The sequence below is a fragment of the Vicia villosa genome, linkage group LG6, assembly GCF_029867415.1.
Source record: "Vicia villosa cultivar HV-30 ecotype Madison, WI linkage group LG6, Vvil1.0, whole genome shotgun sequence".
Lineage (NCBI taxonomy): Eukaryota > Viridiplantae > Streptophyta > Magnoliopsida > Fabales > Fabaceae > Vicia > Vicia villosa.
This window is the reverse complement of record NC_081185.1, coordinates 135,477,107-135,549,195: the sequence shown is the minus strand read 5'-3', so window position 1 is coordinate 135,549,195 and position 72,089 is coordinate 135,477,107. Positions and strand designations below refer to the sequence as shown.

The window sequence follows — 72,089 nt, the reverse complement described above, 5'->3', positions numbered from 1 at the left end:
AGTTTTGCTTAAAAATTAGTTAAACAATATTTTCATTTTTTTTGTACTGAGTTAAAGACCTTTGTGTGAGTTAGAAAAATTGAATGAAGAGATTTGTGAATGGGTGATTTGTGATTTTATTTTGTCCTTATTACATTACTTGAGTTAAAGTCTGTCTTTTTCCAATTTTCATGACTAAGATGCTTAAGAAAAAGTTTCTTCATGTCTCTACATTTAAGAGAAATTCTGGTTTCTAGCTGCATTTAAATGCTTTTATATTTGTGTTATTTGCATTACATTTTCAAATGCTTTTGAATTGAATGGAATAAATTTTTTTAGCCCCTCAAAGTTGATTTTACATTGGTGCTTCTACACCAAAAATATTTAGCAGAAAAAAATACTATTTGCTCATCCAATTAATTCTACAATAAACAAGATTTGAATTTTAATTTATGTTAGGTTGCTCAATCAATAAGCCATGTCATTTGGTTATATAGTATTCCAACCAATTATTTCTAATCAAATATTGATGTCATGTACTATACAGATTGCTTAAAAAATGACTTTCATGAAGTTAAAATTTGTTTCCTTAATATTTTGCATTTTTCTTTCAAATGTCAACATCACTTGCAGGTTTTGAAGTAGTCCAAACAAGATCAAAACACCATTGTTTCAACTATCCTTTTAGTTACATGCATCAAAGGATGAGAATTGACTTTAATATGTACGTGGTGGATTTCATGAGGGGTTTAGGAGAGATTGGGGAAGGAAAACATTGGAACTCATTAAGGGCTTACAACTATCCATAACCCTAAAAATTTACAGAATCATTTCTATTTTTATTATTTGGTTGAGGTTAAATATTGTGTTGATATAAAACTGAAACAAATACTCCATCCGTTCCTTTTTAAGTGTCATTCTAGCAGAAAGCTCTTCAACCAAGATAGTGAATTATTAGAGTTATTTTTCCTATCATACCCTTATTTATTTTTCTCTTTCCAAATAAATTGATTCATAAACTCTCTTTTTCCAATAACTAATTGAAAAATATGAAGAAGATTTATTGAGAAAATAAGGGTATAATTGACAAATTATAACATTTAATTATAAAACGACACTTAAATAGAAACAAAAAAATTCTTTTAAAACGACACTTAAAAAGGAACGGAGGGAGTACATTTGTTAGTTGGTATTCCTTTAAGCTTTAAGTCTATGTAACTATCAATATTTACACATCTTTCACTAACTTGAGATTGACTACTATCCGCCAGAGTTTTTTTAACAAGTATGTTGCATATATAATTTCTTTTATAAATAGCTAAATTATTACATTTAAAGTAACTTTTGTCCATATATAGTGTCCAATTTAAATGTTAAATATTTTGGTTGGGCTAACTAAATTCAAAACTTATATGACTTATAAGCAAACATATAAGACAGTTCAAAATAGTTTACTGAAATAACTTATTTCTATAAACTGTTTTCACTTGATTTCTATAAGTTTTTTAAATGGTGATTACCACACTTATATATTTAATTTAATATAAGACTCTGAATACACTTTAAAATGTCTAGGATTTTTTGACCCAAATAATTTAATAGTGATAGAATGATACCAAATGAATCTTATATAAGTTTTAATACAATTTTTATGTGTACTACTATTAGCAAAGACAATTTTTAATGTTACCATAGTTTATTTATAGATTATAAGAAGTTATAAAATATTTTTTAGCATAAGATTTTTAAGATTTTTATCCCGTGCCTCGCACGGGTATATTCACTAATATATATATATATATATATATATATATATATATATATATATATATATATATATATATATATATATATATATATATATATATATATATATATATATATATATATATATATATATATATATTTGAGTTTTAAGATTTACATACTATTTTAGTTGTATTCAAGTTGTAATTAATAGTCGATTCTTCATTTATAAAAATTAATTTTAAATAATTAATTCAATAAAATTAATTTTATTTAAAAGAATTAAATATAAATAAATTCATTTTTATATATAAATTCCATAAAAATGAATTGAATCATAAATTTATATGCAAAAATTCTTAGAATCAATTTACAAATTAATCATAGGCATGGTGAAATAAATATTAGAATTTTTAATCATATATTAGGGTGAAAGTCAAATAAAAGTATGAGCATGTGTATCAATAAATTTAAGATTTATGACATTTGAGATATCAAAGATAATATAAATAGAAATATATCAAATGTATTGATGATAGACTCTCTCGATCAATTTTAAAATTTATACTTCATTCGTCTCATAATAAGTGTCTTATTTGAGTTCTGTACAGTTTTTAAGAAAATAATTAGATACGTTGGTTTTAATGATAAAGTTAGTGTCAATTTATTAAAATGACCTTATTTATTATAAGTAGTGAAGTAGTTGAAGAGCGTGAAAATTAATAAATAGGGGTATAATAGTGGAAAAATAAATAAATGTTGCATTGCTATTCTAAAGAGACTTTTATTTTGAGACATAGAAAATGTGCAAATGAGACACTTATTATGAGACGGATGAAATAGAAAGGAGAGATAGATAATGAGTATTCACTTGGTCATTGTTTTTACCTAGATTATTTAGGACAAAATCTCAATCCACTCCTTGATACTCGTAGGCACCTGGAAAAATCTAAATTATGCCCTCTGATTTCGGAGATGCACATCAGGAAGCACATTTTTTTTTGTCAAAAATTATTTTTTTCTGGAGCCTTATCTACGGAAGCGTTAAAAACATAGTGACCGTTCGGAAAATTCAAATTAATTCAGTTCAAGAAATCTTCGGTAGATATATCTACGGAAGATCTTTAAAACAGAGTTTTCCGTAGATGTACCTACGGAATATTCTACTATATTTTAAATTAACTATATTTCACTAAAAACTCTAATTTTTTTGTGCAACAACAAAATAATACATCAAAGTAGTGTAATTTAAAGGCAATAAAATATAGTACACCAAAAGAATACATCGTATAAATCATCCAAATAATGTCATATACATAATCAAAATAAAGTACATCAATGTAAAACAAATGCAGTTATGAAAATAATCAGCATGATCACTACTGTGTGTGCCGGACAATATCCTCCTCCTCTCCTCTGCTTCTGGCCCCGCCTTTGCGTCCACCAGCTCGTCTGCCGGATAATCTTCCTTCACCGTCAAGTGTCCCACCTATCTTGGCACCCCATCTGCACCCTGATGATATCATTCAGTATACACATGAGATAAGACACCTCAAGGAAGAAACCACCGTCAATGTCTGCCTGCGCCATCTCAAGTATCTCACGACAGCAAGGAAGAACATCGTGTGTGTGGTCCAATTGTGACTGATGAGTCTGCAATATCTCCTGATGAGCTGATATGGGCGGTGATCCCTCTGCAGTGGGATCATGTAACGGTGTGGCACTATGAAGTACCAAGTGATGTACTCGTCAACGCAACTCCAATCTACCTCTGCTCTAGTCGCCCGAGCCTCAAAGTCTGCAAAGGACTCATCTATTTGCCGACGGGTAATCAAGATAGGAGCGGAGACAGAAGGGTGGCGATGTATCGTCTGATAGTAGCCGAACTACCGCATGACGCACTCCATAAGATAGAGAACAATGATGGTCGAACTGCATGGCAACTATACAGAATATAGTGCAACGTCATCCCACGGAGCTATCTCACGGTGAGCAGCGTAGTTGTCATATCGGGTGTCCTCGACAGCCATGCAGTCCAGATGGTATATGTACGAAGAATATTGCAACGTCATGCCACAGAACCGTCTTATAGTGAGCAGCGTAGCCGTCGTATCGAGTGTCCTCGGTAGCCATGCAGTCCAAATAATATTTGTACAGATCTGGCACCTGATTCTCTTCGAGGGGGACGAAGGCACTAGCACTTGGCATGACCTTAGTGTAGCCATGCACCTCTCCCCAGCCAATGATCATAGGAAAGTGATGTAATATTCAACCCTGAAATGAAAATAAAAAACACGGAGATCAAACATTATCACGAATATAGAATGAACAACTTTGAGAAAAAGTAGAAGAATCTAAGATTGTTACCGCTAAAAGTGAACAGCTGCCTACCACAATCCTTGCCTTCCACATGCATCCCTCTTAGAGTCTATAGTAGTTGTGCGTTATTGTTACCGCTCCCCAGTTGTACTAATGGATCTGTGTGGTTTCAAAAAAGTACCCCAGGTAAGCGACATTTGTATACGAGGAACTCGTGTCCACAAACAGCTGAGTACTTATCAAAAATAGAAAGTAACACCTCAACACACGTTGTCTGTGTATCTCCATCTCTACTGGGTCACTAACAGCTTGATGTGCCGAAAGGAGCTCAACATCATATCTCCACGTCAAGAAGTGAAACCTCACGTGTGCGCCATGGGTCCTCTCCACCTCCTCAAGCACATCCTTTGGATCAGCCCCGAGCTCCTCAATCAGAGCCTCACTTGCTTCCTCCTTCGTCATCCTACCGTGACAAAGGAAGGTACCCCATATAGGTATATGTAGGAGGCATACGATGTCGTTCAAAGTGATGGTAACCTCACCATGTGGCAGATGGAATGATGATGTCTCTGGGTTCCACCTCTCTACAAATGCCATCACCATCCCGATTTGTATAGTGGAGTACCCGATTTGACAGAGGTCCTTCAGCCCAAAAATTGTAAGGACATCCTGGAACCACGACTCTGTAGGCTGCTGCTGCAGAGATAAAATCTTCCGCCCGTGGTTGTAGAACTTCTAGGAAGTCCTTTCCAAAAAAATTCCAAAGAAAACACTGTTAATAACAAGCAAAGTTATAGATAATAAATTTTCACTAAGGACAAAAAAGTAATAAGTCTAAGAAATTTTACCTCTCTCTATTCTAGACATGTATGGCTGTATGATTTGCATACCATGTCAACATGGATAAATCTAAAGGACTCCCTGGGTAACCCACAAGCGCCTCAGGTGCATCAGCCTCCTCATAGAACGGGTCAACACCATCAGGAGATGGCACGGGAGATATAGCATCGGCCGAAGGTGGCACATGAGTAGCAGAAGTATCCCGACGACGTCTTTGGGTGAAAGGCGTTTGTGAGAAACTTTCACCATCATCCCAACGCCTCAGGGATGAAGAAGTAGATGTCGAAGGCCCATGTCCACTATGCTCCAAGTTAGTCAGCATCGTGGCCCTAATCGTCACAAGAGATAATCGTCTTATCACAAATCATGTTTATTCATAAATATTATAATTATGTTATGAATTATATATTTAATTTCATAACATAAAAATTAAATATTTATATGTCATTTTTTTATTGTTAACTCGATTCATTAATAGAAAGGCAAACAATTTTAGAATTAATGTTATCCAAAATAAAGAGAAGAAAACACTATTTACATTCAAATAAAAAATAATTATATAATATTAAAGAATCAATTTTTATTTTTATGTACACCGTTTGTTGAATAAATTTTAAGACACAATATTAAAAAATAATAATTAAAAGATTAAAGAACATAATATATATATATATATATATATATATATATATATATATATATATATATATATATATATATATATATATATATATATATATATATATATATATATATATATATATATATATATATATATATATATAAATTTAATTGGAATACACTGACGGTGTAAAGAAGTTTTACACCATCAGTAAATCACAACCGTTAATCTATTGGAAGTGTTTGACTTTTATTTTAATTTTTAAAAAATAATATAATTGAGTGGTTGTGATGCATTGATAGTGTAAAAAGTTTTACACTGATAGTGCATGGCAATTAAAAACAATATATATACATATACATATATATATATATATATATATATATATATATATATATATATATATATATATATATATATATATATATATATATAGATATATATATATATATATATATATATATATATATATATATATATATATTAACTCTTTATTTGCCGTATCTCTCAAAATAAAATTTTATATACGAAATTTATGTGAATATTTAAAAAATATAATAAAATGTATAAATAATATATAAAATTAAAAAATTATTTTCAGAACGAAACAAATCAATGTTTACCTTAATCATATATAAATATAGATAAAATAATATGATATATTTTTAAAAGAAAAGTCAATCTAAAAGATTTAATATAAAAATTCTAAAACGCGAAAAATAAAATTAGTTAATTTTTTTTCTATATTAAACCAAATATAATTTTCTTTAATTTAAAATGAATCATCCAAAATTCATTCAAATTGAAATCATGTTAATTAATTAAATATATTATTTATGTTTAATTAAATTATAATTAACTTTATTATTTTATTTAGTTACTAATAAATAAGTTTTTCTTACTTAGTAGATAATTAATATAATTAAATAAAATATATATTGACATAATAATCTTTTGTGATGTTAATATTTATTTTTATTTATGTATTAATAAATAAGTTGTTGATATTTATAAATGAATAATTTTAAAAAACAATAGAATAATATTTTAAATATAAATATTAAATCAAATATTTTAATAAAATAAATTTTAAAATTAAAAACTATAACTTTGATTAGAATCAATTCTAAATAAAAGATCAATTAAACTCAAAAATATCAAAACATATTAAAATCAATTATATATAGTTAAAATCAAGAGAAAAAGGTTCATACACTGACAGTGTAAAATTATTTTACACTGTCAACCAATCACAACCTTATATCAGAATAAATCACACTTTAAATTAAAAATTCTTTTAATGACAAGGCAATTTGTTAGTTTTCTATTGGATGACAGTGTAAAATAATTTTACACTGTCAGTGTATATAAATTAAACTCTAAAATCAATATTTACAATTGCAAAAATAGAACCAACTATACTAACAAAAGTCATTTGAAGCTATCCAAAAATCCTCCCACTAGACAATTTTTTATACTAAAAAAATTCCAACTACACATAAGAAATCAAACAAAATAAATAATAAATATTTGTAACAAACACATCAATATCAATAATAATAAAAATTAAATGAAATAGACAAGTAGTAAAAAAAAAAGACAATAACGTGAACAAATGAATTACCGTGGTGTTTTTCTAACATTAGCCAGACAAGGTTACCCAGGCGCTCGGACAAGGATCGAAATCAAAGACTTGTCGTTTCAGATCCAACCCGATTTCATCTTCCTTTCTTTCAACTTCCATCTTTTCACTAAATTCAATTCAATTCAACCTTCACATGATTGATTCTCCATTGACATTGCTTCATCATCAACAATAGCAATAACCCCCGTTTCCTTCGATTCTCAATTCAACGGCATTGACTCTTCTCATGGACGATAACAATAACACTGTTTTCTCCTTTCTGTTTCTTCTTCTCTTTATCTTTTCAACTGCTTCTTCATCAACTATTGTCAATTTTCATCAACCGTGAGTGTTTTCTTTTACCTTGTGTTTCTGTTTGTAATGTTTTTTTATGAGATCTGGTTACTGTTCACTTTTATTTGATTGTTGAAACTTTTTGACGTTATTGGGGTGACGTGAGATTCACTTTCCCGTTTTGTCTCACTTGAGATAGTTTGAACAGAAAATTCAGTTTTTTTAGATGTGGAGACATGGATTTGCATGTTGACTAAGACTTTCAAACCAAAATATGAGCTAGTTTTGCATTTAGAACAATGGTGCTTATGGGTTGTTTGAGCTAGTTTTCCCTTTTCTTTTTATGTTATTATTACATGTATGATAGCTACTGTTTGAGCTTAGTGGATTGTTTGCTAACGTATGGATGGTAAGAAATGGATGTGGTTTGTAGAATTGAGGATGAATGTAGCTTCTTTGTATTGTTATCGATTCGATGTTCCAATTTGTGAAGAAGATTACTTTATCTGTTTGTACAAACTTTTTTAGTTGCCATTCTTGTTAAGAGTTTTTTTTTTTTTTGGATATTTGCCAAGATATTGACTTTTCTTCTATCAATTAGGATGTCAATTAGGAAAGAGGAAGATTATATAAAAAAGAATTAGGAAATAGGAATTGCCATTTCAGTAGTAAGAATGAAGATGGTATGTTGGGATTTTCATGTACTCGAATAGTTTTGCAGGTGTGCACAATAATTTACATATGCTTAATCTAAGCATATGTAAACTAATCATGTTAGTTGTGAGCTAATCATGTTAGACCCAAGAGTACTTGAATGAGATGGTTAGAGTCTCTTCCAGCTTAACTAGAGGTTCTGGGTTCAAATTCAGTTTTGGGCACGCGTCAGTGTTAAATCTCTTGATTGAGAGTTTTGCCGCCTCGCCGCCTATTGTGGTACTCTCTGGCTCGAGAACATGAGCTGAATAATTCACCCTCCACAATATAAACAAAATGGGAAACACACTGCAATAACAGAACATTCAAGTGATAGTTTTTCTCAGGTTGTATGTAGATGTCGTGTGAAATTGTTGTTAAGTTTGGTGATACTGAAAAGAACATATAACATGTATTTCGTTTCTGTATTATGTTGCCAATTCATTATTTTGGGACTGCAAATCTTTCTTTGTCATCATTATTACTGTTTTGTGATAATAATTAACAATTTTTCTTATGTTGCTTCTGTTACACTCCTTGTTCTTGTTTTGTCACCTTTGGATATTGTATGATCGAGTTTCTTTTGTTGGTGATGTACATCTTGTCTCAATATATTATACCTTAATCCTTGTCCAATTTTTTTCGCATACAGTTTTCCCATTATTGAACCCGATCCTGGTCATACAAAACTCCGTCTTTCACCAGAAGGCTTGGAGGCTATTGAGAAAATAACAAACCCCATTGCATCCGTGGCTGTAAGTTTGGCTGCAGCTATAAGCATCCTTTGGTTTCCTGAATTTAACCTTTTATTTGATGGGAATTTTCTTGAAACTTAATTGCGTGATTTCTTACTGTTATTTTTATCAGGTAATTGGACCTTACCGCTCCGGAAAGTCTTTTTTGCTTAATCAACTTCTCTCTCTTTCTTGTTATGAAGGTGCATTTTTTATAGCTACTAGAATTCACTCTTATCACATACAATTTTTAGGAAAAACTTGCAGTTGTAATTTGACATCTTTTAAATATTTAATGTAAATTAATATATTTTCTTTGTTAGGGTTTGGTGTGGGGCACATGCGTGACACGAAAACAAAAGGTGGGTGGAGTTTGTCATTTTCTCATTGTTATACTTAGTTGGAATTAGACGTGATCTTTTTCAATCCGTCTTTAATCTCATTTGGTCATATCATACAGGAATATGGATTTGGGGAACCCCTATAGACTTGGAAATTGATGGAGTAAAAACTTCTGTCTTTTACATAGATACGGAAGGTTTCGAAAGCATCGGGAAGTCGAATGTATATGATGATCGGTAATTGTTTATTGAACTTGTATACTGTATTTTATGTTTATGTCACATGCTATTCATCAATTAGCCGCTTCTTGTGTTTTTCTTTTGCAGGATATTTGCTCTAGCAACTGTAATAAGTTCTGTGCTTATCTATAATCTGCCCGAGACGGTTAGTCATCATAACCTCAGAAATTCATGCTCTTTATGTTGATGTAAAGTTAGATAGAAATGTAAAAAAAAAAAAAAGTCCTTTTTGCGCATTAAAATTTGAAAGAACATAACTGACAACTCCAAGTTTCAGTGATGAGCTGGTTTTAAATTTTTTAGGCCATGCTAAAATGTTTTCTTCTTTGTGTACTAAGATACGCGAAGCTGACATCTCTAGACTCTCTTTTGCGGTCGAGCTTGCTGAAGAATTTTACGGAAGGTTTGCATCTTGATGAACTTTTAGTTTGTTGTTTTCATTCAGACTATTAACTTATTTCTCATCATTTTTAATTCTGCTCTATAATCATTTTTTGAGCAAATTGTGGTTACTAACTTGTTTGTTTAATTTTGCAACTCCAATATTTATAATTTGCAACCTCTGCGTATTGGAATAGAGTGAAGGTAGTCCACATGCTTTAGTACTGTCCTCATTCCTCTAATCAATTTATTTCACGAACTTTTTTCGTTGTTAATTTGATTCATTTTTCTATTGCTGGCTTTTATAGGGTCAGGATGTTGCATTCGAACCTGCTAAGCTCTTGTGGCTTATCCAACGCGATTTTCTGCGTAAGTTAGATAATTCATGAATAATTGGCAATGTATCTCTCCTAATACATACCCTTGTTCATCACGTGCACTCTATTGGATGCTAACATTTCCTTAATTTCCTGCAGAAGGGAAATCAGTACAACAAATGGTGGACGAAGCTCTTCGACAAGTCCCCAATATTGATAGTGAGTATCATTGATTTTAACTATCACTAAAACTAATTTTATCAGCAGTATATTTTTCATGTTTTCTGAAGCGTTATTAATGGTATGCTTTGTTTATTTTTAACTTGCAGGAGACAGAAATATTGATATGGTATTTTCTCTTCTGGAATTCAATTTCCAATTATCAATAAAATATTACTAGTTTGTAATTAAATGTTTATACTGAAAGTTTACATTATCAGATCAATCAAATTCGGGATTCATTGGCTATAATGGGTGACAACAGTACAGCCTTTAGCTTACCACAAGTATGTATCGTGTCTTCCTCACGTCTTCTAAAAATCTGTCATTCATTTCCATTACCAAAACTGGTTGAACTTAGAAGTCATGGTCCTATTTGTACCTGCACTTGGCTTGTATTAAACATGATAACTAATCCATCTCCAACGAGAAAGATCTTTGAATTTTTTGATTGTGAAGAAAGTTAACCAATTGTTAAAATTTTGGGTTTTGAACAGCCGCATCTCCAGCGGACAAAGCTCTGTGACTTGAAGGACGAAGACCTTGATCCATCGTATGTGAAGAAAAGAGATAAACTAAAAGAGCTTGTTTCTAGCATAATCCGTCCAAAGATTGTACAGGGAAAATCTCTAAATGGGAAAGAGTTTGTTTCCTTCCTGAAGCAGGTACTTGGTTTTTATGTTCTCTTGAATGGAGATGATAAAAGTCACTATAGTTAAATATAAAATAAAGCTTTTAGAATTGTGTGAATTCATCTTGTATTCCATAAAAAAGCTCTATTTTTTATATTTAGATACTTGAAGCCTTGAACAAGGGAGAGATTCCATCAACAGGTTCCCTTGTGGAGATTTTCAACAAGGATATTCTTGAAAGATGTCTTAAGTTATATAGTGGAAAGATAGCAACATTGGCTCTACCTCTTTCAGAAGAATCTCTACGATCGTCCCATGATATAGTTAGAGGTGAAGCTATGCAAGCATTCGATCAACAACATTTTGGCCGTCACCATGCTAAGAAATCAGTCACGCAACTAGATGAAGAAATAGACAAGGTCTTGCTTTAATATTCATTATAGTGTAATAGAAGTTTGCAAAATGATATTGGCTTATTGGCTTATTCGAATCACAAAGCTTTACCTATGAAGGATTCATGAATCACAAAGCTTCAAAACATCTATGTCTAAATAACTAGCTTTTGGTCTTGGAATTTGAATCTGATGATTTCAAGCTTATATTTAACATGGAAAAAGTTGTATTTACCTAAGGATAATTATGCAGGTATATAAGAATGTCATTTTACAAAATGAGTATAAATCTTCAAAGCTTTGTGAGGCACTGTACACCAAATGTGAGGACATAATGGATCAGCTTCAAGTTCTCAAGCTTCCTTCAATGGCAAAATTTAATGCAGGTCTAGAGAAATGCAATCATACTTTTGAGCTTGAATGTGTTGGACCTTCAAAAGCCAACTACGATGGACGCATGGCAAAGGTCAGGCATAGTATTTTCTTTACTCTATCTAGTACATGCGACTGAATTATTCTAGTTAATAGTTTTGCTTGATTTGCCACATACCTTAATGTAACGAACGGATATGCAGATGTTGGGAAAGTCTAAGTCTCTATTTATTAAGGAGTACAACCACAGGCTTTTCAATTGGTTGGTGGCTTTCTCCTTGGTAACGGTTGTGCTTGGCCGGTTTATTATAAAGTTCATTTTGGTTGAAATCGGAGGATGGTTACTTTTTATATTTCTGGAAACCTACACAAGGTTGTTTTGGTCAGCAGAGTCACTTTACTACAACCCTGTTTGGCATTTTATAGTTGCATCATGGGAAACTCTTGTTTACAGCCCTGTCCTCGATCTTGACAGGTGATTCATCATCTCTTTTTTCGTACTACCTATCAAATAACAAGATTTCATGGAATTTTGATGTTGGAATTTTCTTCTGATTGTTGAACCTGCAGATGGGCTATTCCACTTTGTGCAATACTATCTATTTTCATTCTATATTGGCGGTGTTGTGCGAAAAGGAAACATGGATCGCGATGGCTATTACCATTATACGGCAGCAATAAAAACGGTGCAAATAGACCAAGATCAGACTAAAATTTATGATGAACTCAGTTGGAGCCATTGCCATGATTCCAATGTTCCTTCGGGCGAGCTTTTTCTTTTTTGTACACGGAGCACGCCTGCATGCACCTAGTTTTGTTGCAAGCAAAGAAAGTGTAAAAAGATGATCAGAGGGTGAATGATTCTCCCATAGCTTATGTAACTTGTTCTTTGCAGCCACAACATCATGTTGATTATGCCAATGAATTGTTACTTGGCATGTTATATTTATGTGACATTTTAGAGTAAATTGAAATTTAGATACATGTATGTGTTGTACCACTATCGTGTATTAACATTTAGACAGGTAAATATATATAACATGAAAAGAAATATGTTTATTCTTTTGTTATCAGTGGCGTTCCTTTCATATGAATCATCATGATGGCAGAGTTGACCAAGTACTTCTTGATCTCTTTGAATGCCCTTTGTTGCTCTGGTCCAATTGAAAATCGTCTTCATTTTTTTTAATTTTAGCAAAGGATTAAGGCAATTTGCAATCTAAATTACACCTCAAAAAATTCAAACATGCCCTCATAAATTTTTGGAGATGTCTCTTCGAATGCACAATGAATTATGTTTGTTAAAATTTAGTTTGGAGATGCATATGCGAATATTTTTGGAGTGTATTCGGAGATACATTTCGAAAACTCTTATTTCGAATATGCATATCCGAAAGCTTCATTGCATGTATTGTGGGCAGAAACATTGACCAAGTTTATACTTTTTTTATTCCGAAGTCATTAACATCTCAAAATAATTTGATTCAACCATTAACATCTCAGAATAGGACAATGCATTAATAATTAAAAAAACATTTCAAAATATTACAAACATAGTTTTGGGAGTATGGAAAATACTGGTAAAACATCGAAGAATATAAAAAAAAAAGCATAATCTATTGTGTATGCCTAATCCTAACCCCGCGACTCCTCCTCTGCCGCCAGTAACCGAAGGCATTTTGTGCCTTAGTGAGAATGGAACGTGTTATGGCAACAACATTGTCGCCACCTCTCTCAATGAGTCCAAACTCTACACCCTCATAATCCGCATAATATTTTGACAGATAGACAAAACATCAACATGGTAATCACTAGCATGCTCATTTTCCAGGATCTCCTCATGAGCAGACCTAGGTGGACACGTTCAGGAGCGTCTGGTGTCATGACATGATGTGACACAGAATAAAATCAAGTCATGTAACCCTCAACATAATGCCACTGAGTACCAGATGACTCACAGAATTCGCCAGTATGTCATTAAGATCTCTGCGGACAATGTTGATAGGAGCAGAGGGGGATCTTGTAATGATTTGCATAAATCCAAAATGACGCATGCATCGCTCCGGCAGATACATGTACATCAAATTACTCCCACATGCCATCCATCTAGAGTAATATGAAATGGGGTCGAAGGGAATAGTGTCCTGGTGAGTGGTGAATGATGTTCAATAAATGTCATCATGTTGAGTTTTATCAATATACACACAAAATGACCGCACAACGTCATTTCCTCTATGCGGAAAACACAAGCAAACACGTGGACAATCCTCAGTATACCATATCACATGATCAAACCTGTGACCCGAGAAAGTTTTACCGAATTCCACGGTGGACGCCAAGTGTTCTTGCAAAAAAAATAATCTGGTTAATCCCTCTGAACCTGGTCAAGAGGGATCACAAAAGTGTAAGGAATTTTATATCTGATGTATTTTTTAGGAGGATGAATGACCACCACCAATGTTGGTGATTCAAGATTTACACATATCTCATCTTTTTATGTTATTCATAGGTTGTCCCTTTCATGCAACTTCAGCCACCCCTTTTAAACGGCTTCATAACGTCAATCTCTTTAGAAACGTTAACATAACGTTTCGCTTATTTATGGAAGATATTATAGCAAATAGAGTGATCTTTTGGCTTATGTAACAACCAGAGTCAAAAATGGAAAACTCATCCCGATTATTCGACCCATCCCGGTCTAAGAACAAAATCTGGGATATACAAGGGGAATCACACTTCTATAGAAGAATCAATACCAAGCAAAATATTAGGATATAATAATAGTTTAACATAAAATTACAATTTTACCAAAAGAATATTCAACACCTCAATCAACCTGAAGATATTCATATCACCCTATATTGTACATAAAATTCCTTCTAATGGAAAACCATAATTATAATGCATATCCACTTTATACTTGTAGGCTCAAGGTCCCATTAAAGCTAACTTCAAAACAACGAAATCAGGACTCAAGTATTCCTAAATACAAACCTACAAAAAATACTAGTTTACAACCAATGAATGCAAAACAACGAAATAAGGAATGAGATTTACAACAAATGAAAAAAAAACAAAACAGCATAAATAAGAACGCATACCACCTTCATTTGTTTTGTTCCTTTAACTTTGCACATCATCTCATAAAGTTCACTCATGGTAGCCTAAAATACAATACAGAATTAGAAGAAAAAAATTTGTAGAATGATTTAATTCACATTTGATGTGCTCAAAAGCCTTGGCAACTCAATAAAAATCCTAGAATCCTACAAACAGTTGTTTCCTATAACAGGCGATTTGGGAATCACAAAGAGGTGCATTGATTAAGTTATCTCTAGATATTCATCGACAAATGTTGTGTTGTTTGACTGAACCCACCACCTGTAACACCCCATTTCTACCCGGCAAATATATAATTCAGAGTTTTAAAAATTTCTCAATAAACAAATGAGGCGTCACATAATCAAAACAAAACAAATCAACTCGTCGCATAAAGCGGATACATAGCACCTTTGAAACAGAATAACTTATTTTATTAAAACACAGCGGAATCACTTAAACAAGTATTCAATAAAATATCTTCAGTTAACTTATCATTTTATTCAACCAAGATAACACAATTAAACAAAACATCATGAATGACATAAATCGTTGCCCCCAGAGTGCTACGTATCAGAGCGACAACCGACTCGAGTAACAACAACTAAATCTTCATACTTGAATACCTGCACGTTGTCAATATAAAGGCAACGGCGAAACAAGAGAAAAGGGTGAGATATCAAATCATATAAGTGGGCGTACGATAAATTGCATGTTAGGATTCAGACATATAAAATCATCACATCGCAAGTATCAATAGCTACTATACACATCATACTTCTACAATTCATTAGTCTCACATACTTTTCGTCACACAAGTCATAATCATGTAAATAGTATCATCCAATAAATTTCACATATTCACACATTTAACCAATTATGTATCAAAACATCGCCAATTTCAATTATCGCATCTCATGTACACATAACAATCACATAAATGCATATATTCAAACATCACATAACCTCAATGTGACTCAATGCATGACATATGACTCTATGCATGTGGTACCCAATGTGGACCCAATGTTCCACCGCTTCAGATTCATATAGAATCTAGCCACGCTTCAGATCCGGACAAGATCGAAGCCACCAAATGTAAACATATAGTTTACCGCTTTCCGAATTCACTCTAGAATTCAAGCCCGCTTGTGTTTCAAAGCAAATCCACCTGTGTTTCAAGGCACACTATGACATGAATGTATGTACAATATCACAAATATATGCAATTAAGATCATCTCTACCATCTTAACTTTCCGCATATCACAATAATTCAACTCTATGAATTATCCACCAATCGTACACAACATTCGCAACACACACACACATCATTAACATATAAGAGGCCAATTAATCAATTACGATTCACAAAATCCAATTAACACTAGTATCCATACTATCTCATGTTAATTCTCATTTTGCCAATTATATATGAACATACACTTTTAAAATCAAGCAATTAATCATTAAAATTAATGCTATCCAACTATCCACGGAGAATCAATATCAAAACAACATCATTGACATAGCAATATATATTTCTCAACATACATATTCAAGCCAAAACACAATTACGGATAAATTCTCAAAATATCGTAATTTACCGACAAACCGAATAGTTGATCTAATTCCAGATTATATTCCAATCAATTAAACACATTGAAATTAATTCAACTATTAATTTAATCAACCAATTAATAATCACAGTACATTAATTTAATTCACTTCTATTTCTACTCCATTTCCAATCTCTAGCATTCTATTGCTCAAGACCATTTTTATTGAAAAGAATATCGCGCTAGTTTTCTAACGCCTCGAACGGAAACTCAAACGGAGTTACGGTTCAAAAGATATGAATTGTTAAAGTTTCAACGAAAAAGCAAACACCGACATCATACACTAACAACTCTAAACATGTCAAAATTACGCAAAATAAATAAAAGTATGACTCTTAATAATCCAAAACAACTCTAACAACTTATTATCAACTCTAACAACTTTATTGACAACTCTATTGACAACTCTAACAACTCTATTGACAATTCTATTAAATTATTAGAATTTATTTATAAATAATATTTAAATCAAATACAATTTCGGTCGATTCGTAAAATATCACAATTTCAACAAAGTAACACCACCACGTTAATCTACTAATTAAACTTAGCTACCACGTAAATTTTCATCAAATTCCGGATAACTAATTATACCATTTAATTCAGCTATTTCGGTCAAACAAGATTGTTTGGTTTATTAATGACAATGTTGTTTCCTGTAACACCCAGCTCTTATTGGTGGATTGACACAAGACAGAACAACCACGACTAAACCAACTTTTTTTTTTTCATTTTGTTTATATTTAACTTTTGACAAAGATAGCTTTATATAGAACAATTGGTCAATTTCATATCTAAATTATCAATATTTCATCTATTTAGTTTTTAAAATAATAAGATTCATAAAAGTATTTAAACTATTATCTCATTGAATAATTTAGTCCATCCCTTAGCACTCATGTTAAATTAATAGTTAGAAGATGCTAAACTATCAGATATATAAATATAAATATATATTAATTTAAGGGGCATATAACTTGTTCATGACTTCATGGTTTATTTAGATACTACTGAGCTTAGACTACTCTGTATTTGCACATGCGCACCGGCAGTCATTCTACAAATGTAGTGAACATAATATTTAGACTCTAGAGCTATTAAATCATAACTAAATGTTTTGATTACAATTTCGTCTGCGAGCCATTATATATGATAAACAGTTCCTTAGATAAACAACCCAGACAGATACTTTCTAAAAAAAAATGGGACTATGCTTAGTGCTGGGATACTGAGCTCTTGCAGCATGTAATCATTTGTTAAGAAAGTTCAACTTATAATCTCTAATTCATTGGGTATACAGCATTCCAACCAGCTTTTCATGATAATGATCATTCCAGCCATGTTTTGAGGAGCCTATATTATATATTTCTTCTAGAAAGATTCATTGTAACAGTAAATGATAATTTAAGTTCAATTCCTCAGGTAACTTAACCTTCTTCGGGCATTAAAAATAGCCAAAAATCCTTTGTTAACCCATTAAAATAATAGCAAACAGAAATGCTATACCCAAATACTAAGAATGAGACATCTATGAGTTTATCTCATCAAGTATAAGTCCTCAAATGCTATTATAAAATGCAAGGACGAAAAAACACCCACAGGGGCGGCCAGCTCAGGTGGATAGGGAACTAGTTTTGTAAATATCAATTGCTATATAAGATTGAAATGAAACAAGGTATATATATTCAATTACCAACAACAATTTTAGGAACACAACCACATAGATTCAAACAATCTCATACCAAAATTACTTCAAGAAATCAATTAACACAAGCAATAGCAATATCCTAAATCTCTAAATCTCCAACATACAAAGTTTCATAAGCCCCATTATAGGAATAGAACCCCACCCTTACCTTATAAAGAGAAGCAATTCAATGAGTCTCTAATTGCATCTTTACTTGACACCATGGATGAAAAATCTTCAAGCTTCTTCTTCTTCTCCATAGGCTTGCCTCTTTCCCCTCCATTCTTATTTCTTCATTATGACAACTCCCTCTTTTCAAAATCTCTAAAACCCTAATATAAAACCAATTGGGCTTAGTGTTTAAATCCTCTTTATTTAATATCCTCCAAAATCAATTTAGGCCCAATATGAGATATAACTCAAATAATCAATTATATCACTTATAATAATAATTCCTTCAATATAATAATTCCGACTTATAAATAATATTATTCTTAATATTATTTTCCGACTATCCGACTTCAATTTATATAATTCCAAATACGCCCTTAAATAACACCGACAATCCAAATTCGACTAAATCAAATATTTAAATCCTTCAATAATTTAATTAACCAATTTAATTAAATTCGGGGTGTTACACCACCCATGCATCTAAACAGGTAAAAAAGGAATGGAATCAATGCTACCTGAAGAAGAAATGATGTACTCTTGGTTTGAAGTTTGGCGCTTATGTGTTTGCCTATGTTTAAGTAAATGAAATGAAATTAGGGTTAACAGTGTCAAAGAGAAGTTTGATTACAAATAATAATAAATTCAAAATAAATAAAAAAGTCATGTCAAATAACATAATACCAGTTAGAGTGCTACATATGTGCAACTTAACCGTTTTTCACAAAATATAATAGAAAGAACCAATGTGACTAACATAACGAGCTTCAAGAGGTTAAAAATGAACATCTATTATCTATTTATTAAAATGAAAGTACCTGGAAATTCCATATTCAATCCTTTGATTTTACGTTTTAACTTTTCTGATTCTAGTCTATTATCTATTTATTAAAATGAAAGTACCTGAAAATTCCATATTCAATCCTTTGATTTTACGTTTTAACTTTTCTGATTCTAGGGATATAAATGACTATTTGAAGTCTTGATGCAACTACATTCATTTGGCATTTAATATCGCTTATATGTCATTCTAATAGATTTTTAAAATAATTTTGAACTAATTTATACTGAAAGTTCTTTTTAATGTTGCTTATCCAACTATTAACTAATTTACCATTATTCATTATGGATTCATGTTACCTATGCATTATTTAAAAGTGGATTCCCAATTTTTAAATGAAAATTAAATTTCACATTGCTCAATGCATGAAAGGAAAACTCAGTAGTCAGTCAAAATTGGAAAACACTATAATTTAAAGATTATCTCTTTAAATCAAATGGTATTTGCTTCACCATTCAAACCCTATTGTCAATCTTCCATCTTCTTCAATCTGCCATTTATGATTTTGATTTCCTAGAGGCAGACGAAGACAGAATAAGCTGTTGTACCACTCTAATTCAACATCTTCTTCTGTTTATTTATTCATCAATCTTCCTCTTTCTTTACCTTATATATTTCTCACATTCGGATTATTCATTGCACCTTCCATGGCTTCAATTGCAACTCCCACACCAGGTATCTTCTTTTTCTCCTTAAAATTCGGTTTGCTTTTGTAATTCCACTTTCTGATATATCAATCACTCTTTGTTAGAACAAGATTTGTTCTTATCAATTATCTTAGTTTTGATGATAACAATAATATGAATTTTGCTTAAGATAATATGGTACTCTAATCCAATGCAATTTCCCTTTCAGGAAATATATAAAGAGTACACATAATTCAGCGCTCAGAAGATGTGTCTTAAATGGTTCAGCATGCAACATCAGAACATGGTCTGGCAAGACATCAGAAGATGGTCGAAGCAGAATCAGAACATGGGTCTATGAAGCATCAGAAGAACATGAGATCAGAAGCACTGAAGATCAGAAGATGGTATCACGCAACAGAAGCACTTCAAGATCAGAAGATCAGAAGATGCTATGCACCAAGCTGTTTGACTCTGATGATATTCAAACGTCGTATTCACAAACATCAGATCAGAAGGAAGTACACGTGGCAGACTACGCTGACTGACAAAAGGAACGTTAAAGCTACTAAAGGCAACGTCAGTAGACACAGCGTGAACAAGGCTCGAGGTAGTTGACAAAAGCGTATAACATTAAATGCAATGCTGTACGGAACACGCAAAGCATTAAATGCACTCAACGGTCATCTTCTCAACGCCTATAAATATGAAGTTCTGATGAGAAGCAAGGTTACCAATTTCTACATCTATTCTGTGAATATCAAACTTGCTGAAACGCTGTTCAATCAAAGCTCAGAATCTTCATCAACTCACTACATTGCTGTTGTAATATCTTAGTGAGATTAAGCTTAAACTGTAAGAGAAATATCACAGTTGTGATTATCGCTTTTAAGAAGCATTTGTAAACTCTTGAATAGATTACATTAAGTTGTAAGGAACTAGAGTGATCGTGTTGATCAGTATACTCTAGGAAGTCTTGGCAGTTGGCTGAGCAGTTTGTAACTAGAGTGATCAGGTTGATCAGAATACTCTAGAGGAAGTCTTAGGAGTGAACTAAGCCTAGAGTGATCGTGTTGATCAGTAGACTCTAGAAAAGTCTTAGGAGTGAACTAAGCAGTTGTTCCTGGAGTGATCAAGTTGTGATCAGAAGACTCTGGAAGACTTAGTTGCGGACTAAGTGGAAAACCATTGTAATCCGTGCGATTAGTGGATTAAATCCTCAGTTGAGGTAAATCATCTCTGCGGGGGTGGACTGGAGTAGCTTCGTTAACAGCGAACCAGGATAAAAATAATTGTGCAATTTATTTTTATCGTCCAAGATTTAAAGTCACACTTATTCAATCCCCCCCTTTCTAAGTGTTTTTCTATCCTTCAATTGGCATCAGAGCGCCGGTTCTAAGGTGCAAGCACTTAACCGTGTTTAGAAAAGATTCAGGAAGAGAAAAACGCTTCACTTAAAAGATGGTTGATGAAAGTGAAAAGACTACATCTACATCTGGCTCTGCTGAGCAATACAACGGTAACAATGGTTATACTAGACCGCCGGTATTTGATGGTGAAAACTTTGAATACTGGAAAGATAAACTGGAAAGTTACTTTCTGGGTCTAGATGGTGATCTATGGGATCTTCTGATGGATGGTTACAAACATCCTGTAAATGCCAGTGGCGCAAAGCTGTCAAGGCAAGAAATGAATGATGATCAAAAGAAGCTTTTCAGGAATCATCATAAATGCAGAACTGTTTTGCTGAATGCTATCTCTCATGCTGAGTATGAGAAGATATCTAACAGGGAAACGGCCTATGATATATATGAGTCCTTGAAAATGACTCATGAAGGAAATGCTCAAGTCAAGGAGACAAAAGCTCTAGCCTTAATCCAGAAGTATGAAGCCTTCAAGATGGAGGATGATGAAGACATTGAAAAGATGTTTTCGAGATTTCAAACTCTGACTGCTGGATTGAGAGTTCTTGACAAAGGATACACCAAGGCTGATCACGTAAAGAAGATCATCAGAAGCTTACCCAGAAGATGGGGTCCTATGGTGACTGCATTCAAGATTGCAAAGAATCTAAATGAAGTTTCTCTGGAAGAGCTTATCAGTGCCTTGAGAAGCCATGAGATTGAGCTGGATGCAAATGAGCCTCAAAAGAAAGGTAAGTCTATTGCATTAAAATCTAATATCAAGAAATGCACTAACGCTTTTCAGGCTAGAGAAGAAGATCCTGAAGAATCAGAATCTGAAGAAGAAGATGAACTGTCCATGATTTCCAGAAGGCTAAATCAACTCTGGAAGACCAAGCAAAGGAAGTTCAAAGGCTTCAGAAGTTCAAAGAGATTTGAACATGGAGAATCTTCTGATGAAAGAAGATCTGACAAGAAGAAGGTCATGTGCTATGAATGCAATGAACCAGGACACTTCAGGAATGAATGTCCAAATCTTCAGAAGGAAAGTCCCAAGAAAAAGCTTCATAAGAAGAAAGGTCTTATGGCAACCTGGGATGAGTCAGAAGATGATTCAGAAGATGAGCAGGCCAACTGTGCGCTGATGGCGACAGAAGATGACGGATCAGAATCTACATCAGAATCAGATTCTGAAGAGGTATTTTCTGAACTTACTAGAGATGAGTTAGTTTCCGGTCTAACTGAACTTCTGGAACTCAAGTATCAGATTAGTCTCAAATACAAAAAGCTGAAAAAGCAATTTGAATTTGAAACAAAGAAGCTTGAGTTGGAAAATTCTGAATTAAAAGAAAAACTTTTAAAATTATCCAATAATGTTGGATCTCCTTCTGATTCAGAAAAATCCACTCCCAGTCTAAACCATATTCTGAAAGAATATGATTTAAGTTTCAGGAAGTTCTTATCTAGAAGTATTGGCAGAAGTCAGCTAGCTTCTATGATATATGCTGTGTCTGGAAACAAAAGAGTTGGCATTGGTTATGAGGGTGAAACCCCATACAAACTTGAACCTGTTGATGAAATGAAACTCACATACAAGCCATTGTATGATCAGTTCAAGTATGGCCACTCTCATGATATTAGGCACACTTCACATGCACAAAGTTTTCACATTACACACACTAAGAAGCATGTGACACAACCTAGGAAATATCATGAAACTCACATTAAGAATTATCATGCTGTTCCTCCTATTGCTTACAATGTTAAATCCAAGTTCAAACAGAACTTGAGAAAATCTAACAAGAAAGGACCCAAGAAAATGTGGGTACCTAAGGATAAGATTATTCCTATTGCAGATATCCTTGGCTGCAAGAAGGACAAAGCACAACATGTCATGGTACCTGGATTCTGGATGCTCGCGACACATGACAGGAAGAAGGTCTATGTTCCAAGACCTGGTACTTAAGTCTGGAGGAGAAGTCAAGTTCGGAGGAGATCAGAAGGGCAAGATAATTGGCTCTGGAACTATAAAGTCTGGTAACTCTCCTTCCATCTCTAATGTACTTCTTGTAGAAGGATTAACACATAACCTTTTATCTATCAGTCAATTAAGTGACAATGGTTATGATATAATCTTTAATCAAGAGTCTTGCAAGGCTGTAAATCAGAAGGATGGCTCAATCCTATTTACAGGCAAGAGGAAGAACAACATTTATAAGACAGATCTGCAAGATCTTATGAGTCAGAAGGTGACTTGTCTTATGTCTGTTTCTGAAGAGCAGTGGGTCTGGCACAGGAGATTAGGTCATGCTAGTTTGAGAAAGATCTCTCAAATTAACAAACTGAATCTTGTCAGAGGACTCCCTAATCTGAAATTCCAATCAGATGCTCTTTGTGAAGCATGTCAGAAGGGCAAGTTCTCCAAACCTGCATTCAAGTCTAAGAATGTTGTCTCTACCTCAAGGCCATTAGAACTCTTGCACATTGATCTGTTTGGACCAGTCAAAACAGCATCTGTCAGAGGAAAGAAATATGGATTAGTCATCGTAGATGATTATAGCCGCTGGACATGGGTAAAATTCTTGAAACACAAGGATGAGACTCATTCAGTGTTCTTTGATTTCTGCATTCAGATTCAATCTGAAAAAGAGTGTAAAATCATAAAGGTCAGAAGTGATCATGGTGGTGAATTTGAGAACAAATCCTTTGAAGAATTCTTCAAAGAAAATGGTATTGCCCATGATTTCTCTTGTCCTAGAACTCCACAGCAAAATGGGGTTGTAGAACGAAAGAATAGGACTCTTCAAGAAATGGCCAGAACCATGATCAATGAAACCAATATGGCTAAGCATTTCTGGGCAGAAGCAATAAACACTACATGCTATATTCAGAATAGAATCTCTATCAGACCTATTCTAAATAAGACTCCCTATGAATTGTGGAAGAATAGAAAGCCCAACATTTCATATTTCCATCCTTTTGGATGTGTATGCTTTATTCTGAACACTAAAGATCATCTTGGTAAGTTTGATTCCAAAGCACAAAAATGTTTTCTTCTTGGTTATTCTGAACGCTCAAAAGGCTACAGAGTATACAATACTGAAACATTGGTTGTAGAAGAATCAATCAATATCAGGTTTGATGATAAGCTTGGTTATGAAAAACCAAAGCAGTTTGATAATTTTGCAGATTGTGATATTGACATATCAGAAGTTGTTGAGCCAAGAAGCAACGCATCAGAAGCAGAACCTCTCAGAAGCAAAGAATCGGAAGATCAAGTATCAGCTTCTCTGGAGGATCTAAACATTTCTGAAGAACCATTTGTCAGAAGATCATCCAGACTCATCTCTGGTCATTCAGAAGATGTCATTCTTGGAAAGAAGGATGATCCAATCAGAACAAGAGCATTCCTTAAGAACAATGCAGACTGTCAATTAGGTCTTGTATCTTTGATCGAGCCAACTTCTGTTGATCATGCTCTAGAAGATCCAGACTGGATAATTGCTATGCAAGAAGAACTGAATCAGTTTACAAGGAATGATGTTTGGGATCTTGTTCCTAGACCAGATGGATTCAATATAATTGGTACAAAATGGGTCTTCAGAAACAAGCTCAGTGAGAAAGGTGAAGTGGTAAGGAACAAAGCCAGATTGGTGGCTCAGGGTTATAGTCAGCAAGAAGGGATTGACTATACAGAAACCTTTGCACCAGTGGCCAGGTTAGAGTCTATTCGTCTATTAATTTCTTTTGCCACTCAACATAACATCACTCTCTATCAGATGGATGTTAAGAGTGCCTTCTTAAATGGTTATATAGATGAAGAAGTTTATGTCCATCAACCTCCTGGTTTTGAAGACTCTATGTCTCCTAATCATGTTTTTAAACTTAAGAAATCATTGTATGGATTGAAACAGGCTCCCAGAGCTTGGTATGAACGCTTAAGTTCTTTCCTTCTGGATAATGGTTTCACTAGAGGAAAAGTGGACACTACTCTCTTCTGTAAAACCTTTGAAAAGGATATTTTAATTTGTCAAATATATGTGGATGATATTATTTTTGGAACATCTAATGCTACACTTGGAAAGGAGTTTGCTAAGTCTATGCAGGCTGAGTTTGAAATGAGCATGATGGGAGAACTCAAGTACTTCCTTGGAATACAAATAAATCAAACATCAGAAGGAACGTATGTTCACCAAACCAAGTATGTGAAGGAACTTCTGAAGAAGTTTAATCTTCTGGACTGCAAAGAAGCCAAAACTCCTATGCATCCAACATGCATCCTAGGTAAGGATGAGGTAAGTAAGAAGGTAGATCAGAAGTTATACAGAGGTATGATTGGATCTCTTCTATATCTGACTGCTTCTAGACCTGACATTCTGTTCAGTGTTTGTTTGTGTGCTAGATTCCAATCAGATCCTAGAGAATCTCATTTAACTGCTGTTAAGAGAATTCTAAGGTATCTGAAAGGTACTACTAATGTTGGTTTAGTTTACAGAAAATCTAAAGAATACAACTTAGTAGGATTCTGCGATGCTGATTATGCTGGAGACAGAATTGAAAGAAAAAGTACTTCAGGAAGTTGCCAATTTCTTGGAAGTCACTTAATCTCCTGGTACAGCAAGAAACAAGCAACCATTGCTCTATCAACCACAGAAGCAGAATATGTCGCAGCTGCTGGTTGTAGTACACAGATGCTCTGGATGAAGAGTCAGTTAGAAGATTATCAGATATTTGAGAGTAACATTCCTATTTTCTGTGATAATACTTCTGCTATATGTTTATCTAAGAATCCTATTCTTCATTCAAAAGCTAAACATATTGAGATAAAACATCATTTCATAAGGGACTATGTTCAGAAGGGTGTTATATCTTTAAACTTTGTTGATACAGATCATCAATGGGCTGATATCTTTACAAAACCCCTAGCTGAAGATAGGTTTAAGTTCATTCTGAAGAACATCAGTATGGATTTATGCCCAGAATGAGAAGATGAGAAGTTCTCATGTATGAGTATCTTTTGAAATGAATGTGGAACATTTTTTTTAATCAGAAGTTCTGATTGAATTCTTTTAGAAATTATGATTCGGTTATTACTAACGTTTCATTGTCTAAGTTGATTCAGAACCTCTTTTAAAGCAAAACAGCTGTTATGTTTTATCTTGGGATGGTAAACCTGTGGTTACTATTCATGGATAAGCACGCGTGCAGTTGAAGGGACGCCGACCATAGGTAACTGTGCTAGTCACCTCATTCGTCTTTATTATCTCTCCTCACGTCACGTAACATTAAATGCTAGTCATCATTCGTTTCATTTTATTTCCTTTAAATACTCTTCAATATAGTTTTCGGTTTCCTATCTCTTTGTTTTCCTCTTAAAGTTTGTCTCTCCCTCTCTTCCATATCTAACCCTACCTGTTCATTTTTTCTTGCAAACCCATCATGAACTCTTCACCAAGCCCAGGAAATAATGAAAGTGATAAAAACAATAAACGAAAAGCTGTTGAAACATCACCTTCCAAACCCAAAAAGATCAAAATCACCTATGATCCTCTCAAGGTGAATCCTTTCGAAGCAATGTTGTCTGGAAACTATTCTAGACGTGTGTTTCATCCTCCTGGTGAAAGCCCTCCATCATCTCTATCTTCTTCCTCATCTTTCGATCTTCAAGACTCTGCTTCCTCTAATCTTTCCTCTCCCTTAATCTCTTCTGACGACATCTCTTCATCTTCACCCGCTGAGGATGTTGTCTCTGGTAAAGGTGGTGGAAGATCTGCTTCAGGACCAAGTCTCCCTGATCCCTCGCCTGAAAGCCCAAGAAGCAGTCAATGAGGCGTTTTACTCCTTCATGGCATGCTGGCACAGACGTTGTCTTAGCTAGGGTCCTAGGATTTGCTCTTAGTAGCTTTATTGTTTCTTTGTTGCATATCTTCTTGTAATCCTCTTTTAATTATTCAATGAAAAAGTTTCTTTGCTTTTACATTCAAGTGTTTTCTTTTGTTGTTTTATACATCTGAATCTTTTTAAATATTCTTTTTGATGTTATGACAAAAAGGGGGAGAAAGATAAATGATAAATGATTTGATTAAATCTATCAGTTGCTGGGTAAAGGCTTCCACACATTCACTAACAAGAACTGCAAGTTCTATATGGTTTAAGTGTTTTGCAGGTACAAAGAAGTGAAGTGAATCTTCAGAAGCAAACACTAGAAGCAAAACCATAAGCAGCGTTATTCTGTAAAAGGAATAAGCTTTTGGAAACTGAAGCAAGCTGAGTGCTGTCAAGCTTCATAGATCAGAAGCACTGATAATAGAATTTGAATATCTTTGTCTATCCTGTTCTGACAAAATTCTATTTGCTCTGATACATATAATGTTATGGCTCTGATACATTATTTGCTCTGATACATTATTTCAGCCTATATGGCTCTGATACATATAATGTGATCAAACATACATTTTATGTTCTAACTCGTTCATGCTGACTTTTGTCGTTTAGTTTTTGTTCTGTAACATTTCAGGATGTAGAGATGCTCTGATGATGCTCTGGTACATTCAACAATGTTCTGATACAAATCTAGCATGAAGTGATGTTGGTAGACATTCAAAGTTCTGAAGCTATCCGAGGGAAGCAGAAATCAGAAGATGTGAATGTTCTAGAAGATCCAGAAAACTCAAGTTCTGAAGCTGTCCTGAATGGAAGCAGAAGTCAGAAGCTGTGAATGTTCTGAAGATCAAAGAAATTCAAGTTCTGAAGCTGTCCACGATGGAAGCAGGAATCAGAAGCTGTGAGTGTTCTAAGGATCTAAAGAAATTCAAGTTCTGAAGCTGTCCAATGGAAGCAGAAGTCAGAAGCTATGAATTCTCTGAAGGCAGAAGCTTATATGATCGTCTCTACCGAAATAATCAGGGAAGTCTTTTATTAAAGTTCTTCGAGTATTTATTTCAGGGGGAGATTATTTATCTCAGGGGGAGATTGTTAATCTCAGGGGGAGACATATTCATATGCTTATGCTATAGCTGTGTAATTTGTCTTTTGCCGTCTACTCTTTCTGATCGCAAATTCATATCATTTATATATGTTTTTGTCATCATCAAAAAGGGGGAGATTGTTAGAACAAGATTTGTTCTTATCAATTATCTTAGTTTTGATGATAACAATAATATGAATTTTGCTTAAGATAATATGGTACTCTAATCCAATGCAATTTCCCTTTCAGGAAATATATAAAGAGTACACATAATTCAGCGCTCAGAAGATGTGTCTTAAATGGTTCAGCATGCAACATCAGAACATGGTCTGGCAAGACATCAGAAGATGGTCGAAGCAGAATCAGAACATGGGTCTATGAAGCATCAGAAGAACATGAGATCAGAAGCACTGAAGATCAGAAGATGGTATCACGCAACAGAAGCACTTCAAGATCAGAAGATCAGAAGATGCTATGCACCAAGCTGTTTGACTCTGATGATATTCAAACGTCGTATTCACAAACATCAGATCAGAAGGAAGTACACGTGGCAGACTACGCTGACTGACAAAAGGAACGTTAAAGCTACTAAAGGCAACGTCAGTAGACACAGCGTGAACAAGGCTCGAGGTAGTTGACAAAAGCGTATAACATTAAATGCAATGCTGTACGGAACACGCAAAGCATTAAATGCACTCAACGGTCATCTTCTCAACGCCTATAAATATGAAGTTCTGATGAGAAGCAAGGTTACCAATTTCTACATCTATTCTGTGAATATCAAACTTGCTGAAACGCTGTTCAATCAAAGCTCAGAATCTTCATCAACTCACTACATTGCTGTTGTAATATCTTAGTGAGATTAAGCTTAAACTGTAAGAGAAATATCACAGTTGTGATTATCGCTTTTAAGAAGCATTTGTAAACTCTTGAATAGATTACATTAAGTTGTAAGGAACTAGAGTGATCGTGTTGATCAGTATACTCTAGGAAGTCTTGGCAGTTGGCTGAGCAGTTTGTAACTAGAGTGATCAGGTTGATCAGAATACTCTAGAGGAAGTCTTAGGAGTGAACTAAGCCTAGAGTGATCGTGTTGATCAGTAGACTCTAGAAAAGTCTTAGGAGTGAACTAAGCAGTTGTTCCTGGAGTGATCAAGTTGTGATCAGAAGACTCTGGAAGACTTAGTTGCGGACTAAGTGGAAAACCATTGTAATCCGTGCGATTAGTGGATTAAATCCTCAGTTGAGGTAAATCATCTCTGCGGGGGTGGACTGGAGTAGCTTCGTTAACAGCGAACCAGGATAAAAATAATTGTGCAATTTATTTTTATCGTCCAAGATTTAAAGTCACACTTATTCAATCCCCCCCTTTCTAAGTGTTTTTCTATCCTTCACTCTTCGCTTTCCCCACAGAGGCCATCTAGGTTCTACTCTCATTGCTAGATAATGATTCTTCGTCTGTTTGGGAAGCTTCCAAGTAATCTCTCAACAACCTTATCGCACTATAATTACCCTCACATTTTCTTCTTTTAGCTTAATTTCGATTTAATTTTGTTACATTATCAACTTTTTTGATGACTCTGTAGAAATTAACTTTTTTCGATTTAAAGATTTTGATGCTCATGTTTTTTCTAAATGTTGTTGTGTGTTTTAGATATTTGGAAATATGGTTGGAGTTTTTCAAGTTATGTCATTTGGAGTTTGAGCTTTTGATGAAAGAGATGTTGATCTTACTAAAAGTGCTAAGTCTAAGATGATATCTAATAGTTCTATTGTTTTATGATTGACATTAATTTTAGTAAAATAAATATAAAAACATTGTGTTAAAAATGATGTGGTTAAACAATATTTCCTATGAAGAAACATGTTGACTTGAGATGTTCTATCAACTAAAATAACATGTCAAACAAGATGTCTTATGCAAAAGGTGTTCGACATCGTGACTGTTTGGATTGGGCGGATTGGATAGGTTTGAGATCTGACTTATGCAGAATATTCAGGGAATATTGTGTAGATCTTTGAGGCGCTGATTAGTAGGACTGAAAGATTCAAGTCAGAATCAAGAAGAATATTCATTTTTTAAATATGAGGATAATTTAGGAAGATTTGATTGAAGACCTATTTGTTTGCAGAATCTTATGCTGATCTGTTGCAACTGATACATTATGATTGAAGCCCAAATCCAGTTAAGAAAATGTTATAAATAGAAGCATTGTAACCTAGAATAGACACGAGTCTAAGATGTAGTAATACTATGGCTTTGTCGTTTGTACCACTCTCTATGAGGGTTGTTGTCTTTGTAATCCACTCGACATGTGAGTTCGAATGTGTTCCTAGAGTTGTAAGGTTCTGTTATCTCTCTTAAGCTGTGAAGCATAAAGTTAGTTATTGTTCGTTCTTATGCTTTTAAGCATATAATGTTTATTGTTCTTGGAGGAACCTTTTAAGCGACTCTAAGTATTGTTCTTAGTCAAGAGTCTTGGCTAGGTATTATGTTGGAAGTGTGTCTTCCTATTGTATTTTAATTGTTTAAAAGTATCCAATCACTGACTATGATTGAAGGGGAGTTGAGGAGATCTCATACCTAGGTGAATCTTAGGTAGAAAGTTAAACATGTAGTGATTAAGTGAGAAGCCGATAAATCAGAGGTTGTTTACGTGTGGACCGGAGGTTGTTTGCATAGTACTTTGAATTAATACTATTTTAGTTGACTTTATCCCTGACTTGGTAGCCCCCATAGTAAATGTTGTTGTACATCAAACTGGATAAACAATTTTGTGTGTTGTTTAATTTTCAGTACGACTGTTAATTGTTTATACCTTACCTATATGTGCTTTATTCATATCAAATATCTCGACATGTCATAGAACATCTGAATCCTGACATACCAGAATTTCAATATCTTTTAAAAATGATAAGTTTGTTGTAAGTAATTGTTTTTTGGATGCAGGAAGAAATTGTGGGAGAGACAAATACATATGTTGACGTTCAAAAGAGATTCAACATATTGGAATTAACAATTTCAAAAATTAAGCTAGCGATATGGATGAAGCTCCTTCTGATCTGAATGTGATGATATATAAATTTTATTTTGCAGAATACGTGTTGCAGCAGCTGCAACTGCTTCTTCAATGGCATGGGCTCCATCAATACAAAGAATGTCGGGTCAAAAGGGAGCAATAAGTGGCTCACATCCTTTAGTATTTTAATATTTATTTCTCTAATATAGTTCCCAATTGAAATCAATATCTTTTTGAGCTGATAAATGGTTCCGGAGTGTGTTTCATTCAATGATAAATTTCTCACTTTAGACAGTCTTGTGATCGACTTACCAATTAAGATTCAATACATAAGCTTATATTTTCCTGATTGAAAGCATGTGTTTTCATCTACTGCATATTTGTTTTCCGTAACTTTCAATATCAGATTCCTTTCTCACTTTAACACTATTTCTTTTGGAAATTTTAAATTTTCTATGGCTGAATCATGGCTTTTAAGAACCTGTCTACTGATGTGAAAATTATGCCTCAAGTATAGGAATATGCTATATAGCACAAGTGTACACTGTAGACCATTTGCAGTTCATGGTAGTTCCTTTTCTTCATAATTCTACCATGCTTTTTATCAGAAAGTAGAATCATACAATAATATTTTGAGTAAAGGGTGTGGTAGCTCATAATATTTTCTTGTACTTCATATCATTTAGGTGACAAGGCTGTTAAGAACATTATCAGAAAAGGAATTTGTGTATCGTAAGGTACTTATAATTGCAAAGTTAGAATGTCAATAAATCATTTCAAATGTTGAAGCAAAACCTAAAATGGAGACGGAAGTACAAATTCGAAGAGATTTCGCTGGGTGGGTTAGTTCTTCCCTGTCATCAATCAGTCTTTATTTCTTTTTTTATTCTGATGAAGTTAATTAACATGTGGTGATAGCACTAGGACTGTTTGAGATGGCTTTTGGTATGTTGATTATGTTGAGTTTAGTGAGACGGGAATCAGGCCAACCAAGACGACCATATGGGTTGTTACCTGTTATCGTTTGGAACTAATACAAATAGTTTCTTAGAAGAGTTTTGTTTGTTTTTTTAACAATCTTATGATTAATGTTCTAAATTAACAAGTTTAATATGCATTTCTTTAAAGTACTTTTGAAATTAACAAGTTTCATCTACATATCTTTATAATACATTTGAGAACTGGTGCATGACCCAATTAAGATTCAAAAGGTTTGCCATATCAACACGAAGTCATGTTTTGCTTTAAAGGTCTTAAATATATATAAACAAGTAATTGATCACACTTATGTCACTTATGCTTCTTTTTCATTTAACTTTAGGCTCTCTATGTTTTCATATTCTTCCTTTGATGTATTGATCTTGCTCTTTTTTTAATCATGTTTGTGACCTTGCTGATTTATTTAAGTTAGGGTTTAACTATACATAATCCATAATATATTTAAGTTATACTGCTCCAGGCCACTACCATAGATCCACGGGTAGGGGTGGCAAAATGGGCCGTGACGCATCGGACCGACCCGCGCACCAGCAAAAAAATCGCAGGTTGGATTGGGATTTTAGGTCCGCCGTCCACCAAAGCTCGTCACGTAAAAACCCGTTGCGCGCTAAAGCTCGCCCCGCCTAAATCCGCCGTCTGCCAAAGCCCGCTTCGCTTATTCGTTGACCTTGTCCCGCCTTAAGTCCTCTATTTTTTTTTGTTAATTCTAGTAATTTCAATTTTTTATGATTTTATTTTATACATTTATTTATAAATATATGTAATATTTTTTAATGTAAAATTTGTTAAAAAGATGTTTTATAAAAAATTGTTCTAAACAATAATTGAAAGGTAAAAAAAGCCTATTAATTTATTAAAAAAATAAAAAAAATAGAGGGCAAGCCTGCCGGCCACCAACCCGCCACCTTGGCGGGACAATTATGATTTTTATGCCCATTTCCACTTGGCGGGCTTGTCCGCCCCCACTCATTTTTTAGAGGGCATAAGGCAGTGCGGGCGCGGGGCGAGGCGGACAACTCGTTTTGCCATCCCTATCCACGGGTACATGTGAAAGTATCTATGAGATACCAACTGTAGACTGTCAAGCATATCCATGAAAGAATGTTTATTATTTATATGATTCAACTTTTCTTTTGTAAAAAACAATTTCCCAATTTTTTAAAAATTTAATAGAAATCCATAGTTAATAGAAATTTTTTTGAACTTAAATTTCAAGATACCATGGAGAGTAGATATTCATTTAGAACTTAAATTTGACGGAGAGCTGTCATATATTGTAGTTTTGTAAAAATTATAAATATGATGTTATAAGAAGGATTTAAAACTGATATTTGATGGGAAACTGTTATAAATTTTAGGTTTGAAAAAATTGACTAATATCTAAAAAGTTATGTTATTTGAATTGGAAAAATGATTTTATTAAAATATGTAGTTTTAAAATTAAGTCATCTAGATTCAACTAGATTTTGTTAACTCATATGTATTCACGGATATATATAAACGTATCTAAGAGATACCAGCTTACTGTTCATTTTAATTTAATGTCTCTCTTTTAAATATTTATCTTGTTGCCGTTTTATATAATTGAAGTTAGATAATCGACAGTAAGTACGATTCAATCCTTAAAAGTTGGTGTATATTATTAACATATATTTGTAATTATATCAATATTAACTAATTGAAGAATGAATTCAAGCTTTACAAATGATTATTTGATAGACATGTAATGTGGATTCAGACAGGACCCGTCCAATAACACGAGTTTCTTAGACTATTTACAATGGAGGTGTTGAATTTTTTTTTCAATAGTTGAATTGGTACAATGGTGTGTTGAATCATATGTTGAAAGTGATGTGGATTATTTAGTGTTGAAAACATTCAACATGTTGAATGAGAAATTAGTGGGGGACACATAATATTTTTGGCAAATTATTATTGGTTGTTGTGAGTGTTTATATTTTTATTTCATGATAATTATTTAATGTCATTTATTTTATAGTAAATAAATTTTTTATTTATTTTTATTTTCACCAAAATTCATCATTTTTTTTTGTCTATAAATAGAGACTTGGTTCATTTGATTTGGACACACCAAAAAATTCCAATTTTTTCATAATTTTTCATAATTTTTCATAATTTCAATTGATAATAATATTAATATATAATTAATAATATTAAAATTCATCATTTTTTATAATTTCAATTGATAATAATATTAATATATAATTAATTTTAATATATAATCATAAAACAAAAATATAAAAGAAAATAAGAATATGAAATAAAAGTAGTGGGGTAGGGTGTTGAATTTTATTAAACAAAACCATTGTAGTGAGTAAAAGTTGAATGTGTGTTGAATTATTAGGTGGAAGAGAGAGAAGATGATGTGGAGTATAAAAAGTGAAAAAATAAGGTGTTGAATTTGAAAACCATTGTAAATAGTCTTACTAGTTTATTATTAAAAGGACGAAAATAAACCTTTAAATTAAATAAAGGGTAACTAAATAACTTTCCCTCATGCCCAGTTCTTTTGAAGTTTAGTTTTTAATTAGCTTTAGAAAAAAATCTAAGTAATTTTCCCTATTGAAAGAATTTAATTGAAATACACCATCTAAAAAGTTTTACACTTTAATAAATCACAACGGTCTAAATTTTATAGATGTTTAACTTTTCCTAGAATGCATAACAATTATTGTCGGTTGAAAACTCTAAAAACTTAAAAATAGTATATGTACCGTCGGGTGCAATTACCGTGCATAGATAAAAATCTATGCACTATGCATAGATTATTATGGACTCTTGGATCATTGGATCAAATTCTAGACATCAATTGTTATTACTCAATACTCAATATTCACCACTCAATACTCAATATTCACCACTCAATACTCAATACTGGATTAAAAACATGATCTAATGGCTTATGTATGCTTATGCATGATACATAAGTAAAATTCTTATGCATATTAGCCAAAACCTGTAGCGTCAGTGTAAAATATTTTACAATATCAATACATCACAACCTTTAAAAAAAAAAAATTTATATGTTATTTAAAAAAAAATCAAACACCTAAAAAAAATAACGGTGTAAAATTGCTTTCCATTAAATCCAAACTATAAACAAACTAAAAACTTGAATAAAATATAAACAAACGAGTAGAAGGTTGAAGAAAATAAAAAATAGAAGCCGTTCGATAACTGAGTACCAATTGAAGTGAAACCCTAACATGGAATCACACGGTGCCGGACCACTCCGTTCCCGGAGTTCACAGTCCGCTTCTCCTTCTCACTCCGCCTCTGCCTCCGCCACCTCCTCCATCCGCAAACGCAAACTCGTATCCGAAGATCACGCCCCTCCATTTCCACCTTCTTCTTTATCCGCCGACACACGCGACGGCGCACTTACCTCCAATGACGACCTAGAAAGCATTTCCGCCCGTGGTGCCGACTCTGATTCCGACGAGGACTCAGAGGATGCAGTTGTTGACGACGACGAAGACGAGTACGACAATGATAACGGTTCCTCCATGCGGAATTTCACCGCTTCCAGGCTCAACAATGCTCCCGCTGCTCCCCGCAATAGTAAGCTCAAAACTGAAAACTCCACTGTTAAGATCGAACAGTCTGATGTAACTAAAGATTCTGGACCTTCTGTTCCCGGTGCTGCTCCCGGCGCCGGTTCTGTCCCCGGCATTGTGGTTAAGGAGGATGCAACGAAGATATTCACTGAAAATTTGCAGACCAGTGGTGCTTACAGTGCCAGGGAAGAGAGTCTCAAAAAAGAGGTTTTGTTTAATCTCCTTTAACTTAATTTCATGATAAAATTTCACAGTTATTTGTTAATTTTGTTTGAAATCTGTTCTCAAAACTCAAAAGTTATTCAGGATTCAAATATGATTATTTACTTCCTTGTTAATGTCAGTTAACTGCTTAAATTTGTTACTAATGTCATAGTTTTGCATTCAACATTTCTTTTAATCGGTTTAAATTTGCTTACAGATATTAGACAAAATGTTATAAAATTGTTTGAGGTGATAGGTTTCATGGTTATGTCTGTATTGTCTTTTTCAGGAAGAAACTGGAAAACTCAAATTTGCATGCCTTTCGAATGATGGTGTCGACGAGCATATGGTTTGGTATAACACTTATGCTTCCCTGCCTGCCTATACTAATAATCTTCTTAGAAACATTTATTTATGAAAATAATAAATGTTACTTTACTGCTTGTAAGTCTAAGATATAAGTTAGAGCAATCTTATACTTGTTGCAATTTAAAGATGTAATTGACATTACATTTATCCTCGTTTTTATAGGAGAGATCAAATTAGTTACTGAAGAATTTAAATCAAAAGTATCATAAAGTTATCAAAGTTGAGCATAATAATACTCCTAGTCCTAGTTTATGCAGAGTATTTTTCAGTAGACCAAATAACGTGTATCATAAATGACTATTAACCGAATGACTACATTGTTTTTGTGCAATTACAAATTAGTGCTAGAGTCTATGCAACATGAACTTACATTAGGCCAAGGCACGTGCTCACCCCCATTGCATCCGCTCCTGCATGTAGTTTAGTCTGCTGTTTTCTTTTGTTTGTTAAAACTCCAAAGTTTTTTTGTGGGTGAAATCATCATTACTAATATTATGTTCTATGCTTGCCATTGTTATTTGTTTTGCTCCTTAGGTTGATAGGATTGAAGAATATATTTGCTAGACAACTTCCCAATATGCCCAAGGAGTACATTGTCCGACTTGTTATGGATAGGTAATGCCCACAATCTTTTTAAGTACCCGTTATACTTTCTTACTCACACAGTGCTTAAATTAGTCTGGGTATGTTTGGGATTTGGTGAAAAATTACTTTTCCAATTCAAGCCTAAAATAATTCCCAGTTGCACTACCCAACATAGCCCTAAAAAAGCATATCTTATATTATCTGTTTATCAAATATAATAATGTTGACCAATACTTTTTACTATTACTAGTTTGGAATGTAAATTTTTCTTCATTTGTGACGACTGAAAAACAGTGTAGTTAAATATCCACCATGGCGGCGCTATGGAGGATATACATGGCAGTTTTTGGGCTTGCCGCTATGGTAAATATCAATCGATATTACGGGTTTTTCCGCAATAATCCGCCATAATGACACTGATAAGCGGCCAATATGGCGGGATTTTGGCTCTCAGCCATGGACCACCATCAACAATACAGCTGAAAAACTTATTTGACTATAATCACCTCCTCCCTTTCTCTATTCATTGAAACAAAGATCCTAAAATTTTCATGTAGAGAAATGAGGAGATATAGTTCTAGTTTATTACGAAGTGGAAGTTTATAAAGTTTTTTTCTGTTGTTCGAAGAAACTAGGAATAGAAGTGAAAGACTTATAACTATTTAATGCATAATAGATTAGTATTTTTATAACTACTTTACGTAATTCATACTTGTGGCATGATTAATATACTGTATCTTTTGCTGCTTCAAAGTTTGAAGAGTATTTGAAATTTGATATGGAGGAGAACTGTAGGTTTACCAAAGGGGCATACCTGAAGGAGTAATCTTCATTTTTTAGCAACGTGGTACTTTGACAAGAAGACCATAGTTTGTTATCTGTCTTAAATCACTATTATCCCCGTTCTTTTATTAACGAATAAGTTTTTTTTTTTAAGGGGTATCTGTTGTTTGATAGTTTTTGAGATACTTCTTTTACAAAATCTAGTTTGCACACATGGTCAGTTCATACTTTCCAGCTAGTCAATTTATTGAATAAGAACTGCATGTTAGATTTCTTTCTTCACTAAAAAAGTTCTCCATTGCTATTCTTGAATTTTTCCTCATCTCGGTTATTACAAAATCTTTTCATGTTAAATTTGTAGGAGCCATAAGTCTGTAATGGTTATAAGGCGTAATCACGTTGTTGGAGGCATTACATATCGTCCATATGCAAGGTAATAACTCATCTCCACTTTTTTTTCCGGGTTCTAGCAGTCTTTACTTTATATTTTTTTCTCATAAATATTTAATTTATATTTGCGCCGTTATATTGTTATTGTTCTTGTATCAATAACTGGGAACAGAATGTTTACAGTAGTTGTTATCACAGGTTAGCTTATTAAAGAGGTGAACTGTTGTCTGTTTTAGTTGTTGTTATATTGTTTTATTAGTATAATTGTACTTTCTGCACATGATAAAAATGCCTCTCAAGGCCCATATAAATTAGTAATCTGAGAATCAGTTTGATTGATAATTTTATCGAAAATACCCAAGCTGTAAATATATGTGGTACTTCCTTGTTTTCCCCTCTTATTTTTTCTATAATTATTCCTCCCCATCCCCAAATAAAAAATCTTCACTTACAAGGATTGCCCTGTGGTTTAATTTATTAATGCTGTTGTGCACTATGGTTGATAGCCAGAGGTTCGGTGAGATAGCCTTTTGTGCGATTACAGCTGATGAACAAGTAAAAGGATATGGGACCAGATTGATGAATCACTTAAAACAGTATGCACGTGATGTAGATGGGCTGACACATTTTCTCACATATGCTGACAATAATGCTGTTGGCTATTTTATCAAACAGGTTTGTGATCCCTATTTATGATCATTACCATTGGGGTATCTATTGATATCAGTAGTATGATAAATATTTTGCTTTCTGACTAAACAATACATATATTATGAACACTTTCCCTAAATATTAATCTTTTTGCCACATGGGTTGCAGCAATACACATGGCAGGAAAAACAATAAAAGCAACATGCAAATGTCTAACATGTGTAGTTGCAATGTTTATTGTACCAAGCCGCCAACCTCGCACTGGCGCGTCACATCCCAGTTGGATTGTGCCAATAGGGTGGTACATCAATGTGTATTGCTATTATGGATAAAACGGGTGATGTTGCTAAAAGAGCAATACTTTGGGAAATTGTTTGAAATGCACAACTATAGTATAGTATGCAGTTTAAAAATCCCGTATTTGGGGTAAAACCCATTTTTTGTCTGATAGGGGGAATTTTTTTTTGTGGTCTTGTTGGCTTGCTAATATACCATAGAGATGCATCTGGATTTTACTAGCTGGCGTTAGAAAAATAGGAAGTATGTTATGAGTTTCTTCTGGCCTAAATCTAGAAAAAAATAGTTAAGTTATCTGTTATGAACCATCTTTTTTGTTTATTGGAGGAGGCTATCAATTTTAGAGTATAGGCAAAGAACTTTCACAAAGTCCCGTCTATTTCCTGGTTAAGTTTGTCATGGATCTGATACTAAGAAGCATAATTTCCCTGCATGGTAGCAGTTATGCAGGATCCATATATTTGTTCTTTCTATTCCATTTAAACTTTTGGTATTCTGGAAATTGTTATTTAACTTTTGGAAGGGTTTCTGTGCAATAATGTCCTTATGTTGAATTAACAGCATTATAAAAATTTGCAATGTTGTTTGGATGTATTTTCAGGGATTTACAAAAGAGATTTTCTTGGAGAAAGATCGATGGCAAGGGTATGCTTATACTCAACTTTCTTGTCTCTGATATCTTTAAGAAGCACTTCCTATTAGGACATTCATTTCACGATTTTACAGTGGATGCTGTGTCTTTTAAGTAAACTGAAATTTTTGATCTTAGATTTTGTTGTTAAATTTCTATTTAGTTGTTGAGGGTGTGGGGCTGTAAATTTTAGTTGAGGGGATTTTTTAGTATTGATTATGATTTTTCACCCATAGAATGAGAATTTTGTGATGCACTATTTATTAAAATGGATGTACTTATTTTTTTTATACTGTCTATGAAAATTCATCATAAATACTTGTCTTTTCAGTTACATAAAGGATTATGATGGGGGAATTCTCATGGAGTGTAAGATTGATCCAAAGCTTCCTTACACTGATTTATCAACTATGATCCGTCGTCAAAGACAGGTACGTTAACTTGTATTTTTTAATCAAATTTTACTTTGCATTGCATTGTTAAAATAGGGTCATATCACCCATTTAATTGCCATTTATTGTTTTAGATAAATCATATTTTAAATTTAATCCCAAGCACGCAAATAACTGAAAATAAATAATACATCATAATAATATTAAATCTTAGAAAAAACTTATAATCACATGTAATTACGTTATGGTGCAACGCTACGATCTTTCAACCTCCTTCTGATCCTGGGTGGAATCTCCATCTTGAGAACAGTAGATCAAACAATTTGCTGTCATAAGGATGGCTTACCTTACAATGTTATTCGACAATTTATGTATAGGGATTTATGAGAGCAGGGAATTTTTATAGCTATGAATACTGATGATAAAAGGTTCAACAAAATGATTCACCCTATCTCTGGTCATCGACTTGGTTGTACATATTGAGTAAAAGAGCACAAATCTGAACCACATACCGTAGTACAAGAGCAATAAAACAAAAAAAGAACAACACAAAACTCGAATCCTGAAGAGCTTCCTAGCTGAAAGGATGTCCTTGAGAGGTAATGTTTTGCTGCGACTTGAGGATGAGGGTTTTCTGGAGCGATTTCCTTGTTATAGGAGATCAAGAATGTCAGTGGGATGTGAATGTAAGCTTTTTTAGGAGGCGGTAGGTCCTAGATGTCCGAGTCGCCTATATATTCTTAAACACAAACATACATTACTGACACAATTAATAATAATAAAACATAGCCGCATAACTAACTCTAATTGTTATTTTTGCCGTCTCTTATATTGAAGCCTTGGGTCTGGTCTCTTCATTTCTCTGGTCTGGTCAATGCATTACTTTTGTTTTTCTATGATGTGTAGCTGGTTGGGTCTGGTTTAATTTTATGGAAAAATTGAGTTATTTTTGTGTTGTATTTCAAATCTTTTGTTATAATTTTGAATGCATTTTTTGTTGTGCGCTGGCCTGGTTTGATCAGTCATCTGTTTTTGAATGCATTATCTTTGTGTCTACATGATGTGCAGATGGTCTGGTCTCTTCTATATTTTTGAACGCATTATCTCTGTTTCTATATGATGTTTAGCTTATCTGGTCAAATTGTGTAAACAAATAAGATATTACTGTGTTGTATTTTCAGTCATTTTTAATATTTGGAATGCATTATCTTTGTTTCTTTATGCTGTGTAGCTTCTTGCTAGTCTATTTTTTATTTACCACTCTTAATAAATCATGATGTGTTTGATCATTATTGTTGGTTATAAGTGTAGGCAATAGATGAAAAGATTAGAGAACTGTCGAACTGTCACATTGTTTATGCTGGAATTGATTTTCAGAAGGTATGTGGCACTCTAAATTCTGCTTTTTTTTCATTTCCTGTATGGCATTTTATGTTTTTCCCATGTCAAGTGACTTTCGTAAAATTTGGATTATATTATCAGCTTAATGAATATTGCATGGGATATTTAACCAATTGCACTGTTCTTCCAATATCTAAGCATGCTAACTTCCTTAACATGAATAATGAGTAAGGATAGGGAAAATAATCATCTTTTATTTTGGTTGAAGCTACATTTTTCTTTTTCATATGTAAGTCTGATTGGAAAGCTTATAGTATATTAACTTTCCCCTCCTGATTGACACTATGCAGAAAGAAGCTGGTATTCCTAAAAAAATTGTTGATGACATCCCTGGTTTGAGTAAGTAATTTATTCCCAATTTCTGTTTAGCTACTTATCAACATTTTTGTTTGGTGCCTATGGAAAAATTTATGCATTACCTATCTTCACAATATGGCAAGCTTCGTGTCAAACTTTTTTGTCTCTTTTTATAGGTTAGTTAACTTATACTTGTATAATATGTCCACCTCTCTCATCCAAGGCCTTATGAATGATTCCAAGTCTTTGTGCTTCTTAGTGCTGAATGCATCTTACTGATTAACTTTTTCTTGAGCTAAAGGAAAATGGGAGGTGGTATTATTTATGATGTACGGAATTAATGCCATTTTTTGAAGTTCTTGAGCTGTTTGGATTAGGTAAAGGAGGGAAACTCTCACCCTGTCTGGTAATTAAAATTAGAGGGATGTTCCATTTTCCCTTTATTTAGCTTGGGGTCAAATAAGTTATATCTCTATAAATATCTTAAATTTTGGTTTTAGTCCCTCTATGATTTTTCATCAAGTTTTGGTCTCCTTAATGTTTTCCGTCACAACTTTTAGTCTCGTTAACCGAGTTTATCAGAACTTGATGTGGCATTGCCATGTGTGCTTTTATAATGACCTAGATTTTTTTAATTATTTAACTACGCACACATGGAAATCAATCTTTTTTTTTTGTTCGACCAAACCAATCTCCATCTTCTCCAAAATCCCTAGCAACCGTGGTTGTGAAGCAGTGTATGCAGGATTGCGAGTTAGCACGTAATCTCATACAATTTTACGTTCCAATAGCATGTCGGCGTACTGCGATTCAGGTGGGATCGCAGTTAACAAAAACGGTAAACGGCACGAGTTGTAAAGTAAACTCGTTTTGAGTTCTGAGCCGCAGCAGCTCCTTTTTTTGGGTTTTTTTTGAGAAAAACTCTAATTTTTTAAAATGGGCCTGGATCGCGTCATAATTTAAACCCATTATTTTTTATTATTTTAAATAGAAATTCAGAGATATGCCGTATCTCAAAAAACGCAATCCTTACAGCATATTATTACTCTTTTGTTTCCCCATAAGTTCTCTTGTTCTATCACTATTCTTCCTTATTAATTGCTTCTTATTTTTTATTCTATACAGAACGACTTCTTCCTTAAACGCAACCATCCGGCTCTGTTTTTTTCCTCCCCTGTTCTTCTAAGAGATGATTTTTAATTTGAACTTAGTTTTTATGATTATGTTCTGATTTTGAATTTATGATAATGATAATGAACTTATGAATTTATGGTTATGATTGTGTACTTATGAACTTCTATATGATTTTTGGGCATGATATATACATAAAAATTATTTTTCCACTAGTAGGATCTTATTATTCGTGCTACGATCCTCGAGTTACGATATTCCAATCCTCCATCGATTCTGTGTAGACTCTATCAAGGTTGTCAAGATCGAGATCTTACCTAAGATTGGAAGAGTATAGCAAGATCGTAAAATATAAAATCGTAGCTAAGGTCGGAAGATCCTACCTAATTATTTTTGTAAGATGGAGAGGAGGTAACAAGATCGTAAAACATAAGATCGCAACAATAATCATAAGATCATACTAATAATAGTATATATTTAAAGTATCTTTACTTGATTCATGGGTTTTTTTTCACAGTTGGGCTACAACACACGATTATACTTAAGAACGGGATCGATGGGGGTGAGTGAGACCTTAAAATCTAAAATTTTAAGATCAAGATCTTGAGAACCATGGACTCAAGAGTTTTTAAACAATCCTATGAAGGAATGGAATCAAATAAAAAAACCATCCAGATTTTTTTTTCCTTAACTGAAGCCGAGAAACCTAAGGATAATGATACTATAAAAATGGTAAATTCAATTCAAATCTTTTAAAAGTTAAATGAAGAAAACCAAGTTCAATAAGGTAGCAACAGTGAAAAAACTAGCTGCAATGAAGGCAATCAAATGAAGAAAACCATTCAATTTATAGTATTCATCTTTTCACTTTTTAGATTCCACATTAATGGTAATTGATTTCTTGCTGTCTCTAAATCCTAACAAACCCATTTTTTTTCTTCTGATTTACTAGTATTGTTCTCTCTTTTTCACCCTTGCATTTCTCAATATCTTTTCCATTAGAATTAGAGTTTGACTTGATTAATCTCTACAAAACCGATTTGTAAGGTGAGAGATGTCATTCTATATAAACTTTTTGTAGGTTCTATCTTTAACCAATGTGAGACTTGAGTTTTTTTAACACACCCCATGCCCATAAATGGTGGATGACCCAAATTGATAGGGTCTTAATAACATATCAGAATTAAAGTTTGACGTAACTCATCCATATAAAACCAATTTGTTAGGTGAGTGGTGCCACTTAATGTAAACCCTTTGTAGGCTCTTTCTTTAACCAACATGTGATTTGAGTTTTTTCCAATACTTGCGAATCACGGATTAGGGGTCTTGAAAAATAACATGACAAAAATTATGTTTTGAACTTGCTGTCGGCTAGGTATAAACCCATCCTCTTTTTACTTGTTTTTGTTTTTCTTTTGCCGCTGCTATTTGTTTAGGTAGTTTTTTCTTTTATATCTTCAGATTTACATGATACCTAGGATTCTCTACTTCATTTAAAAAAACAGGATGGTTTTCTTTATTCCTTTCCCTTCCTTCACTGCCCATGGTGTGGGGGATTTTGGAGAATATGACTTTTTTATTTTGGGTGAGAAGATGATGATTGGTTTTGCCAAAAAAAGTTGAAGATTCGTTTCCACTTATTTATTGTTATTTTCTTTATTTCCATATGTGCATAGTTAAATAATAATATCAAATTCAGATCATTAAAAAAACACATATCACATGCCATAAACAGATTCTGTTAACTTAGTTAAAAGGGAGGACTAAAAGTTCAGACGGAAAATATTTTGGGGACCAAAATTTAATGAAATTTTTTAGGACTAAACAAAATTTGAGATTTTTATAGGACCAAAAAAACTTATTTAACTTTTTAATTTGAAAAAAGAATTATGTCTCCCTGTCAATCCATAAATCCAAGGAGTAAGGACTGGGAGAACACATGCTCCTCCTTTAGTCCTTCTGTTCCCTTTTCCTCAAAGGACTTCCAAGCAAAGGCTTGATCACCTTTCGTCTCCCCCCTACTTCCAACAAAGATACTATATCTTAAATTTTGGATTTTGCCTAACTCAATTTTACTAAATCGGCTTGTAAGATGAGAATTGTCTCCACTTATAAACATATCTTTAGTCTATATCACCCGTGTATGCAGAACTGCTAGTTGACTCGCTAACTCGTCCGAGGTAACGTTTCAGGAGCATGCCGGCGTGCTGAATCAGAGGTAAACTCGTATGGTGAAACTCGGTAAACTGGTCCGAGTTGAAATTGTGCCTCGTTTTCCATTCTGCAAGGCGGCGCTTCTGTTTTAAGGTGTTTTTTAAGGAAAAACCCTAATTTTCTAAAATGGGCCTAGATCAGGTCGGGTTTCTTTAAATGCTGATTTATTTCTAAAATAAGAATTCATAAAGACATGATCAAAATTTATCTTTTTCAAGAGAAACGTGTATCATGAAATAACTCGGTACAGAATTATTTCAACATAAATTCTCTTTCTTCCATGTTACAGACTTATTTCAACATAAGTTCTCTTCCATTACTTCTTCCTCTTTAACATTCAAGCTGCTTCTTCTTCCTCGCTAACGAATTATCTAAACAGAATTACTTCCTCTTTTCCCTTTCAGATTCGAGCTTCTTCTTCCTCTTTCACATTCAAGCTTTTTATTTCGTTGAATTCTCTTTCATTAACAAGACATCACCATCGTCAATGCTGACTCGTTGCAGTGCTTTTCAACCTGTAGTAGGATCTTATGATCCGTGCTACGATCCTCGAGTTACGATTTTTGAATCTTCTACCGATTCTGTATAAACTCTCGAGTTTTTAAACATTTCATATCACATTTGATTTGTGACTCTGATAGAATCCAACTCATATAGAAAAGTAAATAGAGAAAATCCGTTTGATTACAGAATGATAATCGCAGAACTTCGAGGTCTGCACCTCTCCAATGTCAAACTGACGACTTTCCAATCAAATTCCAAGGTGTCAGGCTTTGCTCTATTTATGTGCACTCCATTTACTCTTGTTTAATGCATTGATGTGTGACATGTGACCCCTTTCCAATCAAATTCCAAGGTGTCAGGCTTTGCTCCATTTATGTGCGCTCCATTTACTCTTGTTTAATGCATTGATGAATGCATTGATGTGTGACATATGGTAGAAATAAATCAAACTGTTTAGATAGATTAAAAGTTGACAATTAGTTTAAAAACATTCCTTTTTCTTCCTCTCATCATCTCTACCTTCCTTATACTCACAGCCATTCCTCCTTCGATGTGCAACCACCAACCTTAGTGGCAACCATCCCTCACGTTGCCGCCGCCGCAACCGCCAGTCCTAGTGGCAGTATTTGAAATCTCTAATAAAAATAACACAAACAAAAGAGACCTTTGTTATTCCCATCAACTGAGGGTTTGATATAACCTTGAAATAACATAATTATATAAAAAATAAACTTTTTCTTCAAAATTGATAACTGGAATAAAAAATTCAAATTATAATTCATTTAGATTTATTTTAATAAACAATCAATTGATTTCAATTTGAGGGTATGAATGGGACGGGGATGTCTAAGTTGATCACAACATGATGATAAATATATTATTAGCATCGATGACTTTGGGTTGCTTTGTGACGGCGGCGGTGGTGGAAGGGTGAGAGATAGCAAAACAGCCCCGCTGTGTGTGGAGCAGAAGGGATAAATGACACCACTCAGAAGGACGGCGGAAGGAGGTGGTGACGAGCATAGGACTGAGGGGATGTGGTGATGATGTGCTGAGAGGAAGAAGATGAAATCCTAAGTTGTATAGTTAGGGTTTTGTTTTTTTCTGTTAGATAAATACTTTGTTTTAATCTTTTAATCTCAGCCCTTTAATTTATTTTGCACCTCACACATCAATGTATTAAATAGGATTAAATGGAGCACACATAAATGAAGCAAAGCCTAACTCAATTCCATGATATCCTCTCTCTCTTAATCACCCTCTCAATTTATAGATAACACTTTCATTCTCCTAATTAATTAAGGGTAATGCTAACTTGTGCCCAATGGGCACATGTTAAGAAATTTATAAATGGAATGTTTGTGAGAAACTGTGTTTGAAAATTGTGTATTGATTTGATTAAAAATTTATAGTTGATTTATTTATTTACTTTTTCAACACAAATATTTCATTTATAGTTTCTTAACATTAATTCTTATTCTAATTGCAGTGCAGTTACACATGACACTTATAATAAATAAAAACTGCCTACTAATTAAGGCTAATTTCGAACATACTCTTATATTTGACCATCAACTGGGATGTTGTGGAAAAATTGACCCACAACATGCTTTATGAATGAAATGAATTTCTTTTTCCTATTTTTCCGTATGGTGATTTCCTGATCAAAGTTTTAATTTGTGACTGAATGCCAATTACAGGAGAGGCTGGATGGACTCCTGATCAGTGGGGTCATTCGCGGTTCAGAACTTTAGGGGGTTCTACTGACAATGCTGCAAACCTGAAACATTTAACCGCGTTTATGCGTTCACTTCTCAAGGCAGGTTATTGATGTTGCACTTTGACTCAAATTTTGCTTATTGATCTTTTTGAAAATGGTGCATAGATTTATATTCATGGATAATCACACCATAAAATATGCCTGGGTGGAATAGTTAAACTGAAGAAATTAACTATGACAATCATTTTTCTTTTCAGCAGTCATTGCTTGATCACGCTGATGCTTGGCCATTCAAAGAACCCGTTGATCCACGGGACGTTCCTGATTACTATGAGATCATCAAGGATCCAATGGGTAAGAATGTGTCTAGAAGCATGCTCGCTGCTTTTGCTATCTGAAATTGATATCATATTATTTCTTGTCACTTCCTCCCTCGGCATTTGTTTTTGGTATTTATTTCTTGTGCAAGTTGTAAGTTTTGCACTTGTTTCTTATGCGGTATGGTTTGCCAATCTTGGAAGCATGACAAATGAGTGTGAAAATGTTATTAGAGTCTGTGTCACCAAGTGCGTGTTTATGGAAAGGATTAGCTTCTCAGCTCACTTGACCCCCCTCCCCCAAGCTTAGTACATAACAAAATTGAACCATTTATTTGGATTCAGATTCTCATCTGCAAACTATGAAACAATCTAAACAAGGACATGTTGACACTCCTAATATAAAAAACATAGGACAATGACACTGTTACATATTTATTTATCCATCTGCTATTCAAAAAGTTAAAAATATTCTAAACCCTTTATTGGTAAACATTGCTTAGACACATCTTTAACTCTTTTATGGGTTTGAAATTAGTTCCTAATAGAAAGAGAAAATGATTGAACTTTCATTTCAGTTGTAACTGAATTTCAATTGTGAAAAGTTAGTTACATCAGGTATCACAACTTGTTTATATACTACAAGTTGTGACCTGTAGTAGCCTGTAACTACTGAAAACAAACTGCCAGGTGTCAGTAACATACTGACTGGCTCTAAGCTAAAGCTAACACTCTAATACCCCCCCCACAAACTCATGGGGAGCTCGCAACCCTGAGTTTGTGTCTGAATTCCAGGAACCTTGTTGAAGGAAGAGGTTTAGTGAGAGTATCAGCCACTTGATCAACACCAGGAATGTGAGCAACAGCAATGGTTTTGGCTATGACCTTCTCTCTGACAAAGAAGAGGTCAATCTCCATATGCTTGGTACGAGAATGTAAAATAGGGTTATGAGCAAGCAGAACAGCTGATTGATTGTCACAAAGAACAAGAGGCTGTTGAATAGCAATGCCAAGCTCAGTGAACAATGTTTGAAGCCAGAGCAGGTCTGCAGTGGCTTGAGCCAAACTCCTATACTCTGCTTCTGTGCTGGATCTTGCCACTACAGGCTGCTTCTTGGACCACCAAGATATTAGGTTGGGACCAAAGTAGATAGCAGCACCAGAGGTGCTCCTCCTATCATCTGGATCAGATGCCCAGTCAGCATCACAAAACACCTTTACAGGAGGTGGTTGGCTGGAGGTCAGAGGAGACAGATGCAGGCCATGAGACTGAGTACCCTTGAGATAACGAAGAATGCGTTTGACTGCAACCCAATGGGTCTCTAGAGGATGAGACATAAACTGGCAGACTTTGTTCACAGAGAAAGCAATGTCTGGTCTAGTAATTGTGGCATATTGCAAAGCCCCAACTACTGACCTGTACATGAAAGGGTCAGAGAGGGCAGGAGAGCCAGTCTTGGTGAGTTTGCAAGAGGATTGCATGGGGGAGCTGACAGGACTGCAGTCAGACATTTTGGTCCTGTGCAAAAGATCCCTAATGTACTTGGACTGTGTGAGCAGCATGGAGCCATGAGAGGTAGCCTTAACTTCTATGCCCAAGAAATAATCAAGGTCACCAAGATGCTTGAGAGAGAAGGCAGTGTTGAGCTTGGAGATAATCTGTTGCAGCAGCTTTGAGTCACTTCCAGTGATGATTATATCATCAACATACACTAGGAGATAAACCACATGGCCATTGGAAGAGTATATAAAAAGTGAGGGATCACATTTGCTAGGAGTGAAATGAAGAAGCACAAGAGCCTGTTGTAACCTCTCAAACCATTGCCTAGGAGCTTGCTTCAGACCATAGAGGGCCTTTTGAAGTTTGCAAACCAGTGAGGGATCAGAAGAAACAAAACCAGGGGGCTGTTCCATGTAAACTTCCTCAGTGAGCAATCCATTAAGGAAAGCATTGTTGACATCCAACTGTTGGATGGACCAATGTCTGGAGAGAGCTATAGTAAGAATAATTCTGATGGTAATAGGCTTAACCACAGGGGAAAAAGTCTCATTGTAATCAAACCCCTGCTGTTGGTGGAAGCCCTTGGCAACAAGCCTGGCCTTGTACCTATTAACAGAGCCATCAGGATTTTCCTTAACACGGAAAACCCATTTGCAGCCAATAGATTGTCTGTTAGGAGGGAGAGGAACAAGGGACCAGGTTTGATTCTTGCATAAGGCATCAAACTCAGCTTGCATAGCAGCTTTCCACTTGACATCTGTAAGAGCCTGCTTAACAGACTTGGGCTCAGAGTTAACTAGCAGCAAAGAGGGTTGTAGTCTAGGCTGAGTGAAGCCAGCTTTGGCTCTAGTAGTCATAGAATGATTGTTGATAGGAATGTGAGCAACAGGGATGGCATTGAGAGGTATACTGGGAGAAGCAGAAGTAGAGCTAGGAGAAGAAGCAGAAGTAGAGCTAGGAGAAGTAGAGAGGTTTGGGGAAGAAGAAACAGTAGGAGACAAGGTAGGGTCAGAACTGACAGGAGCAGGTGAAGAAGCTGACACAGGACTTGAGACAGGGACAGCTGTAAGAGGAGTAGGCATAGGTAGAGGAGTAGATTGAGAAGAAGTTGAAGTAGGTAAAAGGGAGTGTAGAGAAGAGATACTAGAGGCTTTTAGAGAAGAGGAGGAATGAGAAGTAGCTGATTTTGAAAACAGCTCTAGAAAGGGAAATCTAGACTCATTGAAGAGGACATCCTTGGATATGTACATTCTTCCAGAGGGAGATAGACACTTGTAACCCTTGTGGGAAGTGGAATAACCCAAGAACAAACACTCATGAGATCTAAACTCAAGTTTGTGGGCATTGTAAGGTCTTAATAGAGGGAAGCAAGCACAACCAAAAGCCTTTAAAAACTTGTAGTCAGGAGCAGTTTTGAACAGAAGAGTATAGGGTATTTGAAACTGCACTGAAGATGAGGGAAGTCTGTTAATGAGGTAGACAGCTGTGGTAAAGGCAAAGTCCCAGTAGGTCAAAGGTAGAGCAGCATGACTCAACAAGGTAAGACCTAGGTCAACTATGTGTCTATGCTTTCTTTCTACCACACCATTTTGGTGATGTGTGTGAGGACAAATAACCCTATGCTGAATGCCCAGATCTGCCAGAAATTTGGAAAAGGGCCTAAATTCTCCACCCCAATCAGATTGAATAGCCTTAATAGGATATCCAAGTTGTAACTCAACTAGGGCTTTAAACTGTTTGAACACATGAAGAGCATCAGCCTTAGATTTCAGTAAATACAGCCAAGTGAATTTGGAAAAAGCATCAACAAAGGAGATATAATAATGAAAACCTTGAGTAGAGGATTGAGGGGAGGGACCCCAAAGATCACAGTACACAAGTTCAAGAGGAAAATGATATGTAGTTTGAGACAAGGGAGAGTGTAATCTATGAGCTTTACCAACACAGCAGGCAGCACAAAAGGTATCAAGATTTTTATTAGAATGAGACAAATTACAACTTTGTAATACAAGTTTCAGCACATGAGCATTAGGGTGGCCTAGCCTAAGATGCCATACATTGGATAGGGAAGGGGAAATAGTAGTAGCCTGCACACTAGGCACTATTTTATTAGTACTAACTAAGGAAGAGGTAGGCTTGGAACTGACAGGAGACTGAGTAGGCTTTGAGACAGCAAAAGGAGGAAACTGATAGAGGCCATCAGGACCAACTCTACCAACCAGAAGAACAGCATTAGACACCTGTGATTTAACAAGACATGTGTCAGAAGTGAACAGAAAATAAACTTGATTATCCCTACAAAATTGACTAACACTGATGAGATTTTTGGTAATTGAAGGAACATGAAGAAGATTTTTAAGTGTGAGAGGTGTGTGAGATTGGCAAGTAGAGAAAAACTGACTAGAGCCAGCTGAATTGATATGCAGACCTTGACCATTTCCTATAAAGATTTGGTCATGGCCTTCAAAAGGAGTGTGCTGTTGGAGATTGTTGGCATCATTAGTGACATGAAAAGAGGCACCTGAGTCAGGGTACCAAGTGGCAGCAGCCTGAGGTTGGGCAGCATTAGCAATGAAAGCACTAGGAGTCAATGTAATAGCAGGTCTAGCTTGTGGTGTAGCACTGGCAGTAGGTCTAGTCCAAACATTTGCAGGAATTTGAGCATAAGCAACTTGAGGAGGAGTCCACTGCACAGGGGCAAAAGGAGTGCTAGCATAGGCAACTTGAGGTTGAAACTGTTGATTATATCTATGCCAACAGTTCAAGGCTGTGTGACCAGGTTTGGAACAGACTTGACACTGGACACCAGAGTTTCTGCCTCCTCTACCTCTACCACCTCTGCCACCTCTATAGGACCTTCCACCTCTGAAGGAAGCATATTCAGGCTCAGGAGAAGGAGAAGCAGGAACAGAGGGAGTAGATTCAACAGCACTAACCGGAGGAGTTTCAGAAGCTGGAGGTTGGGATGAAGCTTGAGTGAGATTCAACGAAGCCAGATCTGGAACAGAGGTTTTCTTGAATTTATTCAACCTGAGTTCATGAGCAATAAGGAGAATCTCCACTTCATCTAGATCCATATCTCCAAACTTACTCTCTACAACCGACACAACCGAAGCATACTCACTCGGTAATCCTTCAAGGATAACATCAATGTGATGCGTGGACGGAACCGGATCACCAATCGAGGCTAAAGCATCAACAGTTTGACGAATCTGAAGCAGATAATCAGAAATTGATTGCGAATCCAGAGAAGCAGAGCGAAGTTCAACGCGAAGTTGTCTTGCTCGTGCACGAGTTTGCTTTTGGAAGTAGTTGAACAACCGATCCCAAAGTTGATGAGAGTGAACGCATCCAATGACGCGAGACATGATTTCGCTGGAGAGCGTCGATTGCAACCACGACAAGAGTAGCTGATCTTTTTGAAGCCACGAAGAATAGAGAGGATTGACGATACCTTGAAGACGATCGTCATCGGAGAGAAATTTGGGAGGAACACGCGCACAAACCACCAGATCTGTGAGATTGTGTGCGTTGATGTAAGGCTCCACTTGCTGACGCCATAGATGGAAGTTTTTGTCGTCGAGTTTGTATGCGATCTTCAGCGCAAACTGAAGACGACGTGATTCGTCCATCACCGCCGCAGACGGCGCCGCCGGAGACGAAACGTGAGCGGAAGAGGGAGATCCTGGCTGTGAGTCCATGGATCGGAGAAGCTAAACTGATACCATAATAGAAAGAGAAAATGATTGAACTTTCATTTCAGTTGTAACTGAATTTCAATTGTGAAAAGTTAGTTACATCAGGTATCACAACTTGTTTATATACTACAAGTTGTGACCTGTAGTAGCCTGTAACTACTGAAAACAAACTGCCAGGTGTCAGTAACATACTGACTGGCTCTAAGCTAAAGCTAACACTCTAATAGTTCCAAGAACTTATAAGGTGTGTCGAAGCAAAACAAAAAATGCGTCGTATGAGTGCCATGGGTGTAGGGCACCAATTGGATTTTCTGACACGTATCTAACGAGTGCCATGGGTGTAGGGCACCAATTGGATTTTCTGACACGTATCTAACGAGTGCCATGGGTGTAGGGGCACCAATTCAAAGATCGTCGAAGCAAATAAAAAACCTACTTTTTTGGGATACTTATAAAAAATTTCCGACACGTGTTGGAGTGCGACACGCGTCGGACAGCTAGAAACACCTAATCATAGGGATGTTTGTGCTTCATCCCTAAAGTTTATCGAGTCTTGTGATTTAAAAAACTTGCAAGTGAATTTTTAACAGCGAGATCTTCCACAAATTTTTTATGTGAAATCATATAACTTGCATATGAAATCTATAACATATTCCTAATTTGAACACAGATCTGAAGACAATGAGTAAGAGGGTGGAATCAGAACAATATTACGTGACATTTGAGATGTTTGTTGAGGATGTGAGAAGAATGTTTGGGAATGCACGCACCTATAATTCTCCAGAAACCATATATTACAAATGTGCTACAAGGCATGGTGCTTCAACCTTCTGTGTACTTTTCCTCCTTTACTTTATGCTGTTTCTTACATCCTGATATTCTTTGGCAGGCTAGAAGCTCACTTTCAAAGCAAAGTAACATCCGTCCTCCAGTCTGGCACCAAAATTCAGTAGGGACATTTCAACAGCCCTGCATACTGCTGCATTAGATATATTTTTTTGATAGTCATTTTCCATACAAATCATTAAGCTGCGTAAATAGTAGTTTCAACCTGTACCAATATCTTGTTCTAATGAGTGGCAGTTCTTGACTGATACTTTTGTGTGTGCTATATTTATAATAAGTAATAACATTTAGTGGTAGTATTGTTAGACTCTTCAATTTTGTAACTTTGTAACTGTTACTAAATTATTAGAAGAGTTAGTGAGTAGCGAGTAATTATTATAATAATTATATTATTAATTTAAAGTGTTTAAGTTTAGAATAAATAGGGGAAGACATTGGGGGAGTTAAGCATCGTGAAGTTTGATAGGAAAAGGGGTAATTTTGGCATTGGGAGGTGCAGACCCTCTAAGTTTTGCTATTTAATGTGTAATTCAAAGGAATTCTCCCTATTTTATTTAATATGTCAGTTGGTATCTATCAATATCATATTGCTCCTCTTACCTGCGTGGGTTCGAACATTAATAGATTAATAATACAGTAACCTGAAATAGAAAGTAGCAACTATTGGGATTGATCATTGAATGATCCGCTCGCAAAATAACAATATTTAGGAAAATTTGTAATTTGTAATATATAGATAAACACTCTTATACAATGTATATCTACTTAATAAATTGAATTAAGGGGTGCCATGGCACATCCTCGACATAGAGAAAGTCTGTCCCTCTGCTCATCTTATTAGTTTGCCACGTTATTGTCTCTTACTGAGTGAATTACACCTTTAAAAATGCTTTAGGAATTTTTGAAGATGTATAACCGAATGTACTATTAATTGTTTTTACAAAAATTTGGTTTGGAGATAGATATTCGAAATATTAATATTCAGAGATGTATTTTTGAAATTTTGTTTTGCATGCAATGTGGGCAGGAACAATGTTTAGGTTTGTATTTTTGTTTTAATTTGAATTTTTTTTAATTCGATTAACAGTGCTATAATCAATAATTTAATTCAAGCATTAACATCTAAAAAAAAAAGAAATGCATTAATTAAAATAACATGTCATAATATTACAAATATAGTTCTCAAAGTATATAATCTATTGCGTATGTCTAATTTTAACCCATTGGCTCATCCTCTGCCGTCGGTAATCCAAGGCATTTGGTGCCTCAGTATAAATGGAACATGCTAGGGCAATTGCGGCTAGAGTTTCACGGTTGAGTCTCATTCAGCTGTTGTCTATTTAAAGAAATTGGAAAGAGATTAGTTTGAAACTTTGTAGTAAGGACCAAATTCGGAGATGCATATCTGAAAATAAAAAATAATCCATTTCGGAGATGCATTTTCGAAAAAATTGTGTTTTGCTTCAATGACAGAAACAATTCTTAATCTTGCCCTAACAACTCAAAAAAAATAACATTACTTATTTCGAAATCTACTACTACCTAATACAATAAAAGTATACTATTTTACGTAATACAAGTAAAAAAAGTTAAATGAAAAACTTCCTCTAAAAAGTGTTGATAAGGATGAATAGTGTTCAATGTAGTGTGTCAGTGTGTGTAGTGAGTTAAGATTGTTAAGTTTAAAGTAGAGATTTTTCTGTTGCTTGAAAAATTGACTATAACAATATTGCTCACGAACTCCAATGAGGAAGAAAAATATTCAAAAAATAAAAAAGGAGAAAATGGAGGGTCAGACACGCGTTATATGTACATTAAAAACTTACGGAGATGCATCTCCGAATTAAATTTTGTCATAGTGATGAGTGTTCAATAATTTGCGCTTATTTTGTGTAAAAATTGTGCGTCTGTAAATGCATCTCCGAAAATAAAAAGTGTTTTGACTTTTTGTCAAGGGTTTGAGAGAACATACGAAGGTGGAAAAAGAAATTGCCTTAGATTTTGTTTGCGAGTTTGGAGGGGTGGGGGAAGAAGACTTCTGAAAACGAAATTTTTAAAAAATATAGGAAAATATTTGACATTTTTAAAAAAAATAACTTTGTTTAGAATGATAAAAGAGTCATTATCATTACTATATTTTTAATTTTTAGAATACTATAACAATCTAAAAGATATGAGTTAAAAGGTAGTGCACTGACAGTGTAAAATAATTTTACACTATCATCCAATAGAAAATCATAAAGGTGTCATGTCATTAAGTTTTTTTTAAATAAAAAAATGGTTTAATTGGATACATGAGTGGTGATTGGTTGACAGTGTAAAAATATTTTACACTGTCAGTGCATCACCCATTTTCTCAAAAGATATTTAGAAAATTTATTTAAGCCCTCAAAACTCTCATTCAATACAATTTTTGAGTTCTCCATTTTATAAATTTTTTGGTGTTATGAATACAACCAAACACTCCAAAACCCTCGTACCCAAAATCTTTTTATTCTTTTCATCCAATTCTTCCTATTTTTCAAAACTCTCATCTCCCTTCTTCTCCAAATTCACAAACAAAACATTAGTTTAAACATTAATTTATTGTGTATAAAGAAGGAAAAAAAAACTTTAATCAAAATGCTATATTGACAGGTTTCGGACTTCAACCAAAAACTATGTAGTTTTTCTCATCTCAAGACCTATGTCATTAATATTATCAACTAGTTTGAAAGAATGGAGAAAAGTTTATAGCTCTATAAGGTTTTTTTTTTTTAAAAATTTATTATTAATTAATACAGCAAGCAAGCTGGGTGAATCAAATCAAATTCTCCTTCATTTCATGGTGCTTTCAGTTGAGAGTAATTATTTTCAGATTTTAATAGGTTGATATCACAATCTATAATATAAGAAAACTCTGTCTTTTTCAACAACACCTCTGGCTGCGACACATGACTTCATGGTAGCAAGGAATTCTCTTCTTCAACTTTCAACCTGGTTCATCCACGTCACCACTCTTTTGGCTTCTCAAATGTTCATCTGTTTCTAACATGCAGCAGCAGTTAATAATTCATCCCTCCAACTTCCAAATGCAGCAGTTATGGAAATGAAAAGTTTCAACTGCTCCACTATCAATAATGCTACTCAGTGTGATATTTATAACGTTTCACATATCTATCATATAAGAAAAGTCTCCCTTTTCTTGATCATTGGGACTGTCCACATCAGCTGCTGTCTCCACAATATTCCACATCAGCAGCCTCAACCTTCTACTCTTCGATCCATAACTTCCAAGCCTTCTGCTTTCCAAGCCCTCCAACTTCCACATTCCAAAACGGTTTTATCATTACTATATGTAACCGATCATACTTTCATATTCTCTATCATGTTCATCAAACCTAATCGTGAAAATTTTGGTTTATAATATCTTTCATGTTATTTGCAGGTTGAATTTCTAATGTATCATTCTGAAGTACCAATTGGCGTCACTCCATAGTATATGGTTAGTTTTTTACCTGGGTTGTTTTCTATCCCTATTTTCTATTCTTTTAGTAACAATTTAAATATTGTCCTAATCCCCTAATCCATGTGTTTTGGATTTTTTTCTGGTGCAGACAGTAGCAAACATCGTCTATACGATTCGTTTGAAATAAATATTATTCTTTGACAGCCCTGAAAGTTTGAGCAGTAGAAGTAGAAATCAAGTTGGTTGGTGTCAATATACCAGGGAGAATCTGTTTGAAATTACTGGGTTATGCTTGCGCAAGTTTTGTCGAAATGGTAGATAATATGTAAATAACATGATATTTTATATTAATTCATAGAATGAACTTTAATTTTTTATATTTTAAGTGCAAATGTTAATAAATAAATCTCATAGATTGATTCATTGATTTTATGTTTGAGTGATATTTATATTAAATCTTAGTAATTATTGAAATGGTAGATATTATAATATGTAAATAAGATAATATTTTATATTAATTCATAGAACTAAAGAATATTTTAGTTAGGTCAAATTAAGAAATTAAGTTTATCAATATATATAAAGTTAGTTTTATAAAATATTATTGATATTTATTTATTGTAAGGTCGAACAAAACAAAGAATAAAGATATAATATAATAAAATATTACAAATTAAAAATGTATACATAATTTTGAAATATATAAGAAAATAGAATCAAAGAATAAAGAAAAAAAAACAATATATTTTTTTAGGTAAATAAAAGTTTTGAAATGAAAAGACATAAATCATTTACCTATAAAAAAAATTAAATATCATAATCATCTTTAATTGATTGCAAATTTAATGTTTGATTTAATCTGATTGCAACTTTTGATTTATTATTTTGATTTAATGTGATTGCAATTTTTAACTTCTTATCCATAATAGTCCAAACATTATGGTCGATTTGAAGGTGATTTTAAAGAACGGTTTGGTGAAATAATGAAGCAGCACACCTATTTTCTTGATATTGAAATAATTGGTATATTATTGCAAATTTTAATAAATAAATTTAATTGATTAATTGATTTTATGTTTGAGTGATATTTATATTAAATCTTAGTAATTATAACAATTATAGATATTATAATATATAAATAACATAATATTGTACATTAATTCATAGAACTAAAGAATATTTTAGTTAGGTCAAATTAAAAAAATTAAGTTTATCAATAAATATATATATATATATATAAAATTTATAAAGTTAGTTTTTTAAAATATTATTGATATTTATTTATTGTAAGGTCGAACAAAACAAAAAAAAATAAAGATAGAATATAATAAAATATTACAAATTAAAAATATATACATAATTTTGAAATATATAAGAAAATAGAATCAAAGAATAAAAAAAAAAGTACATTTTTTAGGTAAATAAAGAGTTTAGAATGAAAAGACATAAACATTTACCTATAAAAAAGTTAAATATCATAATTATCTTTAGTAATCATTGATTGATTGATTGCAACTTTTAATTTATGATTTAATGCATGTGATTGCAACTTTTGATTTCTTATTCTTTTAGTACTTACAATATGTATTTTTAAATTATTAGATTTGAGAAAATATTGTACTTTTATATCTTACAAAATTATACTATTTTTACACTATTGTATGATTTACCTAAAAAAAAAAAAATTTGAGAAAATATTGTACTTTTGTATGATTTACTTAAAATTATCTAATTTTGTAAGATATAAAAGTCTTTTTAACGACCCATACGTTAAAATCATTACGTTGGGAATAATTTAATTGTTATAGAATAAATACATTAAAATCATATCAATTACTTACCAATATCTTAATTGGTATAAAATAAATATGTTACAAATATATTTAGTACTCTAATTATATTGATGTTGTATCACCAAAAATTGAGTGAATCAAATTATCATTAAAAATTATTATCATTAAAAATTAATAAAAATAATTTATTACCAATAATGAATATTAGCGGGAACATGAAGTTACTGATCAAAATATTGAATATTGACTGAAACATAAAGTTACTGAATAAAATATTCAATATTAACAAGAACATGAATTACTGATCAAAATATTTAATATTAACAAAAACATGAAATTATTGATCGAAATATTGAATATTAAAAGGAAAATGATGTTTATTGATCAAAATATTCCAAACTTTGGCCCAATCTATTGAAAAGAAATTTCTATCTTTTACACATCTGTTTTTACGACATTTATCTCTGCAATAATATTTATATTGAACAAAATAACACGGCCACAACGGGTACCCGTGCGGACGCACGGGTATCACTCTAGTTTTTGTAGAAAAACTCTAGCTCAAATTTATCAAAGATACTGATCTAAATGATTGAACAAGAAGAGTATTCAATTAACCAATCTCAATTTTTTTTTTCAAGAAAACAATCAATCATAAAACAACAAGCAGCAATGCTAAGTATATGAAATCATAACAGGAATCAATTGGCACAGCTCAGCAGAGAAAGTTGATAAACCTAAAGTAGAACATTTATTTCAATAACGAAAATAACCTGTCATAATTGAAAGTGAATAAAAACTTGACCCTATTACATCACATTTGCATAATTTCTTAAAAGAAAATCTTTATTCAATCCATTATCTATGAAGACACCAATACTAGAAGTCTTTGATCTTCCAGACATAATTTCAATCAAGTGCTGATCTTAAGGAGAGAGTGAAATTTTCCAGTTCTTTCAATCCCTCTTGAGGAGTTTTGGCATCACCAAGCAACTTCACCATAGCACTTCCAACAATCACACCATCAGCACCCCATCCCGCCACCTGAAACAAATTATTCTTTCAAAATATTAGATATCTCAATGCGTCAACACTTGTCTGAGTTTAACAATAAGGTCTAGAGTTCGAATCCTAACTATTAAAAAAACGTATTACCTGCTTCACTTGCTCGGCTGTTGATATCCCGAAGCCAACTGCCACAGGCTTACGTGTTGCCTTTATTTCAAGAAAACCGTTAGAGTAAGCATTAAAATTTTCGAATTAAATTTAGTTACTGCAAACTATTATCATGAGATTCAAAGTTTTCGTCAGATGAATATTTTTTTATTTAATCTTCATCTAACGACTTTTATCTCATGAATGCAGTAACTCCGTAACAACATTCAATCCAAATTGCTTTTATGAATGAACTGTAAAGAGACAAACCTCTTTGATTTCTTTCAAAAGAGCCTGAACTTTACCACTAATTGATGCTCGAGTTCCAGTGACCCCCAAAGAACTCACCTAATAAAAAAAAGGTTAATACAAAATACAGAAAAACAACCGAATTTAGCATAACTGATAGAAGCTCTTACAAGATAGACAAATCCTTCTGCAACATCAGCAATGGCCTCCATTCGGTTTGTTGGAGTGGTAGGCGTTGTGAGGAGTACCTTCATGACATCAAACAATCAAATGTGCCAAATCATAATAATCATTCGTTCGAAATCCAGAAACAAAATAGAACAAAATTTCAAAGGCAGCTTGCAAACCAGTTCAATTCCATTCTTCTTAGCTTCTTTCCTTAAAGTTTCGGTCTCCTCCAGAGGAACATCCGGGACTACAAGTCCTGCATAACATATCAAAAACAAAACAATATCATCACTTAAGTAGTGAAGCACAATGAAATAGTATTAATATTTAATGCATATTATACTCAGAGCCGTCTTATGAGGCATTTTTTAGCCACAGTTTAAGCGTGTCAAATTCTAAACCCTGTGCAATAGACTGCCTTGCACGTTATCAAAGACGGCTCTGACTATATATCATTACTTCAATTGAGTCTCACCATGAATGCCAGTGTCTTTTACAATGGACATAAATCTCTCAGTACCGCGTTTCAGAATTGGATTGTAATAAGTAAACAATGCAATTGGAGTAGATAATTCTGGAACGACCTGAAAAACCAACCATTCAGAATGTCACAAAAATCAGTTTTATTTTAACTAGACGAAAATTAATATCCTGCCAAACAAAGTGTAGTACCTCCTTCAACATAGAGATAATCGAATCAAAATCGGTTCCTCTTGCTAAAGATCTTGTAGAAGCAGCCTGAAGTCAGAAAGACACATCGGTTTGAGAATCAATCAAACAATGATAAATATACTCACAATAATATACCTGATAGAATCTATTTCCGAGTTTTGAAATAACAAGAAGAAAGAAAGAAAGAAACCTGGATAACAGGACCATCTGCTAAAGGATCGGAGTATGGAACACCGAGTTCAATAATGTCAGATCCACATGAATCAAGAACTTTCAATGCTTCTGCTGTGGTTGAAAGATCAGGATCACCAGCTGTGATGTATGGGATCAATGCCACCTTCACACAAATAAGCTTCTTAAAAAATAATCATTTCAAAACATTACAAATATATGTAACACTGACCTATTATATTAAAAATGTGTCTGGTGTCCGATACACGACAAACATCGATAATATCAATGTTTCATACTCATACAATAGTTACTAATCCATTATAAACATGCAAAACATAATAAATACAAACTCACTTTGCCTTGTTTCTTGAGGCTTTTGAATGTTTCAGAGATGCTAACTGCTTCAATAGTCCTGTTAGCAGTAGCAGAAACCGAAGTGAATCTTTTAACTGACATTACTGAAACATTGTTAGAGGAAAAACTGAGATTATTGAAACCGGTTTCAGCTTTTTTCAATTGCAAGAAGCATGATGATTTCAGTGCAATAGCCATAATAACCAATTTTCTTCTTAATTCTACACAGGAATTGTACACAGGTTAACTTCATAGGTGATTAAATAGGGTTTAGTAATGATGGAGAATGAATCTCATGTTTGAAATATTAATTTTTTTTCTTTATTTTTTTCCTTATTTTTCATATTCAAATTTGAATGAATTTCTCCATTAATGGAACGAATTGTCTATGTACAATGTAAGGATGGTTACAATTCAATGGTTTTTCCTCCCCTAATATTAATTTTTCTAAAAAGAAAATATTATAAGAATAAAAATAATAATAAAATATACTTAGATATTTTAATTTAATAATAATGGTGTAGTCCGAATGAATTGAACTAACTCACATAAACTTTTCCTTATTAGAATTTTTTTGGTTACGTTCATCTATTAGAATTGTGTACTCTAAATTAATTGGATCCTATAGCCAAAAAAGAAAAGGTCAAAATTTATAAATTTTATTTAGTATTAATATTTCACATAAACTATTTTCTAAATTAAAATTTATAACATTGTATTTAATATTAATATTTCACATCAATTATTTTCTAAATTGAAATTTATAAAATTGTATTTAGTAATAATACTGTTTTAACAAAATTAAATCGTTGTGTACTAAAAATAACAATTGACTCCATTATCAATTAAAAATAATAACATTTTAGATGAAAAACATGAGAGATTATTTTAATATCACATAATTTTAAAAATGTTTGTTTAAAATAAAATATGTCTCATATGAGACTCACTCATTCGCATAATATCATTCAAAATATATATAATTCTTTCGGATTTGAGTGATATTGTGCGAGAGACTTTTATTATAAACATGCTTAATTAAGTTTACATTTTTAAAATTACATTTTTTTATTGCATAATTTTTTATAAATAAAATTGTACAATATTTTATACTATTATATATTTTTATCTGATTTTACGCATATATTTTTTTAACATTTTATTTAGGGGATTTTTTTTAAAGAAATAAGATGCAATTGGGGAAATCATATAACGATATTTAAATTTAGAGGTTTTAAATTTTAGAGATGGAGATGCTGATTGTTGTTGTAACTTGTAAGTATGATAAGTGGATTGAATCTTGAAAATTTCTTTAGCCACCTTCCTATGGGGGTCACCTCCAGCGAAAAATTCAAATTACTCCTGCTTCGGAAATGAATTTCAGAAGCACTTTTTTTAAAAAAAAAATTCCACAATTCGGAAGTGCATCTCCGAAAACACCTCATGGGGGTGTTTTCGGAGATGAACTTCCGAAAACACCTTTGTTCAGATTTTGGGGGGTTTCGGAAATGAACTTCCGAATTATGCAGAAACTGTGTTTTTTTTTATGTTTTTCTTAACAGTCTCGTATTTTTAATTAAAGGAAACCGGGAAATAAAATAAATGAAATATAAACAGAAAAACTAATATGATAAAAAAGTAATATATACAAGCCGATCCAAATCAAAAAAAAAAATAGTGTGCTAAAGATACAATCCGAAAACAAAAAATAAATAAACCCGACCACTACTGGGTGTGCCTAACCCTCTCACCCTGGACCCTCCTCTGCCGCCTGTATGCCGCCGCACGGCCCGCATCAGTGACGATCATCTCCATCACGGCGAGTGCCTCTGGACCGCCCTGATGAACGACACCTCGATCCAACGCGTCCCGCCCAAGCATCTCTATCCGTTGGCAGATCGGCAGGAGATCAATGGCGTGGTCATCCTCAGCCTGCTGGTTCTCCAGGATCTCCTCGTGTGCTGGCCTAGGAGCGCCGGGAGCGTCGGGTGTCACCAGAAGATGTGACACCCGATAGAACCATGTGACGTACCCCTCCACACTGTGCCAGTCCTGGGTGACCCGCATGCGATGGTACTCCTCCGGTACCACATGATGCTGCCAGTCCTCCCATATGGCAGTGAGCTGCACTCGGGTCACGGTGTCGGGAGCAGCCTCAAAGGGTGACCTGGGTATCTGCTGCACGAATCCGAACTGACGCATGCACCACTCAGGGAGATACCGGACCATGATGCCGGTCCCGCATGCCAACCAGCCTGAATATAAAGCAGTGTTGTCAAAGGGGACAACCTGAGCGTAGTCGCTGAACGACCTCCAGGTGACGTCGTTGTGCATCGTGCGGTCCAGGTATCCACGGTATGGTCCCACCGCATTGTTCCCCCTCTGGAGAACGTATCTGGCGGCCCTGGGCATGGCGTCAACGTACACAGGATCGATGTGGAAGCCGTGGATGCGGGAGAAGTAGGAGATGATTCAGCTCTGAAACAGAAACACGATAATGTATTATAAATAAATACGAAACATAAATAAATACGAAACAATTAAAATGAAATGTACCGTAAGTAGTGTGCAGGATCCGACCAACTGCCTCGTCCTCCAGTTGGAGACCTCATTCAGCTTCTGGTAGAGGTATGCCAGAGTAGCTGCCCCCCAGTTCCACTGGTGAACGGTATCCAGGTCCATGAAGTAGCGGAGGTAGGACACGTCGACGTACCTTGCACTCTTGTCCACAAAGCATGCAGCGCCTACCACATGCATGTACCAGCACCGGAGAGTGCAGCCGCGATGATACTGTGTGAATAGATCATCACCCGCCTCCTCAGCCTCGGCTGCCGCGTCCAGGTGGTGCTCGAAATAGCAACTCAGTGTGGTGAACCGGATATGAGGCCCAGATGTCGTGATGCACTCATAGTCAGCAGCTTCGGGCTCCATGCCCAAATAGAGCGCCATCCACTGACTGGCTTCGACCCTCTGGATCCGGGTGTGGGCCAACAGCGGACCCCTGATCGGCAGGTGGAGAAGACACTGCACGTCATGCAAGGTGATCGTCATCTCCCCAACCGGCAAGTGGAAAGAAGACGTCTCCTTGTGCCAGTGCTCCACAAAAGCCCCCTGCATGCCGTGGCTGATGGTGGTGTACCCCGTCATGCAGAGCCCGCTAAGCCCTGAACCTCGCACCGCGTCGTTAAACCACTCGGCAGTCGGTTTAAACAGACTGAAAATCTTTCGGGCATGGTTCACCATTTTCAAAGGATCTCTCTCCTGTTACAAAAAAAAACAAATAAAAGCATATGTTAAATAGACCGTTAAGAAAATATCGAGTAAACGTCTAAATTATAAACGGTTAAATTAAAAAAAATACCTCTCCCTCTCAGATACGCCGAGCGACGTGATCGCGGTAGGATATCAGCACGGAAGTGTCAAAGGGCCCTCCCGGGTAGCTGTCCTCCTGCTCATCCTCCTCCCCGGATGGAGGGTCAACATCCGGTACCCCCTCCGGCTCGTGGTATGGCACTGCCACCTCCTCCTCCTGCTCCTCCTCCTCTCGCTGGCGGGAAGAAGATACCCGAGCCAGCCGACTCCTAGATCCAGATGAAGAGGTACCCTCTCCCACGTCCACGGGAACTCGCACACGTCGTCCCCGGCCCTGCCCCCATCCCTGTGTCGACGCCAGCTGCCCCGCCGCCCGCTCGCGTCTAGCCGAAGCAGTCTGGGTCTCTCTACCCTGTCTGATGCGTGTTGGTTGGTTGCCTGACATGTTCCTGTAAACAATTGAAATCGATTAATATGCGAGACAAAAGAAAAAACCAAAAAAATTGCACTTCTGATACAATTCGGAAGTTCATTTCCGAAACTGGGATGGAGGTGTTTTCGGAAATGAACTTCCAAAACACCCCTGCGCAGAACTTCTCTGCAACCTCCAATGGCAGACCCCAAAATCAAACTTCAAAACAACCCATAATGCTTCTAAACAACCTAAATACTACTAACAACCTACCCCTATATCATTTATGCAATTGAAAACAACCATAACATGCATTTGAAATATGGATCTAACAAATATAAAACTTACAAATTGAGTGATTGGAGGGCTTTTGAATGTAGTATAGCAAGGTGATTGGAGCCTTTGATGCAGCATTGGAAGTGGGTTTGCAGAAAATCTCAGAGGAGTTAAGTTTGATATTGGTTTAGGGTAAATGATTTGGCAGGAGGGGGGCTGTTTTGCTTAATCTGCAAAACGCGCAATATTTCGGAAATGAACTTCCGAAATGCTGTTTTCGGAAATGCATTTCCGAAATAAGTCAAATTTTTTTTAAAAAAAGGCGCTTTCGGAGATGCATCTCCGAAAACACCTTTTTCTTGCATTTCGAAAATACATTTCCGAAGTCAGGGGTAGTTTGGGTTTTTCACCAGAGGTGGACTAGAAGGTTGGGAGGTGGCCAAAGAAATTTCCTTGAATCTTTTTATTTTTCAGTGAAGATGAACCCAAATGATGGAAGAAGATGAAGAATGTTAAATTCTTGTTTTTCTTTAATTCAAAATTGAACTTTTAAAAGTAGGTGAAAAGAATGAAATTCATATTATATCAAAGACATATCAACATTTTAAAACAATATGATAAAAAGTAAACTTTGTCTTATGTACGTGTAGCTAAGTTAATATTTTTTTCTTCTAAGAAAAGATAAATCTTCTTCTAAAATAATCTCTTTCCTTGATTTTCTTTTCCTCGATCTCAAATCCCCGACTTCCAAATAAATAAGGTTCGTTTTTTAAGAAGTTTCCCGCTGAACATTGTCGATAACATCCATAATATTTATGGTCTTAGAGCTTACATAGGTCGTGTAGGATGAAGTCCAAACTAGAACAATCGATGTGTACTTTAGATGAAAAACACGAGCGATTATTTTGAATATTGTATAATTTTAAAGATGTTGTTTAAAATCAAACATGTCTCATATGAAACTTCCTCCTTCGCATAATATCACTCGAAATATACATAACACTTTCGGATTCAAGTGATATTATGCTAGAGAGACTTTTATAAACATGTTTAATTTTAAGTTAACATCCTAAAAATATTAATTTTTTATCGTGCAATTCTTTAAAAATAAAATTGTGGAACGTTTTATTATGCTATTATATATTTCTTTATCTCATTTTATGTATGTATTTTTTAATATTTTTGTTAAGGGAATTTTTGTCAGGGAAACAAGATATGATTGAGAAAATTATATAACAATATTTAAATTTAGGGATTTTTAAATTTTAGAGATGAAGATACTATGGATCAGAATTCAGATGAAGATGTTATATCAAGATTCTCTAATTTTAACATGTAAAAGTCATCCTAACTTTCAATCTTTATAGACCATTAGATCGATCCTACCCTTCATATTGTGCCACATGGCCTATTACTTTTCACAAAGGCAAAAAAATAAAATAAAATCTTTATAGCCTTATTAATTTTGGTAATTTATAATTTTTGAAAATATAATATATATATATATATATATATATATATATATATATAGTTTTTTTAATTTATCAGTAAATTAATTAACTTTTAAAATAATTTAGTTTAGAATAATATTTACCTATATATTAAGATAATTTTACATAGTTGTGTAATATATACTTTTAAATGGAAAATTTGAATAGAATAATTAACTTATACAAGACATTTGAACTTTGAAAGTGAGGTCATGGGTTCAAGTGATATTGTGATACTTTTACCTTTTTTCGTCTTAAAGTAAAAAAAAGCCAAAATATTTCAAAATAAAAATTCATAAGTCTATATAAGTATAAATGTAATTAAAAACACAAAAAACAAAAAAAAAACACCTTTATCTAGTCAGATTTCCACAAGGTTTAAAATGACAAAATCTTTAAGTGGCAAGGTTGATTTTGTTTTAAAAAATTTACAACATTTTTACAAAATCTCCAACTAGTTTGTCAAATATATCTGGATTGCAATACTCACTTGGATAAATTCGTTTTCAGAGTCTTGGATAGACGATTATATGAGCAACTTCTTCGTTTTCGACAACATTTTTATAGGAACTAAAATTCAAAAAATTTCTCATGTATTTTGGATTTCTTCTTGCTGGAATATTTGGCTAGAGAGGAACTCTATCTTTTTTAACAAGAAGGTAGAAACCATGTCAACAATTGCAGACAACATCAAACATTCTTCTTAGGTGTGGGTTTATTATTTATGGGGAAAGAGAAATAAAACCTCTTTAAGTGATTGGTATTTTAGTCCCCTTTCACGCATTTATAGTTTGTAAGTTAGCTCTCTTATGGATTTGAGTACCCACTGTACTCTTATTGTAGAGTATTAAAGTGTTACTTAAAGGTTTTGAATTAGTGTATGGATTGTAGGTTACTAACAATAGTGTTTTTTTTTGGCTTGGGGGCATTGGTTCCCATTCCTTTGTGTTTCTTGGTATTCATGTTGGAATTAATCCTAAAAGAAGGTAGGTGTGGAGGCCGATTGTCTCTAAGATTAGAAGTAAGGTTGCGACTTGGCATAATAGGCATTTACCAATTGAAGGAAGGGTGGTCCTTTTGAATTCAATTTTGAGTAATTTTCTTATCTTCTTCTTTTTCTTATAAGGCTCCTAAGGCGATTATTAAATAAACCATTATGTTGCAAAAAATATTTCTTTGGGGTGGTGTCTAGGAAAAAAATTAATTGGGTAAGTTGGCCTAAGGTTTGTAAGTCAAAGGAGGAAGGAGGCATTGTAGTTAAGCAATGCGAGATGATAAACCTATCACTTCTTAGCAAATGGAAATGAAGGATTTTAAACGAGCAAAACTCTGTGTGGTATGATTTTCTGTCTTTCAGGTACGGTGATATAAAGATTTCAATGTCGATTCCTTATTCGGCGAACAATGGCAAAAAAGTTTCTTTATGTTGGAAGGATATTTGTTCTGTAGGAGATTCTTTGGAAGAAAATCAAGATCCTTAGTTTTCAAATTATAGATTTTGCAAGCTTGTTGATGGAAACAATTTTCGATTTTGGGAGGCATTGTTGGATAGGAGCGAAACTGTTATATGAGTTATTCCCTTACTTATTCATGTATGCATGGGCTGGAGGAATTAAAATCTGCAACATGAGACAATGATGTGAGGGGATTTGGAACTGGAATCCTGATATTTTGTCGTAGTCAGTGTTGAAAGTATTTGTGGGTAAATATTTTCGGTATATATCGTATCCACAGGGATTGATTTAATATTACTGCCGTTCTATAGTTGGCTATTTTGAGTGAAAAAAAGTAGTTGAATTTGTTTTGTTGTTATAACTTATGCTATTAAATCTAAACAATAATTTAAATGCAAATTCTGAAAGTTTGTTAACGATTAAAGAGATATGTTGAGCTTTAAGGTTCATCAACCTATTCCTATACAAATTGTTAATTAAATCACAATTGAACAATCATTTGAATTATTATCTTCACTTATCCTCAAATATGATTCCATGTCTGCAAATCAAATTAGATAAACTTTTACCGTTATGAGATTCGATCTCTGAGAATATCAATATCGATAATAGTAATAAAGAACGATAATTATGAAAACTCAATCACAATTCCATCTCTGCAAATTGGGACTGAATCAATATAGTAACCTATGGCAAAAGTTAGAATCCTTTCTTTCGATCAAAGACTCCACGATAATTTAATATAAAAACAAGGTTTCTTATTGATAATAAATTCAAACAATTGTTCATAGGAATTAATCAATGGTATTGCATATTCATAGGCTAACTACTACCTTAAACTCAACAAGAGGAATTTAGCTCTCCATAGACATGAAGAACACACAAGAATTAATAGAGGGATTCATCTTCGTCAAAGGAATGTCTTCAATTGGTAAAGAATCCACCTTCAATTGTTGTTCTCAGCTTCAGAATCATAATGCTCTCCTAATTTCGCTCACAAAAAGTCAGTTCCTTTACTTGAAGACTAGGGCTTCTATTTATAATTTTTGGGCCTGAAACGTCGCGTCCGCGGCGCGACAACGGATTACCGCGGCGCGGTCAAAAACAGTGAGTTTGGCGCGGCGCTGTCTTGGACTCCCGCGGCGCGCCCTTGCTAAAACTTCTTCTTTTTGCTTTGCCTTTGAGACTTTCAGCTTTCTTTCCTCTTCATGTTCTTATAAAGCTCCTTTTCAGCTCCAAACCTGCATCAATAGTACCCACAAGTGATTCGATTTGCTTTACAACATGAACTAAACTTATTCAGTTCAATTCTTACTAAAAACCTATGGATCTATCACAATTTGCATTAGTTTAGAAAAGAAATTACTTATATTAACACATGAATTTACCATTAATTCACTCTTAACAGTCAGATACGTGAGGTGCTGTTTCAAACTTGGCAGCATTGCGAGTTCTGTTGCAGGATGATTATTCGGCAACTAGTGTGAAAGACATATTTCTTTGGTGGCGTCTTAGTGATGTTGTTTTTGGGTGAAATCGAGTTATTCGCGGATTTCCGATTTGTGCAGTGCATGTACGTTTAGGAGGTAGATTTAAAGAGTGATGTTACGGCTTTATGGAAAACAAAGACTCCGAGTAAAATTCTTATATTTGGTTGGAGATTAATTCACAAGAGCTTGTTGTGTCAGATGGAATTGAGTAAATGAAATGTTATCGAAGGGCTGCAAAATACAACCTGTCCACTGTGTTTTGTTGGAGAAGAAGACTTAGACAATTTTTTTTTATCTTTTGCTGTTACTCCTTTGTATTGGAAGAAATTCTCCAATTGTCTTAGTGTGGAGTTGGATATGCAATCAGGTTTGGTGTTATTGTATTTTTCACGAACTCAAGCGAAAGTTGAAATTTTAGCTTAATGTTGATTTTAATTGATTGTCTGGTCTAGCTTTTTGTTGGACTATTTGGAATTGTTAGAATAATATTTTGTTCAAACGGGGGATTTTATGTAATTTTGATATCTTAGGGATGGTTCAATTCTTAGTTTGGGAGTGGATTTCAACGTTTAATAGTTTCAACAGGCCTATTTATTGGTCTATTTGGTGTGCTAATATAGTTGTTTGCCTTATGTAGTTTGTTGATGGTGTTTCTCCACTATTTCGATGTTGAAGCGTTGGTTTAAGCACCCATTATGCTTTTTATTATGACATTTTTTATTTATAAAAAAAATTCAAGTTTCTTGCTTATATAAAAAAATGTAATTAAAATTATTTAGTAACAATGTGTTTTTATAAAATGGAAACCCATGATTACTTTTCTTTGCTATATCTCGTCACTTTCATAATATTGTTTATAAGCTACGAGGCAGATGTGGATGAATATGAATATCAAATAAAATATGCTGCTTTAGAAATCTAGGATAAAGTGGGACAGAGATGGAGACAAAAACAACAAAATAATTTCACAGTATCATGAAGGAGAGGTGTCAGAGTAATTTTATATGATCTATTGATATTGATCATGGTGTAGTGGAGGGGGTAGATGAGGTTAAGGAGGAAGTTAGGAGAAATTTCCATGAGAATTCACATAATCTAATTTTAACCGGCCCATGTTACAGGGGGTTCCGTTCAGTATATTGTCTCAGGTGGATAGTCTCTCATTGGAGGTTCAGTTTTCAGATCTCGAGATTAAGGAGGTGGTGTGAGGGATCGTAGAGTCCGGGACTTGATGGTTATAACTTCTTCTTCATCAAGTAGTGTTTGCATTTTATGAAAGAGGACTTTTTTCCAAGGGTTTTCATGGTAATCCTCATTTATCTAAATCTATCTCTTCTTCTTTCTTGTCTTTAATTCCTAAGAAGAGTAATCCTCAAGGGCTTGATGAGTTTAGACCCATATGTCAAATTGGTTGTTTGTATAAAGCTTTATCTAAACTCCTAACAACTAGGTTGAAAAGAGTGTTGGGTAGTATTGTTTCTAAGATTTAAAGTGTGTTTGTTCCCGGGAGACATTTAATGGACATAGTTCTTGTTGCTAATGAGGTGGTGGATTACACAACGAAGGCAAAGAAAGGTATTTTTTAATTTAAAGCTGATTTCGAAGAGCCATACGATAAGGTCAATTAGAAATTTCTCAAATATATATTGAAGAGGATGTGTTTCATAGAGTTATGGCTAAATTGGATGAAAGCGATGATTTTCTCGAGGTGGATGTCAATGTTGGTAAATAGGAGTCCCAATAAAGAGTTTGAGGTGGGAAGGGGTCTTAGGCAGGGAGTCCCGCTATCCCTTTTTCTGTTTGTGATTGTTGTAAAAGGTTTAACTGGTTTGGTTAGGAAGGTGTCCGAAATTTGGGAGTTTTCGGGTTTTTCGGTGGAGGAGAAGTGTGGGGGAAATTTTTCAGTATGCTAATGAAACTTTATTAGGTAGGGAGGAGAATTGGAATCAAGTTTGGAC

At 34.2% G+C, this 72,089-nt stretch overlaps 3 protein-coding genes and 1 long non-coding RNA gene across 8 annotated transcripts; 3 read left to right on the top strand and 1 right to left on the bottom strand.

Annotated features, from left to right (window-relative positions):
- The first annotated feature begins 7,130 nt into the window (after window positions 1–7,130).
- Window positions 7,131–12,818, top strand: LOC131610130 (uncharacterized). Its single transcript, XM_058882006.1, has 17 exons — window positions 7,131–7,475; window positions 8,770–8,872; window positions 8,985–9,054; window positions 9,175–9,213; window positions 9,312–9,429; window positions 9,520–9,577; window positions 9,771–9,835; window positions 10,011–10,017; window positions 10,122–10,182; window positions 10,290–10,349; window positions 10,460–10,479; window positions 10,571–10,636; window positions 10,847–11,014; window positions 11,143–11,400; window positions 11,627–11,839; window positions 11,949–12,220; window positions 12,316–12,818. The coding sequence occupies exons 1-17, from the start codon at window positions 7,378–7,380 to the stop codon at window positions 12,455–12,457; spliced, it is 1,818 nt and encodes a 605-aa protein (XP_058737989.1). The 5' UTR covers window positions 7,131–7,377; the 3' UTR covers window positions 12,458–12,818.
- Window positions 12,819–19,612: 6,794 nt separating this feature from the next.
- Window positions 19,613–31,335, top strand: LOC131612469 (uncharacterized). Its single transcript, XR_009287382.1, has 3 exons — window positions 19,613–19,835; window positions 29,570–29,633; window positions 31,254–31,335. It is a non-coding gene; the product is annotated as an uncharacterized LOC131612469 (long non-coding RNA).
- Window positions 31,336–35,316: 3,981 nt separating this feature from the next.
- Window positions 35,317–53,989, top strand: LOC131610129 (histone acetyltransferase GCN5-like). 5 transcript variants are annotated; one of them, XM_058882005.1, is made up of 13 exons: window positions 35,317–35,960; window positions 36,247–36,311; window positions 36,861–36,941; window positions 38,056–38,127; window positions 38,591–38,759; window positions 39,634–39,677; window positions 39,995–40,094; window positions 41,367–41,435; window positions 41,747–41,795; window positions 47,303–47,421; window positions 47,583–47,676; window positions 53,509–53,650; window positions 53,728–53,989. In XM_058882005.1, exons 1-13 carry the CDS (start codon window positions 35,403–35,405, stop codon window positions 53,789–53,791), a joined length of 1,626 nt encoding a protein of 541 aa, XP_058737988.1. In that variant the 5' UTR covers window positions 35,317–35,402; the 3' UTR covers window positions 53,792–53,989. The 5 variants fall into 5 exon arrangements, 3 of the variants coding, with proteins under 3 accessions (XP_058737988.1, XP_058737986.1, XP_058737987.1); XM_058882003.1 differs by having other exon boundaries at window positions 47,580–47,676; XM_058882004.1 differs by having other exon boundaries at window positions 47,580–47,676; window positions 53,509–53,655; window positions 53,733–53,989.
- A 5,747-nt stretch (window positions 53,990–59,736) lies between these two features.
- On the bottom strand, window positions 59,737–61,895 carry LOC131612468 (tryptophan synthase alpha chain-like). Its single transcript, XM_058884264.1, has 9 exons — window positions 61,698–61,895; window positions 61,360–61,506; window positions 61,170–61,235; window positions 60,973–61,081; window positions 60,677–60,753; window positions 60,500–60,577; window positions 60,351–60,428; window positions 60,081–60,140; window positions 59,737–59,969 (listed from the first exon to the last, which is right to left on the bottom strand). The coding sequence occupies exons 1-9, from the start codon at window positions 61,893–61,895 to the stop codon at window positions 59,835–59,837; spliced, it is 948 nt and encodes a 315-aa protein (XP_058740247.1). The 3' UTR covers window positions 59,737–59,834.
- Between the last annotated feature and the right edge of the window lie 10,194 nt (window positions 61,896–72,089).

Coding starts and splice junctions, on each gene's coding strand:
- LOC131610130 (XM_058882006.1), top strand. CDS start 7,378: ATGGACGATAACAATAACACTGTTTTCTCCTTTCTGTTTCTTCTTCTC. Junction 7,476..8,769: donor ATTGTCAATTTTCATCAACC/GTGAGTGTTTTC, acceptor TTTCGCATACAG/TTTTCCCATTATTGAACCCG. Junction 11,401..11,626: donor TAGATGAAGAAATAGACAAG/GTCTTGCTTTAA, acceptor ATAATTATGCAG/GTATATAAGAATGTCATTTT.
- LOC131612468 (XM_058884264.1), bottom strand. CDS start 61,895: ATGGCTATTGCACTGAAATCATCATGCTTCTTGCAATTGAAAAAAGCT. Junction 60,754..60,972: donor AAAAGACACTGGCATTCATG/GTGAGACTCAAT, acceptor TATGTTATGCAG/GACTTGTAGTCCCGGATGTT. Junction 60,141..60,350: donor TTTTGAAAGAAATCAAAGAG/GTTTGTCTCTTT, acceptor CTTGAAATAAAG/GCAACACGTAAGCCTGTGGC.
- LOC131610129 (XM_058882003.1), top strand. CDS start 35,403: ATGGAATCACACGGTGCCGGACCACTCCGTTCCCGGAGTTCACAGTCC. Junction 38,760..39,633: donor TTGGCTATTTTATCAAACAG/GTTTGTGATCCC, acceptor ATGTATTTTCAG/GGATTTACAAAAGAGATTTT. Junction 40,095..41,366: donor TGATCCGTCGTCAAAGACAG/GTACGTTAACTT, acceptor TTATAAGTGTAG/GCAATAGATGAAAAGATTAG.